General features: G+C 37.7%; 2 protein-coding genes and 1 long non-coding RNA gene across 7 annotated transcripts; 1 reads left to right on the plus strand and 2 right to left on the minus strand.

Annotated features, from left to right (window-relative positions):
* Positions 1-12,131: 12,131 nt before the first annotated feature.
* On the minus strand, positions 12,132-13,341 carry LOC127248849 (uncharacterized). Its single transcript, XM_051271393.1, has 3 exons — positions 12,988-13,341; positions 12,641-12,823; positions 12,132-12,584 (listed from the first exon to the last, which is right to left on the minus strand). The coding sequence occupies exons 1-3, from the start codon at positions 13,339-13,341 to the stop codon at positions 12,132-12,134; spliced, it is 990 nt and encodes a 329-aa protein (XP_051127350.1).
* A 9,114-nt stretch (positions 13,342-22,455) lies between these two features.
* LOC127248463 (uncharacterized) lies at positions 22,456-38,429 on the minus strand. 5 transcript variants are annotated; one of them, XM_051270808.1, is made up of 12 exons: positions 38,173-38,429; positions 36,874-36,951; positions 25,729-26,052; positions 25,464-25,598; positions 25,127-25,368; positions 24,810-25,016; positions 24,636-24,725; positions 24,430-24,528; positions 23,857-24,345; positions 23,624-23,708; positions 22,821-22,960; positions 22,456-22,729 (listed from the first exon to the last, which is right to left on the minus strand). In XM_051270808.1, the coding sequence occupies exons 5-9, from the start codon at positions 25,325-25,327 to the stop codon at positions 24,163-24,165; spliced, it is 780 nt and encodes a 259-aa protein (XP_051126765.1). In that variant the 5' UTR covers positions 25,328-25,368; positions 25,464-25,598; positions 25,729-26,052; positions 36,874-36,951; positions 38,173-38,429; the 3' UTR covers positions 22,456-22,729; positions 22,821-22,960; positions 23,624-23,708; positions 23,857-24,162. The 5 variants fall into 5 exon arrangements, with proteins under 5 accessions (XP_051126765.1, XP_051126764.1, XP_051126762.1 ...); XM_051270807.1 differs by having other exon boundaries at positions 22,865-22,960; positions 25,464-25,635; XM_051270805.1 differs by having other exon boundaries at positions 25,464-25,635.
* Positions 38,430-47,519: 9,090 nt separating this feature from the next.
* LOC127248861 (uncharacterized) lies at positions 47,520-51,873 on the plus strand. The gene is made up of 8 exons (XR_007838181.1): positions 47,520-47,750; positions 48,082-48,332; positions 49,822-49,866; positions 50,686-50,738; positions 50,833-50,898; positions 51,210-51,269; positions 51,428-51,565; positions 51,655-51,873. It is a non-coding gene; the product is annotated as an uncharacterized LOC127248861 (long non-coding RNA).
* The last annotated feature ends 20,216 nt before the right edge of the window (positions 51,874-72,089 follow it).

Raw genomic sequence — 72,089 nt, forward strand, 5'->3', positions numbered from 1 at the left:
GTCAATCCTTGGGAAAGGATACTTATTCTTAACGGTGACCTGATTTAATCCTCGATAATCAATGCACAACCGAAGACTACCATCCTTCTTCTTAACAAATAGAACGGGCGCTCCCCAAGGAGAATTACTCGGCCGGATATACCCTTTATCCAACAACTCTTGAAGCTGCTCATTCAATTCAGCTAACTCCTTAGTTGCCATACGGTAGGGAGCCTTAGACACCAGTTCTGCTCCTGGAATTATATCAATCGTGAAATCTATCTCATGGTGAGGCGGCATACCTGGTATCTCATCAGGAAATACATCCGCAAACTCTTTTACCACCGGCATGTTCAAAAGCTGACTCCTATCTCCCAAGACATCATGCACTTCACATAGGAACAACGGGTGACCTTTACGAGTTAACTCATGCAGAGAGACAACAGACACTATCTTAATCGATGGGCGATAAGGAATCTTCTCATACACAACTTCTCCACCGCAAGGGCTCCAAAGAAAGATCTTTCTCCCGCCACAATCTATTCGGACCTGATAGGTAGCCAACCAATCCATACCCAAAATGATATTGAACTCCTCCAATTTAAGCTTCAAAAGATTAGTAGGGAATTCTATGCCTTCGATCATTACAGACACTCCTACGAAAAGACAATTGCAAGGCACTAGCTCTCCTGAAGGTAACCTAATCTCCACCGAAACCTCTACTCGAGAATCTACTAACCTCTTAGCGCATCAACTCGATATGAAAGAAACGGATGCACCAGCATAAAAAAGAATAACCACAGGTAAATAATTCACCAAGAAAGTACCGGTCATGACGTCTCCCTGGTTCTCCACAACTTGCCCTCTCGTCATGACATTAATGTGACCTTTCTGGCCACTCCTTCCCCCTCCTCTTGCAAGCTGAGGTGCCAATGGCAGTGTATGACCTTGCTGCTGTGGAACTAGGGTCCTCTCAAATGCATTCGGAGCTCCAACTAACTTGGGGCAAAACCTCTTAACATGTCCCGGCTCATGGCAATAATAGCAAGTGATGGGCTGGCCGTCACAACGAACTCCAGGATGAGATTTTCCACATATGCTACAAACAGTCGGACCTCCACGATTGTCACTCGAATTCCCCTGAGTGAATTTAGGGCGAGATGCATAGGGTGTACCCGAAAACCTCTCCGATTGATCCTTTCGCTTATAGTTCTTCAAACCCTCGCTCACCTTCCTTTTTCCTCTATCTGCCATGCGGGCCCCATCCCTCCGCTCATCATACGCTATTCGATTTGCCCGATAGATGTTAGCTGCTTTCTCGTACGCCTCTTGAAGGGTCGACACACTGAAGCCGGCTAAGAACCGCTGAAGGTCTCTATTCAGCCCACCAACAAATCTTGTCAGTTTGCACCGATCATTCGCTGCCAAATCCGGAGCGTAGGCAGCCAATTCATTAAAATGCGTGAAGTATCCTTCCACCGTCATATTGCCCTACACCAAGGCACTAAAATCGTCATCTTTTGCTCTCTGAATATGCGGAGGATAAAAGCGTGCCCTTATCATCGTCTTGAATACCTCCCATGGTAATCCAACCAAATTGCTCCCGGAAGCCTTCTTATTATTCCACCACTTCTTGGCTAGTCCTTCTAAATAATATGCAGCTATCATTGTCTTCTCTCCTTCTGGGCATCTCACCACCTCAAATATAGTCTCCAAACGATCCAACCATTCTCCCAAAATAGTTGGGTCCGATTGACCCATGAAAGTCGGAGGACTATGATGTAACACCGCATCCATAGCACTCCGGGGCTGCTGAGTGAACTGTCCCATAAACTGACGAAAGATCTCCAATGTCGGGTCTGACGGTCGAACAGGATCCTGAACTGGAGGCTCGGGGTTTTGGGATTGCCTACTCTCAACCTCTTCATCGGAATCAGGTGCCACAGGTGGTTGACGAGCACGCCTAGGGGGCATCTTGCTAATTGAGACTAGACCTAATAAGCTCCAATTAGTCTGATAGCATGAACAATACACATAAACATATTGAATAAATATAAAATACAATGCATGCCATGAATGCACCCAGACCCGACTAAGCCCATGATCATTTGCTTTTAGAAATTTTGAAATCTTCAAGTTTTATTAACCAAGAAGCATGAGGCTTTAACTTGGCTCTGATACCAACTGTAACACCGCAGCCGGCTCAAACCGGAGCGTCACCGCCACGCCACACCGGAAGGCTCGTTCATCAACCAATGAGCCTACGTTGTGGCGCTAAGGCTTAAATAATAAATACCAACAACTAATAGGGACTTAGAATAAAAGCGCACCGGTTTATCATTTAAATAAATAAAGTTTGAATCAAAAACATAAATTGGAAATAGTTCAAAAGGCATTAGTCTTTAAAGACAATCAATGAATTTCAAAACATTTTAGAAAGTAAGGTAGTTCTAATTCCCCCCGATCGATCATATGACGTGAATGCATCATTTAGGCATAACGGAAGCATGATCACCTACAAAAAGGATCGTAAGAAGAGGGTCAACACAACGGTTGAGTAAGCTCAATTAATCAAAGATAAATTAATAAGGTATAATGCCACAAAATCATTTGAAGAAGATAGTCGAATAAAATGACACGTATCACATAAAGAGAACTCACACACACGAGTCTTTTGGCACCTCCCTTATGTCTCATTTTCATTCTCAAATAATAGTGATGAACACATCATGAAGAAAACTCCACTAGGCCTTAATCAGGGCCGGCTCGACCCGGTTTTCCAACCTTATTACTTTCCATCGTGAATGACGGGGACCTCGGAATCACCCTAATAGGGAACCCGCCATCTCGATCCCTCGACCTAGCCCATTTGGGATCTAATTCAAGGTTAGCTAGTTATCCTAAAATACCGGTATACCCTCACGTGTTTGCAAGGCACAGAGGTGGAAGGCTATGCCTTATCATCCAAACAATCGACGAGTTGATCGGACTCGACGGGTAGTTTCAATTACCAATTTGACCAAATACTCAACATGCTCTTAGGCAAATTTCAAAAAGAGTGTTTTAAACTCAAAATATTCCAATTGTCAACATTTAACCATGCAAAGTAGGATATTAGACCCAACAAGTTCGTTATGATCTCACTTTATTTCGCCAAATAAACATTCGAAAAATATTTCAATCACAATAGGCATGGTCTAATTCCAAAAATCATAATATTTAAATATAATCATAAATCCTTTTTCCGAAAAATCATAACTAGGTTAGGGCAAAACTGGGGTTTTAAGCCCATCCCATAAATTCTATGATTTTCAATTTAAAATTCAATAATAATCTTCACATAAGCCTTAGATGACATTATAATCAACTTTCTAGAAGAAATTGGCAAGACGTAACACTTTTGGGCAAACCCATTTGACAATAATTTTAAAAAATATCAATAGAAGGGGTCTTGGATTAGAAGATATCATCTATCTAAGATTAATCCCACTTACCTCAAGAGAATAGACCAAAAGGAAGAATTTTGGAGAAGAAGAATCCCCAAGGAAGAAGGAGGGCTGGCGGCGGCGGCGTGCGTGGTGGCTGCTGCTGTTCCTTTTCTTTTTCTTTATTTTTTTATTTTATTCGTTTATTTAACATAAAATACTTAGCCCTTTATTAATTATTTTATTCTACTTTGGCTCAAACTCAATTCTTACTTCTAATTTAAACCCAACTATTTAATTTATTACACTAAAAGACCAAAATAAATTATGCCCAAAATGAAATTTGTCCGACTCCGGAAAACTTCTGGCGATTATTTTACGGGGTATTACATAAACACTTTACCAAGCAAACGGAATCTAATTACATCAGGTTGCATTACATCAAATTGTTTAGGCAAGTCAAACACTAATGTAGAGAAGAACTCGAGGACAAGTTCAATGAAACCAGACTGTTGATAAGTGAATAAACAACTCCAACCAAGCTAGATATGTAATAAAAAAACATCTTTAATGTCTAACTTCTCAAGTCTTTCAACGTGAATGCACTTACCCGAGAAAATGCTCTTAATGCACAAAAGTTTGTACCTTGTCTGTTCATCGGGTGTGAAAAAATGTAAATGGCCCCCAACTTGAGTTGGAGGCAACACTTGAACTGAGTTACCTTTTCGTGCCCGCGCATTGGTGGGTGCAGTAATAGAAAAATCGACTGGAATTGTGGGCATTGTGTATCTCTACCTCGCAACTGAGAAGATGTCCTTTCCCTCAATGCATGTTCCTTTGTTCTTTTGCATCCTCTCGTCTTTAAAATAGTCGACGACCTCGTAGCCATTGGAACCTTTGCGGGAACCAAATCTGACGCCTGCACTTTAGTTATAATGCCTGCACGCCAAAAAATTTAACTAAATAACAAGTCCTCAATTAACGTCAACGCCAACGCCAACGCCAATATATTCTTGCACTGTAGATCCACCATGCGGACCATTTCGATATTTTATGGTACTTATCGATGCATCTACTAGATGGTCGCATATGTGTTTATTATCTACCCGCAATTTGGCATTAGCGAGGTTGCTTGCTCAAATAATTAAATTACGAGCTCAGTTTCCAGATCACCCAATATTTCACATTTAAGGACTTTTGGGTGCGCAGTTTATGTGCCAATTGCACCGCCCCAACATACAAAAATGGGCCCCCAACAGAGATTGGGGATATATGTCGGGTATGAATCACCATCTATCATTAAATATCTTGAACCATTAACTGGTGATTCGTTTACGGCTCGTTTTGCTGATTATCATTTTGACGAGTCGCATTTCCCGATATTATGGGGAGAAACTGATCAACTGAAAAAGGAAATTACTTGGAAAATACCATTCAGTTTTCTTGATCCTCGTACAAGTCAAAGTGAATTAAAGGTACAAAGAATTTTACATTTGCAGCGAATAGCAAATCAGTTGCCTGATGCTTTTTGTGACGCCAGCAGGGTTACTAGATCTTATATAGCTGCTGAAAATGTACCCGCTAAAATTGTTATTCCTGAAGACAAAATACAAAGTGCTAATGAATCAAATGTACGCCTAAAGCGTGGCAGACCTGTAGGTTCCAAAGATAAAAATCCTCGAAAGAAAAGAGGAACAAATGAAAGGGTTGATGATTTGAATATTATTCAAAACCCTCAAGAAACAGGTAGTAACATGGATCAAATTTCTAGAGAAATTAATCCTAATAAACTTGATGAGGATGTTAATCATAATAGAATTTCTTCTGAAGAGAATGAATTATTGAAAATTCAATAAATTATGTTACTACTGGAAAGCATTGGAATCGAAGTGATATAGTTATGGATAATGCTTTTGCATATAATGTAGCACTTGATCTAATGGAAAATGACGAGGATCCAGAACTTAGATCAGTTGATGAATGTCGGAAAAGAATAGATTGGCCAAAATGGAAAGATGCGATCAAGTCTGAATTAAATTCACTAGCAAAACGAAAAGTTTTTGGACCCATTATTCAAACACCTGAAGGTGTTAAGCCTGTTGGCTATAAATGGGTATTATTCGAAAGCGAAATGAGAATAATGAAATTGCCAGATATAAAGAAAGACGTGTTGCCCAAGGTTTTTCACAAAGACCTGGAGTTGATTTTAATGAAACATATTCTCCAGTAATGGATGGAATAACATTTCGATATCTTGTCAGTTTGGCAGTACATGAAAATTTGGATATGCGTCTGATGGACGTTGTAACTGCATATTTATATGGCTCGTTGGATAGTGATATTTACATGAAAATCCCTGAGGGATTTAGTATGTCTGATGCATATAAATCAAAGTCAAAAGAATGTTATTCCATTAAATTACAAAAGTCTTTGTATGAGCTCAAACAATCTGGTCGCATGTGGTATAATCGTCTCAGTAAATCATTATTGAAAGAGGGATATGCCAATGATTCTATTTGTCCGTGTATTTTTATAAAGAAAAATGAGAGAAATTTTGTAATAATAGCTGTCTATATGGATGACTTGAATTTAATTGGAACCCCTGAAGAGATCTAAGAAGCTATTGAATATTTGAAAAGGGAGTTTGAAATTAAAGATTTCGGAAAAACGAAATTTTGTCTTGGTCTACAAATTGAACATTTGGAAAATGGAATTTTGATACATCAATCTGCATATACCCAGAAGGTATTGAAATGATTTGCAATGGATAAAGCACATTCATTAAGTACTCAAATGGTCGTTAGAACTTTCGATCCTATTAAAGATCCTTTTAGACCAAAAGAGGAGAATGAGGAAACACTTGGTCCTGAAGTACCATATTTAAGTGCTATTGGTGCACTAATGTATCTGGCTAATAGTACTAGACCAGATATAGTGTTTGCTATAAATTTATTGGCCAGGTTTAGTGCAATGCCAACACAACGACATTGGAAATGAATCAAACATATTTTTCGTTATCTCCAAGGATCTATTGATCTTGGTCTATTATATCCAAAAGGATCTCGAAATGAATTGATTGGATATGCAGATGCTGGGTATCTTTCTGATCCGCATAAAGTCAAGTCTCAGACTGGCTACATGTTTACTTGTGGCGGTACAGTGGTATCTTGGAGATCCACTAAACAAACATTAACCAGCACATCTTCAAATCATGCAGAAATTATAGCAATTCATGAAGCCAGTAGAGAGTGTGTTTGGCTAAGATCAATGATTCACTACATTTTACAGAATTGTGGTTTGAAATCTGAAAATGATAATCCTCCTACTATTTTGTACGAAGATAATGCAGCTTGTATAGCGCAACTGAAAGAATGATATATCAAGGGAGATAGAATGAAACATATTTCACTGAAATTTTTCTTTACTCATGATCTCCAGAAAAATGGTGAAATAAATGTGCAGCAGATTTGATCAAACAAAAATTTAGCGGACTTGTTGACCAAGGCTTTACCGACCGCAACGTTCGAAAAATTGGTAAAGATCATCGGGATGCGTCGGTTGCAAGATTTCAAATGATGTCCACATCAGGGGGAGCGATATTTCAAGTGATGTCCACATCAAGGGAAGTATTTGTAATGTATGAATGATGTACTCTTTTTCCTTGACTAGAATTTTTGTCCCGTTGGATTTTTTCCTAGTAAGATTTCAACAAAGCGTATATATTAAAATTAAATAACAACTAAGGGGGAGTGTTATGACTCATTGTATTTATGACTCATTATATTTTATTATAGCTGTCATTTAGGTATTATTCCAAGTCATCAAATGAGATGACTAATGACATTTCAAATATCTATAAATATGTTGCTACTGTATTAATTTGAAATTGAATATATAATATACGATTATCATCCCGCTCTCTCTCTCATTATATATCACTATTATCTTTCTCAATCTTCCTTTCTTTCTCTAAAATTTAATACTCACAACACACTATACACATATACTTTATTACATATCCCCATATATATATATATTTATATCATATATTTTATATCATAATAATATTAATAATAATAAACAACGTAATAATAATTATGAAAATAAAAAAATTAGAATTTAATGACTATAATAATAATTATAACAATAGAAACAATAATAAATATAGTAATAATAAATTTAATAATTATAGTAATAAATATAATAATAATAATAATTATTATTATTATAGACGTAATAATAAATATATTAATAATAAGAATGAATATAGTAACTATAATAATAATAAATATAGAAAAAATATATATATAATACAAAATATTTAATAGCTATAATAATAATAATTATTATAGAAATAATAATAAAAATAGTAATATTAAATTTAATAATAATAATAATAATGATAATAATAATAAATATACTAATAATAAAAAATTTAATAATTCCTCAAAATAAAATTTCTTTTGTGCAATTTTTTAGAATGTATGGCTTCATTATACGTGATTATGCCGAAGGAAGTTTTACGTGCTGATTTCTTTAAAAATTTTCACCTTTCATCAATCACAACACACTTGATGGGTGGCCATGCCTAAGAACTTTTTGTTCATTTTGCTCATCCAACCATGAATTTGTTACCTGCATCAAAACACCAAAAATCAAGGTATGAGACCGACTAACAAACACAACAAAAATTCAAAGCACGCAAAATAAAATTAAAACACTTGAGTTGCCTCCCAAGAAGCACATTTGTTTATTGTCTTTGGCTCGACACAACATCTCTTAAGCTAATCACGCGACTCAAAAAGAGCTACGCACTCCACTTCTTTACCCTAGAACCCCTCATAGTAAAGTTTAAGAGGATGTCCATTTATAAAAAACCTATTTTCCGTGCTTAGACTTTGAATCTCAATTGCACCATACGGAAACACATTAGTAATAAAAAACGGATCTATCCAACGAGAACGAAGTTTACCCGGAAAGAGCTTACGGAGAGAATGATAAAGCATAACCTTTTGACCAACCTTAAAATCCTTCCTCAAAATATTTTGATCATAGAATTTCTTACTTTTTTCTTTATAAATCACAGCATTCTCATAAGCTTCATTTCGAATCTCCTCAAACTGTTGCAACTGCAATTTCCTACATTATCCAGCTTCACTCAAATTCATGTTACACTGTTTAATAGTCCCAAAAGCTATATGTTCAAGTTCAATGGGTAAATGGCAAGGCTTACAAAAGACTAACCTGTGGGGCGACATCCCGAGTGGAGTTTTATATGCAGTTCTGTATGCCCATAACGCATCCTCTAAGCATAAACTCCAATCCTTCCTATCTGGCCTCACCATTTTCTCTAGAATTCCCTTTATCTCCCGATTAGAAACCTCTACTTGTTTTTTTTTTTATTGTGAATGATATGACGTTGAGACCTTATGAAGAACTCCATACCTGCGAAACAACGCTGAAATGGTTTTGTTGCAAAAGTGTGCCCCGATCACTTAAAATTGACTAGGTATTCCAAAGCGAGTGAAAATCAAGGACTTTAGGAAAGTTGCAACAACCTTAGCATCGTTAGTTCGGGTGGCCTTTGCTTCCACCCAATTTGGCACATAATCAACAACAAGTATGATATACAGCAAACCATGGGAAAGTAAAAATGGACCCATAAAATCCATACCCCACACATCGAATACCTCAACAAACAACATCAGTTAGGGGCATTTGATTTCGAGCAGAAATATTGCCTATTCTTTGACATTTATCACATGCTTTGCAAAATTCATATCCTTAAATAATGTAGGCCAATAAAATCCACTATTGAGTACGTTTCTTGCAGTCCGCTGAGAGCCAAAATGAACCCTACATTCTAGTGAATGACAAAACTTCAGAATTGATTCACTCACTTTCTTCGACACATCGTTGGATGAATTGGTCTGCACATCGTTTCCACATGTAGGGGTCATCCCAAATATAGTATTTTGCATCACTTTTCAGCTTATCCTTCTTTGCTTTTGTCCATCATGCAGGAAATTTTTTAGTGACCAAATACTTCACTAAATCAGAATACCAAGGGTAAGAACAAGAAATCGCAAGTAATTGCTCATCCAGAAAATACTCCCTCAAATGTAGTTCATCATGAACCGTAGGAAGGCGACTTAAATGGTCAGCTACAAAATTTTCACTTCCCTTTTTATCTAAAATCTGCACATCAAATTCTTGTAGAGGTAATATTCATCGTATAAGTCTTGGCTTGCTTTTCTTCTTTGCCATTAGATACCTCAAAGCTGCATGGTCAGAAAATACAATCACTTTAGTACCCAACAAATAAAATCTAAATTTTTCTAAAGCAAAAACAACGGCTAGGAGTTCTTTTTCAGTAGTGGAGTAGTTCAATTGGGTTCCATTTAGTGCTTTTGATGCATAGTAGATTGCCCATGAAATCTTTCCACTTCTCTGTGTAAGTACAGCCCCCAATGCCGTATCACTTGCATCACACATAATCTCAAAAGGTAAATCCCAATTTGGTGGTTGAATGATAGACGGTGATGTCAACAACTCCTTAATCTTGTCAAATGCCTTCTTACACTCTTCATCAAACTCAAATTGAACATCCTTTTGTAACAATTGGAAAAGAGGAGCAGCCACCTTCGAAAAATATTTAATGAATCGACGATAAAATCCTGCATGCTCTAAAAACCAACGCAAATCCCTCACCAAAGTGGGATAGGATAAGGCAGGGATAACATCAACCTTGGCTTTATCTACCTCTATTCCTTTTGATGAAACTAAATGTCCAAGAACTATTCCATCTTCTACCATAAATTGACATTTTTCCCAATTCAAAACTAACTTTGTCTCTCGACACCTTCTCAAGATCACAACCAAATTATCTAAACAAGTATCAAAATCATTTCCATATACACTGAAATCATCCATGAAAACCTCAATAATCTTTCCTACATATTCAAAAAATATGTTTACCATACACCGCTGAAATTTCGCAGGGGCATTGCACAAGCCAAATGGCATCCGCCTATAAGCAAAAGTGCCAAAGGGACAAATGAATGTCGTCTTTTCTTGATCCTCCGGATTATATTGCACAAAGATTAATGTCATTGAAACATATCTGGTAGACCAGAAGTCTACAGATTTTATGATTTGGCATGACCGGTTTGGGCATCCTGGTAATACTATGATGAGACGAATTATTGAAAATACCAATGGCCATAACTTGAAAGATCAAAGGGTATTAAATACAAATGAGTTTATATGTGTTGCTTGCTCAAAAGGGAAGTTAATAACTAGACCATCACCAGCAAAAGTGGGAATTGAATCCCTTTTATTTTTAGAATGAGTTCAGGGTGATATATGTGGGACAAATGAATGTCGTCTTTTCTTGATCCTCCGGTGCAACCGCAATTTGGAAATAACCTGAAAAACCATCTAGCTTATCTCTCAACCATTTGATCAATGAAAGGTAATGGAAAATGATCTTTCTTTGTGACTGAATTTAGCTTACGGTAGTCGATGCATTGACACCAACCGGTTTGTTTTTGAACCGGGATCAACTTACCATCGTGGTTAGCCTCAACAGTGACTCCTACCTTCTTTAGGACAACATGAATTGGACTTACCCATTGGATATCCAAAATTGGATAAATTATATCGGCATCCAAGAGCTTCAAGATCTCTTTCTTTACGACTTCCATCATAGCAGGATTCAACCTCCTTTGAGCTTGCCTTGTTGGCTTGGAATTTTCCTCAAGCACAATCTTATGGATGCAAAGAAATGGACTAATCCCCTGTATATCAGCTAACGTCCACCCAATGGCTTCCTTGTGCTCTCTCAAAATTCGGATCAACTTCCTCTCTTGACTAGGGGACAGTGTAGCAGATATGATCACCGGTAATGTCTCTCCAACTCCTAGGAAAGCATACTTTAAGCTTGAGGGCAATGGCTTCATCTCCAAAGCCGGTGCCTGCACAACAGATGGCAACAACCCCTTATCAAATTTTGTTAAAACTGAATTAACAACAACATACCTTGATGGTTCATGCGGCAGAGATTACAAAGCCCGAATCATTTCCTCAAATGCACCACTCATTGAAAATTCATCCAAAGAGTTCATATCCAAACAATTTGTGAGTGCAACCTCCAATTCATCATTTCCACTCAAGTCAAAGACTTCTTGCACATTTTGAGTAAGAATATCTACACAACACAAAGTATTAGGCTCCACAGGATATCCCATTGCATCAAAAATATTAAAATGAACCTTTACACCTTCAAACACCATGGTCAGTGTCCCTATTTTAACATATATCTTTGTTTGTGAAGTGTACATAAAAGGTTGTCCAAGAAGAATAGGCGAAGGATTAGGCGAATTATCATCATGTATATCTAAAATATAGAAATCAACAGGGAATATTAAGTCATTCACTTGCACAAGAACATCCTTAATTATCCCATCGGGGTAAGCGTTAGTTGTATCAGCTAGTTGAATTATTATCCCCGTTTCTTTCAAGGGCCCAATTTTCAAAGAGTTAAAAATAGATGTAGGCATAACATTTATGACTGCACCTAAATCTAGCATAGCTCTTTTAATCTCCATCTAACCTCTTTTGCACAAGATTACAAACATACCTGGATCTCCGTATTTTTGGCAATTTCCTTTGCAGCACAACGAACATAGTCTCTCCAGCTAACATTTTCTCGTCCCCTCTCAACTTCTACTTCTTAATACACAACTCCTTCAGGAATTTTGCATAACAGAGGACTTGCTTAATTGCATCGAGCAAAGGAATTGTTAGCTCCACCTTCTTAAACATCTCCATGATCTCCTTGTCTTTATCGCTTTTAGCTGGTTTCACTAATCTGTGAGAAAATGAAGCAACATTAGAATTAGATTGAATAGGAGGTTTAGAATTCACCTGATCAGTTGACTTGTTCGCTTCTTGCTTAATCTCATTCTCAATCTCCTCTTCAGCTTTCTCTTTTTGTGCAACAACCTTCGGACCTTCAAGCTCCTTACCACTTCGCAAGACCATTGAACTAACATTGCTCGGGTTCATGTGGGTTTGAGCCAGTAGCTTGCCTTTCTCCCTCTCTTTCATATCCCGTACCTCTTTCACAACTTGAGACATTTGATCTTCCAAATTTTTAATACTCAATCTCGTCTCTTGCTGAAATTGCAAAACATTAGAGGCAATAGTTTTAACCATATCATGCAAGGAGTTACCAGGAACATGAGCTTGGGACATGGTCCTTTGTGGTTGATGCTGTGTATATGGTTGAAAACCCGGTGGTTGCTATTGTCCAAAGGATTGCTGATTCTGATTCCATTATCGAAAATTGGGGTTGTCTCGCCATCCTGGATTGTATGTCTTTGAATAGGGACCATAAGCCCTTCATTGTGCAAATCCTGCAACATTCACTTCCACCTCTTGTGTTGATGTAGGACAAGCATCCGTAGGATGCTCTAACACTCGCACAAATCCCATATGGCTTCACTTGAGCGTTCCCTACAACAAGTTTTCTCACAAAAGCAGTTAACTCATTCAATTGTTGTTGCATAGGAGAACTTACCTCGGCAACTTCTTTCAATCCCATGACATCCCTTGGCCCAAATTGTTGAGAGTTCATAGCCATATCGTTCAACAATTCCCAAGCTTCTACCGCAGTCTTCTTCATGAGATCTCCTCCACTGGTAGCATCGATTATCCTCCTGCCAATAGAAGTTAGTCCTTCATAGAAATATTGAATCAGAAGTTGCTCAGAAATCTGATGTTGCAGACATCTAGCAATTAACTTGTTAAATCTATCCCAATACTCATATAAAGACTCCCCTGATGCTTGTTTGATGCCATAAATCTCTTTTCGTAAATTAGCAGCCCGAGATGTGGGAAAGAACCTTTCGAGGAACTTGCACTTCATATCCATCCACGTGGTCACACTCCCGGCTGGCAAGTTGAACAACCAATCCTTGGCTGCATCTTTCAAGGAGAATGGAAAAGCTCAGAGTTTTATCTGCTCCTCAATGATTCCCGGTGGTTTCATGCTCGTACACACCACATCGAACTCCTGCAAGTGCTTTAGTGGTTCCTCCTCTGCCAAGCCATGAAAATACGGCAATAAATGTATTAGTCCAGATTTAAGCTCAAATGTCGTATTATTGGCTATATCAGAAAAAGTAATACACAAGGGATGCTGAATTAAATCGGGAGTAGCTAGCTCCCTCAGAGTGCTCTGTCGTTCTATTGGATGTATCACAACTTCTTCAACTCCCTTGGCCTCTTCACTCTCGTCGGAACTAGAACTGTCAGCCAGTTGTATAGCTAAGTCAGGTTCCAGCGACTCAGTTTATTTTTCAACCCTCTTTCGTTCTCTAGCTTCTTTCCTCAAATGGCGTACAATCCTTTCGATTTATGAATAAAAAATAATTCACCTGTACGACCAGTTCGAGGCATAAACTATTAAGTGAGAAATAGAGATAAATAAAAAAAAAAACCAAATATAAAAAATCTTTATACTGTTCCCCGGCAACGGCGCCAAAATTGCACGCGTGTCGCACAACTTCAAAATAAAGTATCAGTTCCTACGCCACAAAAAAATTGCAAAATGTAGTCGTTTAGTGAGTAGGGTCGTCTCCGCAGGAAAATTGACTATTCGGTTATTTATAATGATACTATGTATATAATTGGGGGATTTTGATCTATCACACTAATTTTGAGAAAATAAATTCACTCAATAAAATAAAATAAAATAAAATACAAGACGGTTTACTAAATATAATTAAACTCTAACATAGGCATGAATTTTTATGTTCCGGATATAAAATTTGTTCATCGACTAAAAATCAAGTTCATTGACTAGTTGGATAAATTGGTTATAGTTGATCTACATTCGTTCACAACCAACATTTCCTTAATTTTCCGATAGCTAAGGTACGACCGTTAGCTATTTTCCTAATCAAGTGAGAATCCTAGGTACGACGGTAGTTTTACTGACTCGACAGCTCCAAGTACTAGGAAGACCCAATTCAATCTAACAAAATTCCTATGCGGATTTGTTTAAAATTGATTCTAATCCCTCCCTTGAGTATTCCTCTAGGTTGCTACACCAATTGAAAAATTACACAATTACAGGTGCCAATCTTCAATTTAGCTACGAAATCTCAAATTAATACGTGCGCAGTAATAAATTTAAGATTTCTAAACTTTTAAATGAGAAGAATTAGAAGCACCCACTATCGATGAACACCAAATGAAACAAAACCAAGTTTCACAAATTCAATCACAAATATCAATTCACACTTACGCTAGAAATGAAATTACTCGGAATTCATAGACATTGAAAACACAAAAAATTGAAAAAGTTCATCATGCCTTCAATTCTTTAGAAATAGATAAAGAAGAGCAATACTAGAATAGAAGAAGAATGCCCCGAAAAGTCGTCTGCAATCCTTCTCCAAGTTCTCTGCTCTCTGCCGTGTTCTTCCTTCTCTTTTTTTCTCGCTAAGAAATATGGTGTCGTGGTAGAACGTGGTAGTCCCTTTCTCTCCCCCTCTTCAATTGCAAATCGTGTCTCTTAATTCTCCATTCCATGATCCCCTTTTAATTAGGTCCCCTTTACACTTAGATCCTCACATAATCTTTTAATTTCCAATTTACCCCGAAAGGTCTTTTTGTAAAATTTCATATTTTCCATATTGTACTTGCGTGATCAAGCCTAAGACCATTATGCGTTCTGCTCCTTTTCTTCCAAATACGCCCCAAAACTTGCCAACTCCATGAAAGATATTACACAATAAAAACACACCATAAGGAGCATATATACAAAATTTCGCATCAAAAAGTTGCCCAAAATATAGCAAAATATTATCATATATAACACATATCAATTTTTGATAAGTAATTGGTCGAGCTGATTTATTGTATGCTCTCTCACCTTTCTTTTTGTTTATATGAATATGATCCAATCCGCGCAAACGTTCTTTAGGGACTGTTTCTAATTCTTGTAGTAATAATAGGTCATTCTCGATCATTGGAAGCTGAGCTTTCTATACGATTCATAATGATAAGACTGTAATTTCTAAATGTAGTACGACGTCATGCCCATAAGTCAATCAAAAAGGTTTACTTCCCGTAACCGACAATTTTGCATTCCAATACGCCCATAACACCTCTTCAAGTGTGTCGTTCCAACCCCTTGGGTTTTCCTCCAAAGATTTTTTAATCATCAAAATCAGTGTCTTGTTACTCGCCTCGGCCTGTCCATTAGCGTGGGGATAGTGTGGCGAGGAGTGGATTAATTGTATGCCATATTGAGCTACGTAGGATTGCACTTTAGCGGTCGTAAATACAGTCCCTTGATCCGTCGTGATGGATTGAGGTATCCCAAAATAATGTATAATATTGAATTTAATAAACGAATTACCTGCGTTTGCTTAACTTGCGTTAAAGGGATTGCCTCGACCCATTTAGTAAAACAGCGGCCGCCACCAAAATAAAATAATGTCCTTTGGATGAAGAAGGGAATAGTTTACAAATAATATCCATTGCCCATCTTCGTAATGACCATGGTTTAGTAATTGAATACAACTCCTCGGTGGATGCTCGTCTCATGGGGCCATGTCGTTGGCATGTCTCGCATCCCCTAACATAGACAAAACAATCGTGTGATCTAGTAGGCTAAAAATATCCATACTTGAAAATACTCCAACGCATAGTAACACCAGACCGATGTGCGCCTGCAATGCCTTCGTGAACCTCGACCATAACCTTTTGTGCTTCGTCACTAACCAAACAGTGAGCTAATGTTCTGTCGGGGCATCGATGATATAAATCTTGGTCGACTAGGGTATATCTTAGAAGCTTCTCTCCAATGCCCTTTGGATTAATCTGATTTGGGTCTATCAACCCATCAATATAGGGCTGACGCCAATCAACCTGCTCATTGGTTTGGATACAATTAATACAAGCAGCCCATTTTTCCGTTTAAGTCCCGACTCCTATTGTGCAAGATCGTTTGCCTTGCTGTTTTCTCACGAGGGATCCCTTCTAAAATAGCTTCTTGGAACTGATGTAGAAGTGCTTGCACTTCATGCAAAAGACCAATAAGATGTGGCTCTCGGACTTTAAACTCACCCAAAGCTCGTCGGACAATAAGCTGCAAGTCAATCGCCTTGAATATGTACAGCTATGACATTTTTCGACTCCAAAAAATGCAAGGAAAGGCAAGCTCATCGGACAATGAGCTGCGAGTCAGTCGCTTTGAATATGTTCAGCTTCATTGTTAGTGCATACCTTGGGAAGTCGATGTGTGAAACGCCAAGCACGCCATCGGGGCTGGTGACGACAACTCTTGCGCCGGATGCATCGGACGCATTTGAACCGTCAAAAGTGACTCGCGATGGTTCCAATCCAGCATATTTAGCTGAAATATCTGAGGTTTGGATCATTCCTGGATATTCGGCTAAAAAAGTCTGCAATAGCTTGCCCTTTTACAGCTTTCAACGGTTCATAGGTGAGTGCCAAGGATGAAAGTTTCATAGCCCATTTGACTAATCGGCCACGCAAAATAGGGCAACTCAAGAGGTAGCGTAGAAGATCGAATTTGCACAGTAATTTCATCTCAAATGGTACAATATAATACTCTAGCTTCGTGCAAGTATAATACAATGATAGGCATAATTTTTCAATCGACGAATACTTGGTCTCTGCATCATTCAACGTCTTACTAAGATAATATATAGCACGCTCCTGCCCCCCAACATCATCTTGCGGTAATAAACATCCAATTGTGTCTTCGGTAGCTGCAATTATAATTTTATTGGTCATCCGTGGATGGGCGGAGTTAAAACCGATGACGAGGCCAATGCATTCTTAATTTTTTGGAAAGCCTCTTGTTGTTCTGCCCCCCATTCAAAGAGCTGTTTATTCCCTCACAATAATACCAAAAAGACTTTCATCTTTCCCGCCGTATTGGCGATAAAATGTCGCAAGAAATTAACTTTTCCCATCAAACTTTGAAGTTCCTTGATATTTCGGGAAAGTCCGAGCTGCTGGACTGCCTTTGCTTTATTTATATCAACTTCGATACCTCGGTGATGAACGAGGAAGCCAAGGAACTGCCCCAGCTCGGACACCGAACACACACTTAGTTGGATTCATTTTGAGATCATATTGCCTCATGCGAATAAAGGGCTGTCTAAGGTGTTCCAAAATGATCATCAAAATTTGGGATTTAACTACTACATCAACAATGTAGACTTTTGTTAATATCTGGTTCTTTCCACAAGACACAAAAATGCACTGGATTTAAGAATTCTTTTATTGATGCTCTGTTTTCTTTTTTTCAAACTCTGTTTTTCTTTTTTTTTTTTTTCATTCCATCATCAAGGCATTCTAATAATAGGAGATTAAAAACAAGAAATTACAAAATATAAATACAACTTAATTCCTAGTCAATAGGAATTTCAAACAACTCGTAACGTCAACACCACTAACCCCACAACCATTAATTAAATTTAATCTCAATACCCCCTCTTAAATTTAATTTCTTTGAATCCTTCATCCCGATTATCATTTTGCACTTTTCGAACATCTCTGTGGGCTGCGGTTTGGTGAAAATATCCGCGGCTTGGTCACAACTTGCAACATGCTCCAGTTTAACAACTCCATCCTTAATCTTGTCTCGGATGAAATAAAATCGTATGTCTATATGCTTACTTCGTTCATGATTCACCGGATTCTTTGCCAGCTCAATAGCCGATTTGTTATCAATGCAGATTTCAGTTGGTTCACACTGCTCTTGTCCTAACTCTCCCAGCAGATTCCTCACTCAAATTGCATGATAGACACACCACAACGCTGCCACATATTCGGCTTCACATGTGGAGAGTGCAACAATTGCTTCTTTCTTTAATTTCCATGTGAAAGCAGTTTTTCCTATAAAAAATACATATCCTGCTGTGCTTTTCCTTTCATCAACATCTCCACCCCAATCGCTATCCGAATATCCCAACATCTTAAATTCTTTCATCTTGGAAAACAAACTAAGTGATTATGTTCCACGAATATATTGTAGAATCCTCTTTAATGTCTTCCAATGCGAGTATCTCGGTTCCTCCATGAACCTATTCACAATTCCAACACTCATCTCCAAATCTGGCCTCGTGCAAGTGAGATAACGAAGACTTCCCACCAAACTTTGGTACAAGCTTTCATCAACTCGGTCTTCATGTACATACTTCAAAAGCTTCATGCCCGGTTCCATCGGCATTGACACTGGATTGTTGTTCGCCATATTGCTTCTTTTCAAAATTTCTTTAGCATATGCTTCATGCGACACAAAAATACCTATTTCACTTTGTTGTATCTCTAACCCAAGAAAATATTTCATCTTTCCGAGATCTGTCATCTTAAATTCACGATTCATTGCTTTCTTGAACTCCTCTATCATCTTGACATTGTTTATCATAAAAATGAGATCGTCCACATAGAGAGCAACGAATAACAACCCCCCTTGGTTCTTCTTCATGTAGAGTGCATGCTGCAATGGACATTAATGGAACCCATTGTCCTTGAAATAGGTGTCGATACGAGCATTCCATGCCCGTGGTGCTTGCTTGAGCCCGTAAAGTGCATTTTTTTTAGTTTCAACACCTTGTGCTCGCTGCCAACTTCAATGTTCCTGGGAGGTTGTTCGAGGTACACATCTTCTTTAAGCACACCATTTAAAAATGCATATTTGATGTCCATTTGAAATATTGGCCATTCGAATTGGGCAACATGTGCAATTAACAAGCGAATTGTTTCCATCCTTGCAACTGGGGCGAACACTTCATCATAATCGATTCCCACCTTTTTTTTATATCCTTTAGCAACGATTCGTGCCTTGTGCCTTTCGATCTCACCATTTGCATTCAACTTTTTCTTGAAAACCCATTTTACTCCGATGGGCTGTCCACCTTTCGGAAATTCCATCAGCTCTCAGTTTTTATTGCGTTAAATAGCATGAATTTCATCATCCATGGCTGTTTGCCACTTCTCATCCTTCACAGCCTCTTCAAAACTAATGTTCTCAGCATCAACCAATAGACAAGAAAAATGTACCTCATTTAAAGAGTCATACAAATTTTGCAACGACCTCCACCTTGGATGCCTTGGTTCATCCTCATCATCAATACTTTCCGGAGCTGAAATATTTTTTGGGATTTTTATTTGACGAACATTTTGTGTCTCTTCCTTTGCATTGCTCCAATCCCACTCAGCTCATTCATCAAATCGTACATCCCGACTCACTATAATTTTCTCATTTGTGGGATCAAGTAGCTTGTATCATTTTGTTTCCTAATCATAACCAATAAAAACGTATTTCTTGCTCTTTTCTTCCAGCTTTGTTCTCCGCTGATCCGGAATGTGTGCATACGCAATACAACCAAACACTTTGAAGTGTGACACCGTCGGCTTTTTACCACTCCACGCCTCTTGCGGTGTTGAATTTTCTAGCTTTGAGTGAGGACAACGGTTTTGCACGTACACCGCACACTGCACAACCCCTGCCCATAGTTTTTTCGCCAAATTCTTGGTTTTAAACATTGATCGAACCATGTTGAGCATTGTTCGGTTCTTCCTTTCCGCGATGTCATTTTGTTGAGGAGAGTAGTGTGCGGTTAGGAATCTTCTTATCCCATGTTCATCACAGTATTTTTTAAACTCCCTTGAATTATATTTGCCTCCTCTATCGGACCTTAGTGACTTCATAACTTTTCCGGTTGATTTTTCACCAAAGCTTTGAACTTCACGAACACTCCAAAATTTTCAGCCTTATCCTTCCGAAAGTAAACCCAAGTTTTTCGTGAGAAATCATCGATGAATGAGATAAATTACCTTTTACCACACTGCATGAATTTGGAGTAATTGGCCCGCAAATGTCTGTGTGAGTTAGTTCAAGAATTTCCTTAGCTTGGTATACAACCTTCTTTGGAAATGAGGTTCTTGAATATTTGCCCTGCACACAAACTTCATAGAATTCATTGTTGTAATCAATATCGAGCAGCCCTTGTACTTTGTTTTTCTTTGCCAAGGTTTTCAATCCTCCATAATGTAAATGGCTGAATCTGAAATGCCACAAAGTTGTTTTGTTACCAACATCTACATTCAAGCATTTTCCTTGTGCCACCTGCAAGTTAAGTTTGTACATCCTGTTTTTACCCATTTCAACACGAGCCACTTGTTGTCCTTGCTTGTCATTGAGATGCAACATCCGCCCCTTCATAAACACTGAATAACCTTTCTCCATAAGTTGACCCAAACTCAAAATGTTACTCTGTAAATCCGGCACATAATAAACATCTTCAATTGTTCCTACCAAATCATCGTTTTGCATGAAACAAATTGTACCTTGCCCTTCAACTCGAATTTTTTATGCATCTCCGAAAGATACGTAGCCACCTTTAGCCTTTCTCAAATTTTTAAATAGGTGTTTCAGGCCACACATGTGATTGCTTGCATCCGTGTCGAGATACCATGTCATGCCATTGTCGTCGTTGGAGTTATTTTCCACCATCATGAGGATTCCTTTATTTTCCTCGTTCTCATCTTCAGTTGTAAGATTTGTGTTCTCTTCCACCTTTTTGTGGCTCCAAAAGTCTCTCGCATAGTGCCCAAATTTCCCACAGTTATGGCACTTATTAGGATTGCAATTTCTCGCAAAATGGCCATGCTTTCCACATTTATGGCATTCGACTATCCTGTATCCTCTACAACATCCTCGACCTCTCCAGTTTTGTGAGTTGGATTGTTCATTTTCTTCTTGTAACTTCCTGGACCACAACCTCTAGTGTTGCGACCACCCCGACCACGTCCTTGTCCACGAGATTGAGAAGACAACAACACCTTATCATCTTTAAAAGATGCTTTCGTTTTAAGGGCTTCCTCGAGTGTCTCATTACTGCTTTTCTTTTTCCACTTCTCATGAGCTTCAAGAGACCCAAAAAGCTCATCTAATGTCAAGGTTGCAATGTCCTTTGACTCTTGAATTGCACACACAATGTTTGTCGAATTTATCCATGAGGAATCATAGTATTTTTTTCCACCGATTGAGTATCATCCAGCATCTCACCATTTCTCCTAAGCTGATTTGCCACAGTTTTGCACCCGGGTTATGTATTCGGATGCACTTTCCGATTCCTTCATCTTCATGCTTTTGAACTCACTGCGAAGGCTTTGGATACGCACTTGTTTCACCCTATTGTCTCCTTTAAAACATCTTTCCAGCTTGATCCATGCTTCTTTGGAGGATTTCGCATAAAAAATCTTTTCAAAGTCAAGTTCATCGAGAGCTTGAAATAGAAAATAGAGAGCAGTCTTGTCCTTCATGCATGTTTCTCTTAATGCCTTCAGTTGATTTTACATTAACCCATCAACTCTTTCTGGTTCTTCATAACCAAATTCGACCACTTTCTACGCATCATTGGCTCTAAGCAATACACAACATCTGAATACTCCAATTCTCATTATTTGATTTTGTTAGCCGTGGAATCATCATCTTTATTGGACTGCTGGAACTCATATTGGCTCTGATACGAATCTGTTCAATAACCGCTACAAATGGCCATTTTTTGGTACAAAAAGCTAATTGTAATGATTTTGTACTGGATTTTGACCGGTGCATATACTCGAGTTACAAAAAGTCTCTGTACTGACTTTTTCTGCAACAAAAATAGGTGGTCAACGCATTTATTGTAACAGTGTTTGCAACGCTATCATTGTACTTTCGATTTATTTGTAGCGGCCATTTACCGTTATAAAAGAATCGTTACAATAAACGGTTATCCACTTGTAACAGCTTTTGTTACGGTAGTAATTCGGTACAATAGTTGGCTTTTAGAAACCTAGTTAATATTTTTTGTACCAGTATTTGTAACGAACAATTTATTGTATGGAAAAAGGTTTCCTTATTTTTTCAATAATAACCTAAAAAAAATGGTTTCGGGACCGAAGAACCTGTACGATGTGAGAAAATACTGCCAAATGACATTACAAAATATGGAAATATTACGGCAATTCTGTATCACCATAAGTTGTAGCAAGTACGCACTGTGTAGAAATATAAATATTTCACAATATAGCCTAACATATATGGCAAAGCGTAGCAACAAACACACAAAATGTAGCAGAGACATCAAGTTCAACCAACATAAAGGACTCAGCTAGCATCAATCCAAAAACAAACGTTAATCATCATAGAATCACATGCCATGCTGCAACGCCCCATGCACCGTCAAAGTGGTCGTACACCGTAGTTACGGGCGACGAACAAGCTGCCAATATTGTGCAAAATTATATAAGAATCTATTTGTGAGATGGTTAAGTTGTAATCCAATTATAAATCTTGTAAATGTGGTTGCGTACATCTTTAAATGTCCAGTCGATTGGCTCGGCGTGGACAACCTTACCGAGTGTTTATGCTCCGGAGGTTGTCCGTAGAATAACCGCAGCCTCCGGAACAGTAGCAGATGTAACAAAAACCCTTACTATGTCAACAGTGTCACCTATGGACATATAAAGAAAACATGTGCAAATCATCGGAAATAAAATAAGACTCACGTTTTATATAATCAATATAAAATATTAAAGATATTAACTAAAACATTATAGCATACATAAGAGAAAAGGTCGGAGATGATCGCCTAATTTAACCATCCATACAACAGCGTAATCAAAATTGTAAAATATAGATTAGTATAACTATAATTATAGCATGGATCCTATCTTGATGACATCCGGACCAACATCTGTACAACCCCACAAGTATAAAACAACCAGCAACGTGATCAATTTATTTGATACATGTGAAAAGCTGTTAGTTTAAACAACCAACTTAAAGATGTACCAATTTAAAAACAACAATTAATTGAGTATTGTTAATGTATCCAAATACCTAACACATAAGTTACATCAAAAATCAAAGTGGTTTGGGGAAAAAAATCAATTTACCCACCAGCCTACAAAAATATTTAATTATAGATTTATATACTGCCCAACAAGGTCATACAGAGCAAACAACCACCCAATTATAGTTCCATATAAATTGCATTGTCACCATATCATGTATTAGTATTTTGACTAACTAATAACCATAGAATATGCTTTACTCAAAATGGCTACAACCAAAACCGATTTCATATAGATAATAAACTAGGTTGACAACAAACCTGGGGTAGGGTCGGATAGTAACAACCCCTCACCAATAACGCGTTTTTCCAAACCACGAGATATGAGAAGAATATGAGACCCGATCTACATGAAAAACGTTATCAAATATCAATCATATAATCTACATGCATGTTCTCGAAGGTGGTAGTGATGTATTAGTAGTGGATGTTATTATCTAAAGGGTGATTCAGTTAACAAATACAAATAAAATTAGCAACAAAAAATTACTAACCGTCAACGGGGTAAGGACATCAGTCCCCGGGGTCTCTGACCTTCCATCTGTGGGGCTAGAACACTACAAAACAGGTGAGTATGAAACGACATGACTCGCCCCAAATGGTACAATGCAAAACTAATTAATACACGAGATATGCATTCTTACAGGGCCCCGTATGGAGGCACGCGGGAAAGAATTCAACAAAGCAGACATCTCAGCACGGATGGTTCTAATTTCAGACATCTCAGCACGGACACTCCTAAATTCAGACATAAATTCTCTAATCTCAACAAGGCCTTTCTGATAGTCCTCAGCAAGCTTTCAGAGATCAGGACCCTCGGGCCCTCTAGTCAAATGACTCCGGGGGTAGGCAGAGCTGGCAGCACTATCAACAGTTGTTTTTCTATTCCTTTTCCCCCCGAGTGCACGGCGGTACAAAGCCTCACGAGCCGCCGGGGTTCTTTTATCAATAAGAATTTTATTAAGTTCATCATTCAAATAAGCCTACAGAATTTCAAACAAATACAAAGATGAAGGACGAGAAGTACTACAATTCCATTCAACAAAAGGTGAGATAGGTTTGCATACCAAAATATCATCAGTCATCTCATCATCACCACCACGTCCATTCATGCGAGACGACATCCAAATTTCCAAATTATCAGGCTCTTTCCCTGTTGCCTTTATCTAAGAGTTAGCCAAATAAGAAACCGGTAGTTAACTTCATTTACACATAAAAACTGGGGAGTCATAGCTGTTGACTAAATTATTGCACAAACAAGAGAATGAAGGACCTCATCCGCCAACGCTGTGAATGGTTTCCGGCCAATCCTGTGCGGAAACTTTCTTTTGATGGAGTTATTGGTATTTCTCCTTGCAATATCCTGCGAACATCGAACCATATGAATTGGAGTAGCCTAGGTAGCATGGTAAGAGCATAAAAAGATGAAGGAAGATATGTAACTTGCCTTAACCTTCTCATCCTTCCAATACTGGACAAGCAACGGCCATTCTTCAGCGACAATCCGATCGGTGGGGACTTTCTTCAATGTTTCGTCGTCATTCTGGTGTGGTGCGAAGTATGTAGACTTGATGATGCATTTCCAATGGCGCCAGACATCCTTCAGGTCAGCCATAACGACCTTCTCTGCCGAATCCGGAAGCCCACAATTGTCCTAAAATAATATAAAGTGTTAATATGTAAGCTTTGCTCTACTCAAGGAAGCATGTAAAGTAACCAAATGTTTAATATAAGGGTTTCTCATCTTCATTCTATAAAACTTACCCGTATCTCAATCCATGCACCTTGCCACAATTGTTCGGGAATTGCTTGGAAACTCGAATACCGTAATGGAAGACACATCCCATTTCTGGCGATGACTTTAACTCCACTTTTGTAATCCTTCACATCTGGCCCGATGATGCTTCTGCCATCCCTGGCCATAAACACAGTCATTGGGGTGTCCCCACCCCATCCACGAGGCATCTTGGCCGCTCCCCGCCCCCTTTTAGTTTCTGTTATTGGATCTACGAATATATTTGAATATTATTTTAGCATTACTACGCTTCAACACTTACCTAGTTAGTGAGTACTGGAATTCATATATATTGTAATATGCTACCTTCCGTCTCAGCTGGTTCATCCCTCTAGGTGAGATCATCTTCATCCATTTCCGGAGGTTCTTCGATTTCAGCCACTGGTGCATGGTTTATTCCCAACGTAATGGGGCCAGTTGTTTCCGTCCCCTGTGTAGGGCCTATCATATCATCATCAATCATATCGCCGATCACCGTCTGCAATATTTTACTCATGTGGTGTTACGAGTTTCGATGTATCATTGTAGCAAGGCAAGGAATTTATTAGGCGTATCTAACAATCAATATTACTTGCTCTGGCTTTTGTGAATCCTGCAATAAAGGACGTCGAACGGAGGATGCATCTACCCTTGCTGCCGTCCGAGCATCCCGCTCTCTCTCCCACTCTTCGGTAATTGATTTTAAGCGGTCCAAAAGAGGTGAGACATGGGCACCCTTGCGTCTAGTGGTCATCCGTTTAGAACCAACTTGCTTCGGTGGAGAGGGTGCACTAACCTCCGGGTGATTGGTTGTCTTGGGGCTGCTGCGTGCAAGGGCTCTTGTGACCCGTCAGAGTGGTGAACCTCCAACCTCTTGCAATACAGATTGCCTTTCAGGGTTGGTTCTTGCCATAACCTAAAATGAAAGAATTCAAATATCCTGTTAGCAACATATATGCAAGAATGTATAAATAAATTAGAAACAACATGCTTTCAACAAAAAATGTAGTATGATAAGATAACTATTTCATAGGAACAACACTTACTAGGCCGAGAATATATTAAGTGTGAATGATTCTATTTACCTTATTTAATTCAAAACCGTCTGTTGTAAGTAAAGACTACTATAGTAATGTTTCCACTTGCCAAGTCCGTTCATCTTTTCCAAAAGTCAAAAAGTATATGAGAACCCAAAAGTGAAGCCAATTACTACACCGACTCATCTCCGCTAAATCGGAGCCCCATCAGTCTCCTAGTCCGAGGACTCGCCAAGGTGGCTTTGTATACCAACGGATACATTCCCTAGCTGCTCTCCTTCTACTATCGTACCTTCTACGCACTCTCTCACTTAATACTCATGGGATTCCCGAGAACAATACCCATCATCTAAGGGGAACCTATTATTGAATCTGTTATCAATCATCGTGTAAACATCGTAGTTATCTCTCTTTACCATTGGCACAACGACACTCCATGCTCCATCAATTGGATCATCGATGTACCAAACTTGTCTTGCTTGTGTAGCTAAACAAAATGGTTCATCTATGGGAAGATTTTTTTTAGTACATCAAATGTGAGAAGTTTACTAACTTGTACCTAAATTCGTCTTCTTTCACGCCCGTCTCTGGGTCCACCCAATCGCATTTGAATAGAAGGTGTTTATTCTCGTTGTTGTACTGCACCTCTATAATGTCGGTCGCCATACCGTAATATGCAACGGTGCCTGAACATGGGTTAACGTCTCTTGCACTAGCAAAACTCATAGTATCCGCATTTAGCATCACTCCGGCACACCGAGTCTTTTTCCCGTCATCTATTGACTTGACTTTAAAGCGCAAACCTCCAACTATGCACGAAGTGTACCTTGTTGCATGACGGTTGGGTCCGTGTGCTAATGTCTTCATATAATCAGTAACCGTCCCCTCGACAATGTGTGTTGGTTCTTCTACCTAAGCGCACAAATAAGTTATGTTTACGCATCCTTGATAGGTTTTATTTCTCAAAGTGAGAATGGAGTGAAAATGAACACGGACATAATTTTGAAACCAGCTTGGAAATTGTTCTGTATGGATCCGTTGCACTTCCCAGGGACTTGCACGTGGCCGTGTCCTTCTTATGCTTTCAAGATGAGTCCTAGTAGTAGATGGTTGAAGTTAATCTATGTATTCACTATGCGCACAATAGGAATATTTTTGTAGAGTAACTAAAAGTACCTTCTTGCTGGCTCAATAGCTTCCGAATTGCCTAATATGTACTCGTGAATTTGTTGCAAGGAGATAAAATCAAGGTTACAACGCATCCCACCAACACCACGGCCAGTTGTGCACCCCTGGTCATCACGGCACGGGCCTCGGTTCTCTTTTGTCTCGAAATCACCAAGATACCTTGAACAAAATGACATACACTCGTCCGAGAGGTATCCGCATGCAATGGACCCCTCTGGCTGTGCACGGTTACGTACATACCTCTTAAGAGTAGCTAAATACCGTTCAATAGGATACATCCACCTATAATGCACAGGTCCGGCAATCATTGCCTCTTCCGCCAAGTGAACTGAGAGATGCTCCATCACACCAAAAAAATGACGGAGGAAATAACTTCTCTAGATGGCAGAGAGTCAAAGCTACCCTTTCCTGTAATTTCTCCAACTGACGAACTGAGTTGTTGGGTGAGCACATCGAATTGAAGAAGCCACACAATTCTATCAATACAAGAACTACTTCTCTCGGTAGTGCCCTAAAGAAGGAGAACGAATACAACATTTGATCTGAAGTTGTACAAGCACACAATGATCATATTCGAGAAATGATAACAAAAATACAAGGTGTACCGGCGGAGGGAAATAGCAAGAATCTTTTGCATTAGAACATGACAATCGTGGCTCTTCAATCCCCAAATGCTTAGTTGCTCCACTCTCACCCTACGGGATAAATTGCTACTGAAACCATCGGGGGGTCTTAGATTTTTCAAGACCGATAGAAATATTTTCTTTTCAGAGGAACTCATGGTGTAAGCGGCTGCAGGTAAATAAAAACCACCATTCGGTCTCGGAATAGGATGCAAAGAAGTTCTTATATTCAAAGTGAGAATGGAGTGAAAATGAACACGGACATAATGTCTTCATATAATCAGTAACCGTCCCCTCGACAATGTGTGTTGGTTCTTCTACCTAAGCGCACAAATAAGTTATGTTTACGCATCCTTGATAGGTTTTATTTCTCAAAGTGAGAATGGAGTGAAAATGAACACGGACATAATTTTGAAACCAGCTTGGAAATTGTTCTGTATGGATCCGTTGCACTTCCCAGGGACTTGCACGTGGCCGTGTCCTTCTTATGCTTTCAAGATGAGTCCTAGTAGTAGATGGTTGAAGTTAATCTATGTATTCACTATGCGCACAATAGGAATATTTTTGTAGAGTAACTAAAAGTACCTTCTTGCTGGCTCAATAGCTTCCGAATTGCCTAATATGTACCCGTGAATTTGTTGCAAGGAGATAAAATCAAGGTTACAACGCATCCCACCAACACCACGGCCAGTTGTGCACCCCTGGTCATCACGGCACGGGCCTCGGTTCTCTTTTGTCTCGAAATCACCAAGATACCTTGAACAAAATGACATACACTCGTCCGAGAGGTATCCGCATGCAATGGACCCCTCTGGCTGTGCACGGTTACGTACATACCTCTTAAGAGTAACTAAATACCGTTCAATAGGATACATCCACCTATAATGCACAGGTCCGGCAATCATTGCCTCTTCCGCCAAGTGAATTGAGAGATGCTCCATCACGCCAAAAAATGACGGAGGAAATAACTTCTCTAGATGGCAGAGAGTCAAAGCTACCCTTTCCTGTAATTTCTCCAACTGACGAACTGAGTTGTTGGGTGAGCACATCGAATTGAAGAAGCCACACAATTCTATGAATACAAGAACTACTTCTCTCGGTAGTGCCCTAAAGAAGGAGAACGAATACAACATTTGATCTGAAGTTGTACAAGCACACAATGATCATATTCGAGAAATGATAACAAAAATACAAGGTGTACCGGCGGAGGGAATGACGAGGACGTCAAATCTTTAAGCATTCAAATGCCCGTGGGACCCATCACTCGAAGCCGAGCTCGTCAGTTTCAAAAATCCGTCACTACATTGATCAGATGCTTTTTCATGGAGAATCAATTTAAGGCTGATGCTTGGAGACCACTTAGCCCTTACCTGACGCTCCTTCAATGGGACCCGCAAGAATTCCAATTGAAAGATCAAGAAAATCGCTAATAATGGAAGGTTATCAAGAGAATCATCACTTATGGAGAGAATCACTAATCATGGAAGTATATCAAGAGAATCCTCACTTATGGAGAGAATCACTAATCATGGAAGTATATCAAGGGAATCATCACTTATGGAGAGAATCACTAAATCATGGAAGTATATCAAGGGAATCATCACTTATTTCCTTTTATTATAAGTTCCCATATAGTATGATTCCATATCTAAAACTTCCCTAATTATTTATTTCCTTATAGTTAGACTTACCTTTTGGTTTGTTTCCTTTATTACTTGTTGCCTTTTATTTTCCTCAAGGACCTCTATATAAGGTCCTTACCTATCATTGTAATGCGGACCTTTTTTTTTACATCTTGAATTGAATTTCACTTTTATATTTTCTAGTGTTAGGGAGTGATTTCCTCGCATTTAGAATCTCAAATCGGGTCTTTGGAGTGATTCCATCGGTTCGTGGCTTCCAATCCTTTGCAGTGGGATTTAGCCTATTGTTTGTGTTTTACCTGTGGATTGATTTCAGGTCCGAGACTTATTCTCGTGGTTGGTTATCATCCATACTAATTCACATTCTCTGCACTATCTTTCTTCTTCTTTCTCTTTTCTTTTATACATATTCTTTATCCATTTGTTCTATTGAACTTTGTGGGTAAGAAAATTATGTTGGTTATAATTATACGCGGCCGGGCCGTGTCATCTGGTATCAGAGCTAGTTGATACAATCTCTTGATTGATATCACGGTTCTTATTTGAAAAAAAAAAAAAAAAAAAGTCAAAAAAAAAAGCAAAAAAAAAAAAACGAAAAAGAGGCAAAAAAAAAACGAAAAAAAAAAAGTTATTATCAAATATAAATATATTTGTTATTTACTTCTAGTTCTCGAATCATCTTTTCTTTTATCAAAAAAAAAATAAAAATAATCTATTTAGATTATTTGTCTTCTACCTTCATTCTGAACTTATATTTCTTTTGGTTTCCCTACTGTTTTGGATTTTTTGGCTATCGTCTTTGGGAGAATTCCATCGATTTGATTTGAGTCCTTTTTGCGAGACGGAGAGGTACATAAGGTGTGGAGTGATACACGAGAGTTCTAGTGAGGTTATTTTCTTTTTTTCTTCTATTTCTAATGGCAGGGGGTGAAGGATCCAATTCTCAACAAGTTGATGTACAAGGTCTTCTCAACACCATTCTACAAGAGTTCAAAACTCTTCACTATTCTCGATTGGAATTGATGAATAATAGGATGGATCAACTGGAAGAGAATCAACAAAAGTTACAGGAGAATATCCGACCGTTACCGGAAACTCAGAGGCGAAATGATGTTCAACCGCATTTGAGGCCAAGACGCAACATCCGGCCCCCACCCCCACACAACTTTGACGAACCCGATGATGAGGAGTTTGAAGGAAATTGGGAACGACGTAGGCATCATAATAACTATCACCGACGGGATGGAGATGAGGCTATCAACTCGATCAAGTTTCAAGTGCCGCCGTTCCAAGGAAAATCCGACCCTGAAGTATTTTTGCAATGGGAACGAAGGTTAGAAATAATCTTTGATGTTCAACAATTAACTGACCAACAAAAACTCCGTGTGGCTGTAATGGAGTTTTCAGATTATGCCCTTGCATGGTGGGACCAATTGAGCATCAACCGCCGCAGAAATAGGGAGGCTCCAGTGCGTACTTGGACAGAACTTCGTACACTCATGCGGAAGAGGTTTGTTCCTCCTCATTACCATCGTGAAGTATTGCGGAGATTGCAGAGCATAGAACAAGGGTCTCGGTCAGTGGAGGAGTACTATGAGGAGCTTGAAACACTTCTTCTACAAGCCGATATCCATGAAGATCAGGAGCAAACGATGTCTAGATTTTTGAATGGGCTTCAAAGGGATATTGTTGATGCGGTAGAGATGTACCAATACGTGGACCTCAAGGAGATGGTACACTTGGCCATAAAGGTGGAGAAGCAACTAAAATCAAAGAGGATGCAAGGTAATCCGTTTAAACTTGCTCCAATTGTAGGGTTACCTAAAGCGCCGCTTCCACAACACATCAACAAAGGAAAAGAGGAGTCCAATTCGAAGTCCTCCTTAGAATCACCCGCAGCAAAAGGTACTCCGGATACAAGTGCATCTACTCTTTCATATAGCCTAACTACCCCTCAACCTCTCAAATCTTCATCCTCACCAATAAATAAATCTGCCCCGAGCCACTCTCAAATACTCTACCCTTCTACTCAAAAATCAAACACGAGTGTAGTGATTCAGGGTGAAACCAGCTGGAATCTTAAACACGAGAGTGAGAGGTCTAATCTTTTTATGTGTAGGAAGGAAGCTTTACGCTTAGAACATGGAGTTCATTGTCTGCTATTACTTTTTAAACCTTCTTATTTTTCCATGAATGACTCTAACAAACTTCCATCTAGTTTTTCTAACTTATTGAAGGCGTATGATGATGTTTTTCCTGATGAAGTACCCCATGGTTTACCACCCACTCGTGGAATTGAGCACCAAATTGATTTTGTCCCGGGAGCATCAATTCCTAATCGGCCAGCCTATCGAGCCAACCCGCATGAGGTAAAAGAAATACAAAGGCAAATGAAGGATCTACTGAGCAAAGGTTGGATTCGTGAAAGTCTAAGTCCTTGTGTTGTACCTGTCCTATTGGTGCCCAAAAAAGATGGAGGTTGGCGCATGTGTGTAGATTGCCGAGCCATCAACGCTATAACAGTTAAGTATCGTCATCCTATTCCTAGATTAGATGACATGCTTGATAATTTGTGTGATTCTGCAATTTTTTCAAAAATTGATTTAAAAAGTGGTTATCACCAAATTCGGATGAATCAAGGTGATGAATGGAAAACTGCCTTCAAGACTTCTTTTGGTCTATATGAGTGGTTAGTTATGCCATTTGGACTTACTAATGCCCCAAGCACATTCATGCGATTGATGAATCATGTTTTACGGAATTTTATAAATAAGTTTGTTGTAGTATACTTTGATGACATACTTGTTTATAGTACTTCTATTGAAATACATGTTGAACATTTGCAAGAAGTTTTAGATGTTTTACGGGCTGAGAAGTTATATGCTAACTTGAAAAAATGCGACTTTTGTGTCGACAAGTGCAACTTTTTGGGTTTTATTGTAGGAAAAGATGGAGTATGTGTAGATCCTGCGAAAGTTGCAGCCATCCAAGAGTGGCCTACACCTACTAGCGTACGTGATGTCCGCAGTTTCCATGGCCTTGCAAGTTTCTACCGTCGATTTGTGCGGAACTTCAGCACTATTGCAGCACCCTTAACAGCAATTACCAAAAAAGACGATAAGTTTGAGTGGGGAAGTGAACAACAAAATGCTTTTGATACTTTGAAATCGAAACTTACATGTGCACCCGTACTTGCTTTACCTGATTTCTCTAAACCGTTTGAACTTGATTGTGATGCCTCTGGTGTAGGTATTGGTGTCGTCCTCTCGCAAGAAAAGAGACCTGTTGCATTTTTCAGTGAAAAGCTACATGGCCCTACGTTGAATTACTCAACCTACGATAAGGAATTGTACTCCTTAGTGCGAGCCCTGCAAACATGGCAACATTATGTACGTCCTCCCGAAGCTGAAGGTGTAATTCGTCGGTGTACAACGTGCCTCTCGTTGAAGTCTACTGTTCATCCACGCGGTTTGTATACTCCCCTACCTATTTTTGAATCCCCTTGGGTTGATATTTCTATGGCTTTCATATTAGGTTTGCCTAGGAGTATGTCTGCTAAAAATTCAATATTTGTTCTGGTTGATCGCTTTTCAAAAATGGCACATTTTATTCCATGCACAAAAACCACTGATGCTAACCATGTTGCTTCATTATTTTTGAAAGAGGTTCTTAGATTGCATGGTGTTCCAAGATCCATTGTTTTTTATAGGGATTCTCGATTTTTAAGTTATTTTTGGAAAACACTTTGGGCTAAATTAGGTGCACAATTAATGTTTTCCACATCACACCACCCACAAACTGATGGTCAAACAGGAGTTGTTAATCAAACTGTGGGTAGCTTATTACATGCCTTAGTTCATGAGAATTTGAAGAGTTGGAAAGAATGTTTAGCTCATGCTAAATTTTCATATAACCGTACGATTCATAGCTCTACAAATTGTTCTCCATTTGAGGTTGATTACGGTTTTAACCCATTAACTCCTCTTGATCTTATGCCATTGCCACGCAATGAGCACGTTTGTTTTGATGGCAGAAAAAGGGTTGAATTTGTCCAACAATTTCATTCTCAAGTTCGGGATGACCTACGAAAGGCAGCTGATAATTACGCAAAACAAGCTAACTGTGGGCGCAACAAAGTTGTATTCGAGATAGGAGATTGGTCTTGGCTACACTTAAGGAAGGAAAGATTTCCAGAATTACGAAAGTTAAAACTTACTCCCCATGGCGATGGGCCTTTTCGAGTGTTGGAACGCATTAATAATAATGCTTACAAACTTGAACTCCCAGGTGAGTACCAAGTTCATGCTACTTTTAATGTTTCTGACTTAAGCCCTTTTGATGCAGCAGATAAATATCTTGTTCGGGAGAACAAGAAAGCTTTTCAAGAAGGAGGGAATGACGAGGACGTCAAATCTTTAAGCATTCAAATGCCCGTGGGACCCATCACTCGAAGCCGAGCTCGTCAGTTTCAAAAATCCGTCACTACATTGATCAGATGCTTTTACATGGAGAATCAATTTAAGGCTGATGCTTGGAGACCACTTAGCCCTTACCTGACGCTCCTTCAATGGGACCCGCAAGAATTCCAATTGAAAGATCAAGAAAATCGCTAATAATGGAAGGTTATCAAGAGAATCATCACTTATGGAGAGAATCACTAATCATGGAAGTATATCAAGAGAATCCTCACTTATGGAGAGAATCACTAATCATGGAAGTATATCAAGGGAATCATCACTTATGGAGAGAATCACTAAATCATGGAAGTATATCAAGGGAATCATCACTTATTTCCTTTTATTATAAGTTCCCATATAGTATGATTCCATATCTAAAACTTCCCTAATTATTTATTTCCTTATAGTTAGACTTACCTTTTGGTTTGTTTCCTTTATTACTTGTTGCCTTTTATTTTCCTCAAGGACCTCTATATAAGGTCCTTACCTATCATTGTAATGCGGACCTTTTTTTTTACATCTTGAATTGAATTTCACTTTTATATTTTCTAGTGTTAGGGAGTGATTTCCTCGCATTTAGAATCTCAAATCGGGTCTTTGGAGTGATTCCATCGGTTCGTGGCTTCCAATCCTTTGCAGTGGGATTTAGCCTATTGTTTGTGTTTTACCTGTGGATTGATTTCAGGTCCGAGACTTATTCTCGTGGTTGGTTATCATCCATACTAATTCACATTCTCTGCACTATCTTTCTTCTTCTTTCTCTTTTCTTTTATACATATTCTTTATCCATTTGTTCTATTGAACTTTGTGGGTAAGAAAATTATGTTGGTTATAATTATACGCGGCCGGGCCGTGTCAGGGAAATAGCAAGAATCTTTTGCATTAGAACATGACAATCGTGGCTCTTCAATCCCCAAATGCTTAGTTGCTCCACTCTCACCCTACGGGATAAATTGCTACTGAAACCATCGGGGGGTCTTAGATTTTTCAAGACCGATAGAAATATTTTCTTTTCAGAGGAACTCATGGTGTAAGCGGCTGCAGGTAAATAAAAACCACCATTCGGTCTCGGAATAGGATGCAAAGAAGTTCTTATATTCAACAACTGTAAATCCTATCTTGGATTAAGGTTGTCCTTTGCTTTGCCCTTTGTGCCTAGCAAAGTGTGTAGGACATTCTCACAAACATTTTTTTCAATGTGCATCACATCAAGGTTGTGTCGTATATCATTCTCAGCCCAGTATGGTAATTCAAAGAATATGCTCTTCTTTTTCCACCCTAACACTTCTTCATGCTCATAGCGACGCCATTTTCTAGATCGATGTGCCAAGTGTTGTGTAATCAAATCATCTTTCACATATGTAGTTGGCACATCGCGTATTTGTTCTTCCGGTTCTGTACAAGTTATGCGTGTCGTAGGTGTTGCAAAGTCCATCATTCCGTCGAAGAACTGTCGATCCAGACGCATTCTGTGACTTCGGGCAGGTATCGCCGGTGTCCACAACAGCAGAATTTATGACCATTTTTCAAGTATGCCCAATGTGTTCTCATACCGCAATTAGGGCATGCGTTTGAAGTTCTTCCATGCTGCACTATCAGCCGGATGGCGTAACAGTCCATCGTTGACATGGCCTTCAGCATGCTAGCGCATGGAAGCTGCAGTTTTCGAAGATAAAAACCATCTCTGTAAACGGGGCACTAAGGGAATGTACCTCATCTTTTTTGCTGCCTTAGTGGGGTTGCCGTCAACAAACCTACTAGCCCCACAAATCACACAAGATTTGAGTTCTACGTAATCTCCTGTGAACAACATACAGTTATTAATGCATGCATCTATACTCTTATAATTGAACCCCAACTTCTTTGTTATTTTGTTTGCCTCGTAGTAATTCTTCGACAAGATCACAACATCTGGTAGGGCATCCCGCAACAGCTCCAATAATAGGTCGACCGAGTGGTTAGACCACTGACATAGAACCTTCAAATGCAAGAGACGTGCAATAAATGAAAGCCTACTAATCTTCTTACACCCTGGGATAAGATCATTTTGCATGTCTTCAAGCATTTGCCTCCACCCACTGTTGTTGTCATCTCTATGGTCGTCACCTACATCGTTTGCAGTGTTGCCTTCATTGATCCCTTCACCCAGGTGGTCAGGCATAGCATAATCGCGCATTAGCATATCTAGGTCATCTTCCCACAGTGCTGACCTAAGCCTGTCTTCCGTGCTAGTTGATGTTTCACCCATAACTTCACCATGGCTAGTCCACACCCTGTAAGACGGGTCAAACCCATACCTAATGCAATGAAGCAATATCTCCCTACGAGTATTAGTGGCACGGTTTAAACAAGTCCTACATGGGCAATATGCAACCGAATCTATGCCCCTCCCACGAAAAGCATAGTTTAAGAATTGTATCACACCATCCAAATAAATAGACGAAGTATGGTTCGATTCGTAAATCCAACTCTTGTCCATCTAAGAAAGAAAAAGTTTGAAGATTTTTTATAATCCCATTAACATAAATTGTATGCACTTAATTAAACACATGTTGTAATGTAGATCAAGATATAAGTACCACTTTAATAGCGTGCCATGTAAATAATTTTCAGACCCTAAGATAACTTATTTCAGGTTGGTTCTTAATAGTAACCTGCCTCGGCTTATATAACCACCGAAAATAGTAGTATTGAACTAAAAATATGAATATCAGCACTATAATTTGAATGTTCATATCATAAAAACTATACAGGTAATGTGATATACTATGGATGCATGAATAACTTACTATTATGCAGCAAGTTTGGATCGACGCTTAGACTTCTGCCCAAAAGTACGTTGTCCCTCAATGGCGGGTATCACACACCTATTCAATTTCAAAGATGCCTAATGTCATCCATAATGCATATGAGTAGATCGAAGAATCAGCAGAACACTTTATAAAAGCAGTAACGAGTAACAGAGAAAACACAAACAATATTATACATATCAGTGATGATGGTATATTTAGACTAGGTTTTTGGTAGTTGTTCTGCTTTATCGGCATGGAACATGAACTACAGCATAATGCACCACTATCGTCTTACACACACATATATATACATATATACAAAATCTCCTAGAAGGTTTGGAGAAGAAAGCAATTGATGTGGTGGCAGTTGGATTTAAATTTGGAGGTGGTCCCCAAACCTTATATTCCAAGTAATTCTTGTGGTTGATGTACCCAACCCTCCCCTTTTCTGATTGCAATATTAATTCATACAAACAATACATAGACATATATATAAACTTATATATGTGTTCTGCCTCCACCAACTATATAGTAAATTTTACCTGTAAAAATAAAGTTTATGCTAATCACGTGCTTCAGGAACAAGTTGACATGCAATGAACAAACTTCCCACTTACAAAATTATGAAATGCAACATGCATTCTTCTTCGATGCTCGGAACTAATTTTACATAATTAAGCTCACATGCATGCTACACCAGTTCTTGGGGTATGCCAACCCGATTAAACCTCAAAATCAGCTCAAACACTTCATTTATCCAAGCATAAAAAGAACAGTAGACAGCAATCGGTAGATGTGAATGCATAAAGCATTTGGTTCTGTTAATTAAATTTGTAGAAGAAATCATGCAAGACTACCATAGATTCAGGTATTTTATTTGAGTTGTCAAATGATTTGTGGAGGTTATGATTTGATGAGAAACATAAGGTACAGTTTTGGCTAATTCCACCCGATCATGTCTAGATCAAGATTTCATAATTATGTAAAATTAGTTCCAGTGAAATCATAAGCTGTATTTTTATCCAGTGAAAGAAGATCAAGATTTCATAATTACATAATTTTCTTTCACTCGATAAAAATGCAGGAATAATTTCTTTTTGGAAAAGACTATTTCTCATCCACAAAGTAAGGCACAAGAGGAATGGATCTAATTGACGAACCATATAATTACAAAATTTCTCATCATCTATGTAAACAATTTAAGCCCTAAATCTAACATTACGAACAAAAATTAAAAATCAGAAAAGCCTAACTAGGCAGAAAAAAAAAAAGAATTAATCCCATATCCAAACTTACAGAAAAAGCTAGGGTTCGCGTTTGAGGACGTCTGCGGGCAGCGGTGGAGCGCGGTCGATGGCCGAAGACAGTGAGGCGTTGCGAGGTTCAGGGGTGTAGGGCGGAGGACAACCAGTCGGTGAAGAAAAATACGAAGAAGAAGACAGCGACGAAGAAGAAGAAAAAGACGAACCAGGAAACAAACGAAGAAGAAGAAAGAAAAATAAGAAGAAATAAAGACGAATAGAGCAAGAAAGAAGAGAGGAGAACGGAGGGGGCGGGGCTGCGTGCGATTGAATTAATTAGGGTTATGCAGTAGAATTTTATTATTTTTATATTACTTTTATTTTTAAATAAATAATTATTTTAATTTTAATTTTTATATATTAATATATAAGTATTATGTATGTATTATATATGACGTAAATATGATATATCATTTTAGATTTATTTTGAAATTTTATTATTTTTAAATAAATAATTATTTTAATTTTAATTTGTATATATTAATATATAAGTATTTAATTTGTATATATCAATATATAAGTATTATGTCTGTATTATATATGATATATATATGTAAATATGATATATTATTTTAGATTTATTTTGAAATTTAAAATAAAATTATTTTAGTTGTAACGGAAATTTGCCGCAACAAAAGAAAAGGTGTTGATCACACTAAAAATACCATTTGTTACGGTAATATCTGCTACAAAAAATAGCTTTTGTAGCAAGAAAATTGTAGCGACTAAGATTTCGCTACAAATGGCCATTTTTTTGGTAGTGACACAAAAATGCACTGGATTTAAGAAATCTTTTATCGATGCTCTATTTTTTTTTTCAAACTCTATTTTTTTTTATTCCATCATCAAGGCATCCTAATAATGGGAGATTAAAAACAAGAAGTTACAAAATATAAATACAACTTAATTCCTAATCAATAGGAATTTCAAACAACTCGTAACGTCAACACCACTAACCCCACAACCATTAATTAAATTTATTCCCAACAACTTCCACGTATGTACCGATCAAGTCATGAAAAATAGTGTTCATAGCAAGTTGATATGTTGCTCTCGCATTCTTTAAACCAAACGGCATTATGATCCACTCAAAAATTCTGATCATACCTGCGCATTTAAAAGCCGTCTTGTTTGGATCCTCTTCGACTAAATAAATTTGATTGTAACCCGAGTAGCCGTCCATAAATGACAAAAACTCATATCCCGTTGTGGCATCGATAAACATATAGGCTATCGGGATTACATATTCATCTTTATGGGTTGCAAGATTAAAATTTCTGAAATCAACACACATTCGTAGCTTCTTCTTTTTATTCATCATTGGAACAACATTAGAAATCCATTTGGGATACCGACAAGTTCGTATGAAGTTAGCTCGCAAAAGCCTATCTATTTCCTCTTTGATTTTTAGGAGGATTTCTAGATTGAACCTCCTCGGAGCCTGTTCATGGGGCCTGAAATTAGGCTTTGTTGGTAGTCGATATTCGACAAAGTTCCGTGCTAAACCGGGCATTTCATCATAGTCCCATGCGAAATAGTCCTTAAACTCCTTGATTAGTTTGACAAGTTGATCTTTATGACTAACATCCAGTAAAGCGTTGACTCGAGTGCTTCTGGGACTTGTCTCATTCCCTAAATTAATCTCGTCTAGTGGATCTTGCACTTCGAATGTCGGAACAGTCCGACGAATCGGGCTAGGGTACTGTTCGTCGTCTTCTACTTCAGCAAGTTGTGGTAATAGGGGCAGATCATCTCCTATGTCATTTATTTTTGCCTTACCACTAGGAAGAGATGTTTGGACTAATTTAGAAATCGATCCCATCATAAATTCTCTCATTTTTCGGGCCATGGTTCGGCCTTAGATCGAACTTCAAAACTTTTTGACGCCAAGTTGCATTCGTCCCATAATTCAGCTCCTTGTAATATCATGGATAGGGGAAATACTCTGGAGAGTAAAAAATTGCTTCAAATGCATGTATTTCCGTCAAAGGATCGAACTCTGCTTCAACGACTTTGACGTGATCTCCTTCAATAACAAAGAAAACCATCGAATCTGTCCTAGATCCTACAGCCACTTCTGTGACAACGACGCCGGCGGCTTTGTGGGCGTTGCTAGTGAAATCGATGGTGCGCATTCCTGTTGGTACCAAGTCGTTGAGATTTTTTTCCAATCTTTCGTAGTGTTAATAGCATCATTATATAAAATGATGCCCCACCACTACCAGTACCTTGTTGATCCGTCGTCCGTCAAGCATTATAGTGAGAAATAATTGTTTTAAATGACGTGTTTCAATGTCCGTCAGTTTCCAAAAAATTATGGGCTCTGAATTAGCAACTTCGTCTGAATTTTCTTCCATTAGCCATATAACAGGAATTTTATTCTCTAGAAAAAAATCTCATTCTAATGTTTGGGGTTGATCATGAGGAACAACAAATTCGGCGGGCAAAAGCATTTACGCGAAATTTCTTTGCAATCTAAGCGCATGGTTAAAATCTTCATCTGAAACAATGACATCAAAACTTGCTTCAAAAAAAATATCTTCATCAAAAGCACTACCCCTCAATTCCTCTCCCGCCTCCTCTAGATCATACGCAATTACTGGCGCATTGCCTTTATCCTTGTTCGTCATTGATTGCGAGGTGCTTGCTTCAGCCTGGTGGGTCGGCTTCCACTCCTTATGCCCAACTGAAAGTATTTGTAAATTAATAGGAGCTGTCCTATGTTGGGCGTCGAGCTGAGGATTGACGTTACCTGCAGTAACTGACAAATTGTTGTCCTGTTTCTTCGGTCTCTACTCTTTTCGGTAACTTTGTCATCATCGAAAAACCTTGGGCTGACCAGGTTGTTCGGTGGAGGTCTTATATGAATATTCAATTTGTGTCTTATTTAAGTTTTGTCCAGGTCTCTTGTGAGTTATATCTTTATATGTAGTGGTCGCTGGTTTTTTAAAATTCTGTTTCGGTTCCAACTCGTTCTTTAATCTCGCAGCTTGATACCGACATTGTCTACGCCTCTTTTGAGATCGAGATAATTGCCGATTTTTTTTTGGGAGTCTGATTGACGGCCCAGCTGCCATCTGTTGGAATTTTTTGAGGCTTTCCAGTCGAATTTGGAGTGATCATAACTTGTCCTACCGATGAAATTCGTCAAACCTCTCCATCTTTCTCGAAGCTTACATCAGTGACGATATTTGTTGATGATAGTCTTTCCATTGTAGGGTTTTGATAAGAGGGATGATGTGCCCTCCCTACATGTTCGATAAATGGCCTGCGCACCATTGCATTTCTCTTATGTTTCCTCATTTCAGCATGCACAATTGTTGCCCCCACTTGGGATAAAATCCTACCTCATTTATAGGAGTAGGAAAAGGATCGATGTCTACTTTCATGTCTGCCCGATCAGCAAGACGTAACCGTCCTTCTTTTATCGCCTTTTGCACCGCATTAGAAAATACGATACAATTTCCAACCGTGGCTAAAGAATCCATGCCACTTGCAAAAACTTTTTCCTTTTAGTACTCCTTCAGACGTAAATTTATGTCCATCTTTTAATTGGATTTTCTTGTCCTTTAATAAATATCAAAAAATATTCTTTGATTTCGCAACATCGAACGCGTATTGCCCCTTTGGAGTACTTTCTTTTTTCTAAGAAGTTTTTTTCAAGGCAGGGCATGTATACGCTTTTCCTTGCGTAAATTCAGCAAGGCACACATTGCCAGAATTTTTGTCAGACGATGAATCATTGCCGTTTTCTTGAATAAAGTAAGTTGCATGATGTGCACATTGCTACCGAGCAGCTTGGGTTTCACGATGAAATTGTTCGGCCTTTAATGCTTTAGACGTCAATTGATGAACATCGTGGTACTCTTGTAATGCAAACTTCTCTCGTAAGTAGGGCAACATGTTATCAATTGCGATTCCCGCTACTTGATCTTCTGGAATCCGCACTCGACAATGTCCCTCAACACGTTTGAAATGTTTGATAAATTTTTCTACGGACTCATCCCCCCTTTCTCGCATACTTGTAAGATCCGAGATAATAATCTCTGGCGACGATGTATAAAATCTTTCTTGAAAGGCCCTTTCCAACTCGTCCCATGATTGGATTGAATTAGGTTGCGGTGTGGCATATCAACTGAGAGCAGGGCCTGTCAAAGATAAAAAGAATAATTGTAATTTAAACCAATTGTTGTTTCCAAATTCACCGTTGCGTTGCGCGGTAAAGCGGCTAACATGCTTTATTGTTTATCATGCATCCTCGTTAGAAAAGAACGTAAATTCTAGAATACATGCGTTCCTTGGTAAAGGGTGTTCGTCCACAACACTATCTGAAAAAGGGCTTCGATAATGCTGTCAAGCAAGTATGCGCAATGGATCACCGTACAATTGTCACACCACTTCGGCTATGACCTGATGGTCAACTCGAGGGGGCTCAACAGGGAAGTCTGCATTATGTCCAGCCATTGGACGTCCTACAGTAGGCTGTGGTTGTTTTAGGGGAACCCTTAAAGTCGGATTTGCCTGCTGTCCGAATTGTGGTTGTGTCGCCGGTAACAGCTACAAGTATATTGCTTGCTAGGCGACTGCAGATTGCCTCCCAATTGCATGACTTGGCCTGAACGAAATGCTTCATGGATTCCTGCTCCGGCTATCGACATTGTTTGCGCATCTCTCACAAATTCATATTCGTCGGCACAAATAGGAGTCTTTTCTTTCATTTTTCATCACCGTGCCACCGTTCCATCTCATTGCGTATGGTTGGGCCAAGTATATCCACAAAATATTTCGTTAATTGTAACGCTCGGTCATGGAAGGCAGCTTGCATCTCTATTCGAAAGTTTTCTGGCATAGTGTGCGATGGTGCATACAGACTTTGTCCACTGGCCTCCGCTGAAGAAGATGCTTCCATGTGCGGTATGGGGATGTTCCATGGATACGTCGGAGATTGTTCGCCACCACCTTCATTTGATCCTTTGCTATTTTTAGAAGCTGTCGTATCGCTTAAGTTTCGACTTCATAAATTCATGGGAGGAACACAATGTGTCCCACTGGGCGAGCTAATCTATTCAAAATATTTTTTTGGCAGCTTGTCAGGTCAAGCCTGCCGAAAATCAGATAAGTTCTCCAACTTCTTCCAAAAAGGATCCAAAACTGTGTTTCCAAAAATAATAAATGAAAAAGAGAGAAAAATGAGACCAAAATAAAAAAGAGAAGAGAACAGGAAAACAAAAGAAGAAGATAGCAAGAAATTAAATGAAGCAAAAGGAAAATAAAAACAAGCAAAACCAGAAGAAGAAAGAAAGGAAAAAGGGTGCATGGAGGAAAAGTAATGGGCTCAAATGTATTAAATTTGAGAGTAAAATAATGATGTATGTGCTGTCTCTCTCATGGACCACATAATATATATATATGCTAAATCTCACCATATATAACTAACTAAGATTTTATCTTATCTATATCTTATCATATCCAAATCTAGTTATATATTATTTTATTTGGACTGTGATTTGGGTTTGGGCTTCGCTTGAGTTGAACAATTGAGTTGTCTTCTCTTCCATTAAGTCCAAATAGTATATATTTTTTGGGATAACAATAACTATATACATTATCTTTATATCTTGTGTCATTTTTCATGTATCTGTATATATACATATTTCAAATACTTGTTATATGTATACTTATGCCTATGTAACCTCAATAAGGAAAATGGATCATTTTGAGAACTATATTATTACTCGTGACACTTTTACTTGGGTGAATTTTATAAGATAATATTATCACTAATTCTTGGAGAATATCTATTTTCTATAAATATATATTTATTCTATTCAAGTATCATGTCATTTATATTAAATTTAATTTCATAAAAGTATTATTGAAAAAAAATTGAGGGGCTTTTTGTATGTATTCAATTAAACATTTCTGATAAAATTTTAATAATCTCATATGTTTTTTATGTCACTATTTAATAAAAATCTATTACTAGATTGTTGCACTTCTATCTATGTTTATAGTAATAAATATATCGCACAAACACTAGGTGTTGATATTTGATTGAAATATTTTTTAAAATCAAATAATCATAAAAATTTTAAGAGTGCACCCATATATACCTAAGTATTGATATACATAAGAAAACATGATATATAATCTAAACCTTCTAGTATATACCTTCGTTTATAACTTATAAACTCTAGTGCGGATCCATATGTACTTGAATGATAAATATATCCTTATGGAAGACACTTAGATATTTGTATTTAGTATCTATATACTTCAGTAGAACAAAATAGTTGATCGTGTAATATACATGCATAAAAATAAAAGAGGTTATCTTAATAATTCCATAAAAATATTGACAAAATAAATTACACATAATCACTAGAGATGTTTGGTCACTTGTTTAATTATACATTTTTTTTATAATATTGTTTCAATACCATATTTTTTTTGTATTTCATTTAGTAAGGACCGATTGATTGTTGTTTTTTGTCCAAATTTTATTGAAATAATTATATTTTACTAACATCATGTGTTACTATACTGATTGGAATACCATTAAAAATCAAATAATTTTGCATATTTTGAGGATACATCATATTGATCCTTATATACCAAAGTATTGATAGGATATACTTTTATATAAATGAGGCATACTTTATTGATTTTAGTAAATACCTGAATTAATGTGCTGCAGTATCATATGCCCCAAAAAAGGTATGCATATCCACTGATTAAACAACGCAGTTGGTTGTATGATATATATATATATGCAATTTGATCAAACTGTAGAAGTTACAAATTAGATTTCACCTATTCAATGAAATATTTTTAATACTATTGTGGCCATATTATAGATCTCAAACAAAAATATTACAAAAAATCGTATTCAATTAAAATTATAGATTACAAAATATTATCCTATTTTAAAACTGTGTGATAGAAATCATCATTTTTCTTTTTTATTTCTTTCTAGATTTGAGCAAATACAAACAAATAAATTGAGAGATAACTACATTAACAAATAGTAAGAAACAACCGTCGAATATGACACTCTTTCATATTTGCACATCGAAAAACTAATTACTATTTATGCTCCATCAAATCCCAAATAACTAAGAAATTTAATCACATTTAGAATATTATCACCGTAAGAAACCACCATTAGTGTTGGATTTGTATTGTTTGAGAAAATGTAGAGTTGGACCGAACAATAAAATTTGTTGGAGATTTCTTTTCTGAATTGATAACCATGTTTCTCTACAGATTTTTCTTTTTCCTTCAAAAATGATTTGGTAATATTACGTTCGCTGTCTTTAGTATTTAAAATGATTTTTTTAGAGATGACATTTGTCGTGAAAAAATTAGTCGTTAGCAGAAGATTGTTTAATTTCGTGTGAAAATACGGTAACTGAAAGAGAGATCGGAGAGGAAGAAGATTAGGCTAATTTTGTATTTTTAGGAAGAAGATGAGTATAATTTTGTATGTTTATAAATAGTAAGGGTAATAATGAGAAAAGACGGAGTTATTTGTAAAGATTTTACAAAATTAGGATTTTGGTGTTTTTATTTATAATGGAGTCTGAATGTTAATATTTTTAGGGGCGGAGCTAGTTTTCTCCAATTTGCCATTCTTTTAGTTCAGTGTTTTTTTTTTTTTTTTTTTTTTTTTTTTGTAATAACCAATTAAATTGAACAATTAATTTTTTAAAAAAGAACAGTCAAATAATCAAAATACATAGTCAATAAAATAAGAAAAATGTAATCCCTCAATCGCATAACAATTGACATATTTTTTTATTTTGTCTTATCCCATAACAATTGACACATTTATATTTTTGGTAAAGTTTATTAAATTTAAATATTTAAGAAATATAAATCAACGTAATTACCTATATAATATATAATATCATAAATACCGGGTCAAAACTCTTTATTTCTACCTCTCTACTAAAAAAAAAAAAAAATTTATTTATATTTAAAACCTCATATTTTTTCTAAAATTTATTAATCTAAATAAATAAAAACATCTTTTTATTTACTTATATTATAAAAAATTGTATTCTCTACAAAATGATATCCATATTGTACATATTTTTTTATTGAGATATAATTTTTAAAATATTTAAATATATATTTTAAATTTTTTAATCATATATATTAAATTTATTTTAAAACAATCAATATTATTAATTATATAAAAATAATAAAATAATATCGCAAGTCACTATTATTAAGTAATTAAATATCATTTCCTTACATACCGTGTCACTAATAAAAAAAAATCAATTATCTTGGGACGAAAAGAGTATAAAATAACTGCAACTAATTAAATTGTGCAATCAATAAAAAAAGATAAAAAAAAAACTCAGAATTGTTCAAAATTCTTACTTTTAATTTGGTAGGCCTCAGCTTTCAAATATATATAAGATGATAATTTTTAATATATATAATATTATTTTTATTTTAGTAAATTTATTCGTATTATCTATATGTATTTTTTTTTATTATCTATTATCACAATATTATTTTTTTACTAATTAATTTTTTTTATGCTTATTATATATATGCATTTTTCAATTGATTTAGTTTTAAGTATTATATTTTTTTGTAGATTATGTTCAAGTTTCAAATTTATTGATTTGAAAGAACAATTGAAGAATTCATACAAAATTCAAATTTATTGATTTGAAAGAACAGTTGAAGAATTCATACAAAATTATAGCAAAATTTAATATACAATTATTTTGTTTGAACCCTTATTTTGCATTTTGGATTTGGCCCACTTTAGAATGAAAAGCCTAGTTTCAGACGGAAAGGCCGAAAGCAGTTGGGTTGATGACGAGGCCAAAAGGGCCGACCAAGGGCCCATGGGGAATTTTGAGTTTATTATCGGCCCGTCTTGGGAACACTACCAAAAAAATGGTTATTTGTAGCGAAATCTCATCCGCTACAATTTTTTTGTTACAAAAGCTATTTTTTGTTCCGAATATTTCGTAACAAATATTTTTTTCAGTTTGGTCAACATTTTTCTTTTGTTGCGGTATTTTTTTCGTTACAATTACAGTACTTTTAAAATTAAATTTCATACTAAATCTAAAATAATCTAAATTAATATATCACATATATCATATATATATATATATACACATATATAATATTTATATATTAATATATACAAATTGAAATTAAAAAAAAAATATTTATTTAAAATTGAAACTATTATATACAATTAAAATTAAAACTAAAATATTTTTAAATAAACCCTAATGTGCCGCCCAGTTCATATCTTCTATTTTGTTTTCTCTGTTCTTCTTCTTCCCTTTTCTTCTTCGTCCTCTTCGTTCTTCTTCATCCTTCGTTCTTCTTCTTCTTCTTCTTTCCTTTTCTTCTTCTCCTTCCCATACGTCCTCATTCACCTTCCTTTAATTTCTGCGCCCTGCACCCTTGAATGGCGCGTCATCTCCACCTTCATCGGCCGTTAATCGCGCTCCGCCGCCGTCTTCCTCGACCTGTCGATAGCGAGTCACCACTGCCTACCAACGTCCTAAAATGCCAACCCTAGATTTTTCCGTGAGTTTGGATTTATTTATTGTTTGTTGTCGATGTTTATTTAGATGGAAGAAACTTTCAGTAAGATTGGACCAATAAGAAGATGCTTTATGGTTACCAAAAAAAGTTCGCTAATCTAGTGCCCACGTTGAATTTGAGGATCACCTCAAACAAGTTTATGATTTTAAATATTGTGGACAACCAAAAGAATAATACTTACATGGGATGAGATTGATTTTAAAATTGCTTGTTTTGAAGTCAAAAAATCATTATTGTTTTATTTCTTGTAGCAAAAATATTTTGTCTAAACTAAGCTTTTATTTTTGGTCGGTCTTTGCTTGTTTTATATTAGGATCAAGTGAGCATCGAAGGTTTGGCTATGTACAATTGTAAGTAAAATTTGCTTTTTTAATAATTTTTTTTCTGGATTTTGTGAGTGGTACTAGTTTTGATATTGATTCTCAATTGTAAGTGTTGCCATTGAAGATACTAATCGTTTCATTGAGTTGAAGAATTATTCAGCTGTTGGAGGTAGAAAGATTCTAGTTAAAAATGCCATGTACGGTGCTCATCTTGAGCAGCTTCGAACAAAAGACAATGAAGGTGTGTTATTTTCAAATTGTTGCATCTTTTATGTGTCTTTCTTGCCTCACCATATAACACATTGGTTGATAGATGAATATTGTGTTCTTTTCTTATTTTAAATTTAACTTTTACAAGTTTATGATCATTTTGAATTTTTGTCGCTATGTTTGGGATTCTTAATTTTCTTCCATTCAATATGGAGATGCTATCAAACTAGAGAGTAACAATAATAAGGCTTTGTAATTCCAAGCAAAAGGTTCTAGTTTTAAGTCTGCATCTATTATGTGGTAATCTAGAATAGAACACCATTGCTTGTTTTATGATTATGGTTTGGATTCTTGATTTTCTTCGGTTCAATCTAGATATATTGTTAAACCCGAGAATAACAAGGCTATTACAGTAGCAGACAAAACTGACAAGGCTTCACAATTCCAAACAAAAGGTTCTAGTTTCAAGTTTGCATATGATATGTGGTGTTGTCATTTACCGCACACCATTGCTTGTTTTGTTATCAACCTTATTAATGAGAAAAAATCGGTCGCAGTTTCTAGTATTCGTCCCAAGAAAGTGAAAAGTTCTAAAAACGAGACATTTTCTTTAAATTTTGTTGTTTTATTTTTCTTCTTGTTATGGTTGATGTTAAAATTGTTAAGTTAGAGTTGGTCCAAAAGTATTGATAAATAATTTTAATATTTAGGTTATATGAATATATGTCTTGAATAACTTGTTGGTTTGCACGTGTATTTTGCTGTTGATATAGATTAAGTATGACTATTATTATTTTTTAGTTTGGTTGGTATTCTTGTATTGTTTTTTTGTTGAATTTTAATTAATAGTATATGTTCACGATTTTATTGGTTACTTGTGATGGTTTTCAAACTTTTGTATTTGTTTGATTTTGTAGATCTTAGTTTGATGCATTGGGTTAGCTATTAATTATATAATAGGTTAGTGGATTTTTTTCTATGAGTAATGAATAGCTATTAATTATAGAATAGCTATTGTTATTGATTTACTTTTGGATTTGTATTGTGGATGTTTCTATGGTTGCGATTGTGAGTTGTGTTGTTACTATAAAAAATAAAGAACTTATTCTATGATAGTTATAGTAATGATTGTTAATTTGGTTTATTTTTAATATGATGATTTGGAAGTGTGGATTTGTGGTGTAGAATATTATCGTGTATGAATTAGCTATTATTAACTAAAATTTCACTTTTTAAACATGAGTTCTTTGTTATTATCTCTAAACTCTCTCTATGTCTTGTAATGCATGATGCTATGCCTCTGTTCGTCTAGTATATAGGGAGACGATTCTGCTAAGAAAGCAAGCACTGCCTTGACTGTTTCTTATAATGTATCAAAAAATTCAATTAAAAAGTGATTTTTTATTCCTGTCAATTATGCATTGTTATCTACCAACAGATTTATTCTATAATCATTATTGGATTTCTACAAGGATGCAGACATCAATACTGGATTAATCCTAGCAGAATTTTTCTTGCAGATTTGATTAGTCACGGCAGTATGGCTATAATTGACACTATTTCAGGTATGAAAATTATCAAAATCACTAGGAAATATTACTTTCTTATAGGTAGTAAAGCAAAAGTGTAATCAAGCTTGTGTTTTGACAATTCAGTTGTGGAGATTGACTTTTCTTCATTTGTTGCAGTAGCCATGTCTGAACTTATTGCTAGCTGAAGTCCAACTTATTATTTGTCAATTGGTTTGTACAATAGAAATTGTTCACTAACTTTATGGATTTCTTATGTTGATGATTTCATAAGTTTCTTCACATTGAGTGTAATGGGTAATCATTATAATGACCTGTTTTTATATCATGTGCTAGGCCAAGTGAAATGAGCTACATGCATCTATTTCTAATTTGTGGGTCTCTAAGTTTGTTGGTTGATTTATGAAAATCCAATCTACTGCATGGATTTATTTTGTGATTCTTGAAAATGAATTGTTTGCTTTTGCATTATTTTGTTTGTGGGAATTTGTCTGCCCAAAATTTATGGGGCTTGATATTTACCTGTATTGTTTGAACATGTTTGTCTTGCACTTGAGCATAATCAATTTATATTGCTCAGAACTAAGTTGAATGCATTGGAGAATAACATCATGTATATGCTCAAGAATCAAGCTGATTAACTACATCAATAGTTAGAGAAATGGTTTCGTATTTTTTAAGCTAAAACCTTGGCTTGACTATATCTATAAATTACTTTCTTTTAATTATCAGAAAATATAATCTATTTGCTTACGGTAAAGTTTGAGATATCTTGAATACTGAAATGCTACTTAATAATCAATGCAATACTTCGGTCTCATGAGTACATGATATTTAAATCTATGTGCATCACAGGTAGATAGGCTTCAGACGTTGTACAGAAGTTGAGAAGATGACCCGGATGTTGGGTTTGTAGTTTTGAAGATTGTCTTTTTACCTCCCAAGTCACTTGCATTTTATTTTCTTGTTTTCGACTAACATATGGTTGGAAAATTTTGAAAGGTAAAGAGACAAGGCATTTGCAGCTAATGGTGATAATTGTGTCCATCTATAATATGTTGAAAGAAGGTAGAATTATAATTTCCTTGTCTATTATTCAGTATTGCGATTTTGTTTTATAGTTGGATTATTCAGCTAATGAATGTGTCTGAGTGGTTTCTCCTATATGCATTATAGTCAAGGGCTCCAGTTCGGTAGGATGCTACCTTTGGTTAACTGTTTTATGCCAACACTTTTGGGTTTGGTAATAAAGAGAGGTCATAACTTTTAAGTGAGAATAATTTTGCTGCATTTTTTTCTATTGTCCTTGCCTCTTCTCTTATTCATTCCATCAATTTTGTAAAAAAAATAATTATAGGTTATGTTTTCGATTCATGCAGGAAATCTAGAAACTTGCAAGCATTTCTTCTGGATAATATACAGTTTTATATACTTTCTCGGTATGCATTTGAAGCCACATGTGACTATCTTTTAGCTCATGATTGTTTTGTATATTTATTAATGTTGCACTATCGCTCATCCGCTTTAAGATAATAAAATTTTGTGAGTTGCATTTTGTTTTCGATGATATGCACATGTTTTCTTTATATGTACGTAGGTTATACCATTAATATAGTAAAGGTTTTCTTCACGGCTGCTACCATTCAGGAGGCTGCGCTAATTCACGAACGATATCTGAAGTGCAACACTCTGTGAGTTTGTCCACGTCGAGCCAATCGACTAGACATTCAAGGATGTACGTAACCATTTTTATAACTTTCTATTAGATTATAACTTAACCACCTCGCAAGTAAATTCTTATATAATTTTTCACTATGTTGGCAGCTCGTTCGTCACACCTAACTGCCGTGTATATTCACTTTGACGCTGCATGGGGCGATGTAGCGTTGCATGTAATTCTATGATGATAACTTTTGTTTTTGGATTGATACTGACTAAGTCCTTTACATATGTTGAACTTGCATATGTTGCTTCCTTTTGTGTGTTTGTTGCTATGATTTGCCTTTGGATTGTATATGTTGGTTGTATTGCGGACTAGTTATGTTCCTAGATAGTGCGTACTTGGTGCTACTAATGGTTGCATTGCGAACTAGTTATTTTTTTCGGTTTCGATACCATTTTTTTTATTATTACTAAAAAAATAAGGATACTCCTTTTGTTGCGAAATTGTGTTCGTTACAAATACCGGTACAAAAAATTATGAATGTCGTTTAAAATATTTTTCTAACAATCAGTTTATTGTAACAAAAATTATACCGTAACAAAAGCCATTACAAATGCATGAGCATTTATTGTAACGACTCTTTTATTACGAGAAACATCCGCTACAAATAAATCAAAAAGCATTGTTAGCGTTACAAAAACCGTTACAAAAAGATTTCTCACGCGCGTTGATTGTCCACTTTTTGTTCGGAAAATGTCGGTACATAGACTTTTTGTAACTCGAGTATATGCACCGGCCAAAATCCGGTACAAAATCGTTACAAATAGCTTTTTATAACAAAAAATGGCCATTTGTAGCGGTTTTAAAATCGCTACAAATGGCCATTTTTTTGGTAGTGGAAAGACGCGAGCAGTTGTGAGTTTATGGGCCGACCCCAAACTCAATCAAGATGAAATTAAGTTGGAATGAATGAAGTCGAGTTGATCGGCGGTTATGATGCGGGTAGCAACGTGAACGTACAAAAGCCTCCCGAACCACTTGGACCAATTACCCAAAGCCGAGCTCGTAAACTTCAAGACCAGTTTTCTGAATTAATACGAGAGCTCGTGATGTAGAATATAAATGAAGATGAAGCATGGAGACCTATCAACCCGAGCTTAATAGTTATACAAATAAAAATAATTTAAAACATGTTATAATGTCATTGCTTACATAATCATTGATATCATTGCTTACATCACATGTGATGATGTCATTGCTTACATCATAGCATTGACATCATTGCTTACATCACTTTTTAGGAATGTACTACCATTAATTACAATCTTAGAAATATATTCTTTTGGGTATGTGTTGCCATTATTGTGATATTGGTAATATGCTTTTCGAAACATCTAGCAATTATGTATATTGGAATATATTTTCTATGGAAATGTGTTGCCAATTTAATTGTAATAAAGTACTTTGTCCCCCTTCCCTTTGGCCTATATATAGGCTCTTGTATTCATTCTCATATCAACTTTGGTCATAATATATTTCTCTTTCTTTGAAAACTATTGTTTTTCATTGTGTTTACTTTCAAAGTGTGAGTGAGTGATTTCTTACACATTGTTTTCAAATCTGGTCTTTAGAATTATCCATTGGTTTGTGGCTTCTAAATTCTTGCAGAGGAATTAAGCCTATCGATTTGTTCATTTTTCATAGTTAGGATTTTTGGTCTAAGATTGAATTCTTGAAGTTCTTAATCAACTAGGTTGGGTATCAATTTCTGCCCTATCTTATCTATTTTTTTTTTCGAATTGCTTACATTGATTGAGGTTATTCTTGTTCAACCTGGGAAAACTATACGAAGGCACGTGGATTATATCATTTTGGTATCAAAACTAGTTAGCTCGAGTTTCTACAGTCGAGTGTTATTCTTTCTTCTCAAAAAAAAAGGAAAACAAAAAAAAGTTATTACAAAAGCTTGTGCTAATAAAAAATCAGCACTTTTGTTTGTTTGTTTGTTCTATTATAACTTCCGCATTTTCCATCATAAGTATTTTTTTTTTGTTTTTTCTTTTCTATTTCTCAATTTCATTCGAGTTCTTTGTAGTTGCTTACACTCTCTTGATATCTTTTATCACATCTTTGGAAACATTTCACCGATCTAATTCATGCTTTGTGCAAGACGGAAAGGTACAATACGTGAGGAGTGAAACACAAGCGTTGTGAGGGCTTATTTTCTAACTAATCTATCATATATTTCCATATTATTTTTCCTAATGGTAGGAGAGGAGGACACACAGATTCAAAATGTAGATGTTCAAAACTTCTTTGGTGATGAACCAAGTGAAGGAGTTACACCATTCTACACTCGAGGTGCTTAATGATCGCATGGATAAGTTGGAGTTTAACCAACAGTGGCAAGGAACTACACATGGTTCTGAAGCCATTGACGAGGAAGGTGTTCGTGAAGGGGGAGTTAGAAATAACGCCTTTCGAAGAGAAGTACCAGCTCCCTGATGTAACCTTCGTGAACCAATAAGGTACGAGCGTGACTTTGAGAAGGAAGAAGAAGAGTTCAATGATGAACTCCCATGACGGAGACCACATAATCCCCGAATGAGGTATGATGATGAGGTTGCACCACCTGTTAAGTTCCAAGTTCCGTCATTCAATGGGAAATATGATCCCGAGGCATTTCTAGAATGAGAGGGTAAGATGGAGTTGATTTTTTACGTGCAAAAACTTTCAGAGCAACGAAAGTTACGTGTTGCTATCATGGATTTTTCTGACTATGCTTTACCATGGTGGGACCAGACCAACCTCTCCCGACATAGACACGGAGAGCCTCCCGTGCGCACTTGGAATGAGTTGCGAGGACTCATGCGGAGAAAATTCGTGCCGCCACATCATCACCGTAAGGTACTACGGAAGTTGGAAGGTTTGAAGCAAGGATCAAGAACGGTGGATGAATACCACAAAGAGTTAGAGATGTTGTTGAAGCAAGCTGATGTTGATGATGATCCTGAACGTATTATGGCCCATTTCTTCATTGGGTTTAATCAAGAAAATGTTGATAGTTTGGAGTTGTATCATTACGTGGATTTTGAGGAGATGGTACACCAAGCCATCAAATTTGAGAGACAATTGAAGAAAAAGAATAAGGTGCACATACACCAAAGGATGCTGCAGCCGACAAACGTATCAAAGCCGCAAACTCCCTCAACAACAAGCAAGGGGAAGGAATCCACCGTTGCTGCATCGTCACAATCAAAGGGTACGACATCTTCTCTAAATAATGGATCCACTACTCACACTCGTGAGTTATTTTGTTTTAAATGTCAAGGATGAGAACATTTTGCCAATCAATGTCCTAACAGGAGGACTATGATCATCACGTCCACTGGAGATTACGTATCCGAATCTGAGGAGAACATGGAGGAGAACGAAGAGATCAATCTGGAGGAAGATGAGTCCACAACCAATAGTGGATTAACGTTGGTGACCTTGCGAGCTCTCAGTACCTTTCCCAAAGGTGTCGAGGACACGGAGCAACAGGATAACTTATTCCATTGGAGATCGAAAGTGGGAGAAAAAGTATGTAGCTTGATCATTGATAGAGGTAGTTGCACTAATGTTATGAGTGACCTTGCAGTTAAGAAGTTGGGTTTGAAAACCCTTGTCCACCCAAAGCCGTATAAGTTACAATGGTTGAACAACTGTGGCGAGATCAATGTTCTCAAACGAGTGGATTTAGATTTTGAGATTCAAGGCTACAAAGACAAATTGAGGTGTGACGTAGCCCCGATGCAAGCTTGTCATGTGTTACTAGGACGTCCTTGGCAATTTGACAATAAGGTACTTCATGATGGATATCGTAATAGGTACACTTTCTCCCATCTTGGGAAACCTATTACTTTGAAGCCATTCAGTCCGAGATAGGTCAACGAGGATCAAAAGTATTTATACAAACAATATGCGGAGGAACAAACAGAGAAAAGAGCTTAAAAGAATGGTAAGAAAGTCCTTGTAAGCAAAGATGATGAGAAAAGTAAGTGCATTTCAAACACCCTTGACCCACATAAAATTGTTGAGCAGCTTTCTATTCAAAACTCTTCCAATCCCTCTTCTTCAAAATCCAAATACTCAAATTCCAAAAACACGAGTGGTGTGAGTAAGGGAGATGCCGACAGATCTTCTATACACGAGAGTGTGATGACTAACTTATTTGTTAGTAGGAAGGAGATCAACCAACTGGAAAATGGAGTACATTTTTTGTTAATATTTACTAAGACTTCATATTTGTCTCATCAAGATACTAATGTTCTTCCCTCTAGCATTGCTAACTTGTTGCAGGATTATGAAGATGTGTTTTCCGAAGAAGTACCTTGTGGGTTGCCTCCAATTCGAGGAATTGAGCATCAAATTGACTTTATCCTAAGATCTTCTCTTTTGAACTGACCAGTATATATAGCCAATCCGGATAAGATAAAGGAAATCAAAAAGCAAGTTGATGAGTTGTTGATCAAAGGATGGGTTCACGAGAGTCTCAGTCCTTGTGCAATGCCCGTAATTTTGGTGCCAAAGAAAGATGGAGGATGGAGGATGTGCATTGACTGTCGTGCTATCAATGCAATTACGGTAAAATATCATCACCCAATTCCTCGATTAGATGATATGTTAGATAATTTGAGTGGTTCAAAAATCTTTTCGAAAATTGATTTGAAAAATGGGTATCACCAAATTTGTATGAATCAAGGTGATGAATGGAAAATAGCCTTCAAAACCACTTTTGGTTTATATGAATGGTTTGTTATGCCATTTGGACTCACAAATGCACCGAGCACTTTTATGAGGTTGATGAACCATATATTGAGGAATTTCATTAACAAATTTGTTGTTGTGTCTTTGATGATATACTCATTTATAGTCAATCTATTGATGCACACACAAAACATGTTAATGATGTACTCGATGTTCTTCGAAAGGAGAAGTTGTTTGCTAATCGCAAGAAGTGCAACTTTTGTGTCGAAAAATGCAATTTCCTTGGTTTTATTGTAAGAAAAGATGGGATTAGTGTGGATGAAAGCAAAGTGAAGGCGATTCAAGAATGGCCTTATACCGACGAGCGTGAAGGATGTTCGGAGCTTCCATGGCCTTGCAAGCTTCTACCGGCGATTTGTGCAAAACTTCAGCACCATTGCCGCCCCGCTAATCGCCATCACGAAAAAGGATGATAAGTTTGAATGGGGAAGTATTCAACAAGATGCTTTTGATACATTGAAACAAAAGCTCACACAAGCACCTATCCTTGTTTTACCCTATTTTTCAAAATCTTTTGAAGTTGAATGTGATGTTTCTTGTGTAGGGGTTGGAGCTGTTCTAACTTAAGATAAAAGACCCGTGGCCTACTTTAGTGAGAAGTTACATGGTGCAATCCTCAACTACTCCACACATGACAAGGAACTCTATTTCTTGGTCTGTGCTCTCCAAACATAGCAACATTACTTGCACCCACGTGAGTTTGTGTCCATACCAACCATGAGTCCTTGAAGCACATCAAATCCCAGAAAAAGTTGAGTCCAAGACACATCCGGTGGATCTCTTTTATCGATACCTTCCCGTACATTGTCAAGTACAATAAAGGTAAAGATAATGTGGCAGCCGATGCACTCTCCCAAAGGTACACTCTTGTTGCTACCCTTGAATCTAAATTGTTAGGATTTTCTTACTTGAAAGATTTATACGCAAATGATTTGGATTTTTCTGAAGTTTTTCTAGGTGTCTTAAGCATGCTTACGATAAATATCATTTGCATAATGGGTACCTAATGCATTCCAAGATGTTCACTAAGGCATTTATTGATTTGTGAGGCACATTCGGGAGGATTGATAGGTCATTTTGGAATTTCAAAGACCTTGAACTTGTTAAAAGAACATTTTTTTTGGCCAAAAATGAAAGTTGATGTAGAGAAGGCTATTCGAAAAATGCACCATTTGTTTATCTTCCAAGTCAACTTCTCAACCTCATGGTTTGTATACACCCCTCCCAATTCCTGAATCCCCGTGGGTAGATATTTCTATGGATTTCATCTTAGAATTGCCTAGAAGTAGAGGTGGAAAAGACTCGATTTTTGTGGTTGTTGATCGATTTTCAAAGATGGCTCATTTTATACCATGCACTAAAACCACTGATGCCTCACATGTAGCAAAATTTTTTTTCAAAGAAGTATGGTATTCCGAAAACCATTGTTTCTGATCGTGACTCTGGATTTCTAAGTTACTTTTGGAAAACCTTGTGGGCTAAATTGGGCACAAAATTGTTATTTTCAACTTTATATCACCCACAAACGGATGGGCAAACTGAATCCATGAATAGAATGTGGGTAGTTTACTGCGTACCTTAGTTCAAGAGCACTTGAAATCTTGGGAAGAATGCTTACCACATGCTGAGCTTGCTTACAATCGTACCATTCATAGGGCTTCAAATTGTTCACCGTTTGAAATTGTGTATGGCTTTAACCCACTGACACCTCTTGATCTTATACCATTGCCTCGCAATGAGCAAACCAATCTTGATAGTAGGAATAAAGCAGAATTTGTGCGGCAATTGCATGATAAAGTCCGCACAAGACTCCAAAGAACAGCTGAGCAATACACAGAGGAAACAAACAAAGGTCGTAAGAAAGTTCAACTCCATCCACGTGATTGGGTTTGGTTGCACTTGCATAAGGAACGTTTTCCCGAGATAAGAAAGTTGAAGTTAACATCATGTGGTAATGGCCCATTCCGTGTTTTGAAGAAAGTGAATGACAATGCTTACCGCATCGAACTCTCAGGTGAGTACCAAGTCCATGGTACTTTTAATGTTGCTTATTTGACTTTGTATGACGTAGGGGCCGATGATGTTGTTCCGGAGAACAACAAACCTCTTCAAGAAGGAAGGGATGACATGAACGTCTAAAAGCCTCCCGAAACACTTGGACAAATTACCTAAAGCCGAGCTCGTAAACTTCAAGATCAATTTTCCGACTTAATACGAGAGCGCGAGATGAATAATATAAACAAAGATGAAACATGGATACCATCGGCACGAGGTTAACGGTTATACAAATCAAAATAATTTAAGACATATGATGATGTCATTGCTTACATAATCATTGACATCATTGCTTATATCACATATGATGATATATTGTTTACATCATAGCATTGATATCATTGCTTACATCATTTTTTGGGAATATACTACCATTAATTATAATCTTGAAAATATATTATTTTAGGAATGTGTTGCCGTTATTGTGATATTGGTAATATATTTTTGGGAACATGTAGCAATTATGTATATTAGAATATGTTCTCTATGGGAATGTGTTGCTAATTTAATTGTAATAAAGTGTTTTGTCCCCCTTCCCTTTGGCCTATATATAGGCTATTGTATCCATTCTCATATCAACTTTGGTCATAATATATTTCGATTCCTTTGAAAACTATTATTTTTCATTATGTTTACTTTCAAAGTGTGAGTGAGTGATTCCTTGCACATTGTTTTTAAATCGGCTCTTTGGAATTATCCATTGGTTCGTGGCTTCTAAATTCTTGTAGAGGAATTAAGCCTATCGATTTGTTCATTTTCCATAGTTAGGATTTTGGGTCTAAGATTGAATTCTTGAGGTTCTTAATCAACTAGGTTGGGTATCAAATTTCTGCCTTATCTTATATATTTTCTTTTTCGAATTTCTTACATTGATTAACGTTATTATTGTTCAACCTGGGAAAAATATACGAACCCACGCGGGTTACGTCAAGTAGGAGGGCAGATTGAGGTAACAGAATGTCAGTAATTACAAAGCCGTTATCCCAAAATCATGACCACGTAGTGAGAACTTTCCGATAGTTGACGCACAAATAAAGTAACCAAACGACGGAGGTTAACAGCGGCACTGAGCGGATGATTATTTAAGGCGTCATCAGGAGCAGAGACAGGGCATCTTCAAATTATCAAAAAACTTCACAATAAATTCATTGGGGATCACCACTTTACTTTATCGCATATTTTCATTTCTTCATTTTTATTGTTAGTCCGGGTTCTTAGAGACCCATCGTCTGAAGCCCAAAATATCAAATTCGATATTGAATTGATTTTTAATTTTTATTCGTTGAAAACCCTACACAACAAATTGGCATGATAGTGGGAGTTGAGACAAAATTGTTTATCCTACGTCTGATAAAAACCTTTGACGTCTTTGATCTGGCCGAATAATCGGAAGGATCCATATGGTAAGTTCCCAGTCCCAAACATTTAGCGCTCCCATGAACAATCAACAAATGACATTGGTGCAAACCATGCTGTGTGATCAACAAGATGTGATGTAGAATATGCTCAATCAAGCCTTCACGAGAGTTAACCTGCAATCCGTTGCTTCACCACTAGGCCTATCGCCGTCCCGACCTTAGACAAATTTTGTCGGCCTATCCTGTGTGGATAATACCATTCTTAGGGCTATTGCCTCAAATAGAATAGACAAAGGAAAAAATTATCTTACTTATCCCAACAACATTCAACTGGGACTAAGATCCAATGTCATTCCTCCGATATATCCACGGGATGAGCGGCCAAGAGGGCAAGCTCATAATCTTATTCCTATTCCTGATCACCACCCATTAAGACTTGATCATGAAGAGGTCACGCGGGTGTTGAAGGTGCATTTCGGGATGAACCCTTAGATGGAAAATTGGCGGCCTACCAAAGGCCATTTCCAGAAAATCATGAATGAGTATCCTCTCCCAAGGAACTATCGATCTCCCAATTTCCATATATTTTCTGGAGAATACAACGCTTCATTTATTGAGCATTTCGGAAGATTTACAGCCCAATTGGGAGAAGTTGAGAATAATTTTTATTTCAAACCTCAACTCTTCGGGTTTTTGTTAACAAAAAGGTGATCTCATGGTTTTTCTATCTTCCACCAAGGTAAATACAGGCTTGGAAGGTTTGGAAGCCATGTTCTACATATATTTCTGCAATACAGTCTCAATGGTGTCCTTTTTACTAATCTTTTGAAGACCAGACAGATGCCATAAGAAAATGCACTCCAGTTTATTGAGCAAATTTGGCTTATAATGAGACGCTCTTCGACTGCTGTTGATGAGGGGCAAAAGACCAATCTTGTAGTCCGAAATATGCATGTGTGACTAAAAGAAGCCCTCATAGCCAGGGACATCAAGAATTTAGCACAGTTAGCCTCTAAGACAAGTTTGTAGAGTAACTGTTTAGAGAAAATGATCAAAATTTTAGGAGGGGAAAGGTACAACAAATGACAAGTGTGAAGTCTGAGGTGCATCTTCTCAGTTCAGGCAGATCAAATGAGATATAAGAGATGGAGGACAAATCATCAAAGGGAAGCTATATATGTGCTCCAAATTAAACCTGTTCCCGGGATGTAGGTCAATATAGAGCAACATAAATTTGATGTATCCAAAATGGATGAGATCTTCGACATACTTTTGGTAGGCGGTCAAAATTTGGATACCTAGAGGGCAACAGGTGACCAAAGAACAGATTAAGGGGAACCTTATTGTAAGTGGCACAATTAATTCACACATGGCACGGGTCAGTGTACTCACTTTTGGAAAAAAGTACAGAAAGCTATAAAAGAAGGGTGGTTTAAACATGTTACTTTTGCAGTGGAACATCAACCCTTCCCCAAAGGTCACAATTGTTGTGTTGTGCACTAGAGTGAGCCCATAGAACCAGAAGATCATAGCTTAGAAAAGGGTCATGTGCGGTGAAGTCCAAGTGGCTGAGAAATGGGACCGACTAGATGGATTAGACGAAATAGAATTTAAAAGAACACTAGTGCAAGGGCAACCGACGCATAAGCCACATCACACTGATCCTGACAAATGGAACCGAAATAGAAAGCCTCTGCCTATTGATATCGATCATCAATTTCTAGGCATGAATCATACTCAAATTTGTAATACCAAATGTAGGTATGCTGTTATGCAAGGACGATGACCCCCTCGGTTGCAGCAGATGCAAAAAAAAAGAATACTCAGAAATTCCTGCCCAAGTTAGAAGTCGTAGTTGATACTCATGCTGACTAAAGGATGGTCAAACAAGATGATGGAGGCCAGAGCATGAACCCATAAGTTCTCAACATAAAGGCCAATATTTTCGATATCCCATAGCTTTGTCTCTGAATTAATCCAAAGGTTAAAAGACTTAAAACAATTTCGAGAAGTCATTTTTGGTTTCTTCTCCCCATCCGAAATGGAAGCACTCATGAAGCCGCAAGGAAACTTGAACGAAGGTGAGCTCACTGTGAAATCTTCAATGAATACCATTTCCTCATTTTAGTTTAGGATGACTAGAATGCATCTCTACAAAGAAGAACCACTTTGGCTCAATTAAGAGACAAAGCTATGGGATAATTAGAATGGACATCATTAGTTGGTCTAGATTCAGAATCAGATTGTCCACTCCTAATGGTTTTCAACCCTATATCTGAAGCCATTGTACGTTAGTGCTCATATCTGTGAGAAACCAATAAGGTGTTTATTGACAATAGAGCGGTCTTCTACATTATGCCAATAAAAACTTCCAAGAAGTTGGGTAAAAGGGTGTCCGGTTTGTCTTCAATAGATATCAAGACAACCAGCTTTACCGAGCAATCGACCAAACCAGAGAGAATGATCGTTGCACAAATTGAAGTGGAACCAAAGACTATATCAAAATATTTCTTTATTGTGGATACAGATACAATATACTCAGTATTGCTAGGAAGAGACTGGATCCACGTGTTGCAATACGTGCCCTCCCACTCCACCACCAACTCATGTTTTAGGAAGGCAATAAGGTGTTTCAAATTGAGTTCAACGCCAATCCATTTTGTCCCTCAGACGCTATAGAAGAATCCATATTGTATTCGGGTCACATTCCCCTTATTTCACAAATAACATTAGTATATGAATACCCATGGCGAAGTTGTAAGCTCACCAATCAAGGGTACATGTTCTTCTGAAAAAAATAAAACCAAATATTCTCTATGGCAAACTTTTAGCCAAACTATCACTAACTAAACCTTTTATTACGGTGGATACAAGTATCAAAGAATATAGAGGTATAATTAATAAATATTATTTTAATCAGTTACTTTATCGATGGAAAAATTATGGGACTCAAAGCACAAGTTTATAATGAAGCTCTGTTCAAGTGGCGAGATCTTTTGGAAAAAATGAAGCATTCCTTCTCACTTCAAGATCCGATGGTAACAATTTAGGGTCTGAGCGAGCTTTAAGGAAAATTCGTATCAATGGGTTCTTGCCAACCAACCAATATCAAGAATTGGTGGTTTTGATCCGGAGGCATGTTGATTGTCTGGATTGGGATCTTTTGGAAATGACCGGTCTAGATATAAGTCTGATTGAGCATCGTCTGCCCATCAAGATGGGGTTCAAACCTTATAAGCAAGAGCCAAGACGTGTTAGTCCTGAATTAAAGTCCCAAATTAAGGAAGAAATTGAGAAACTTTTAAAACTGGGTTTTATTCTGCCCTACAGGTATGCCGAGTGGTTGGATAATATCATTCCAATCAAGAAAAAGAACAGCAATATAAGAATTTGTATCAATTTTTGGGATTTAAATTTGGCTACACCAAAAGACGAGTATACCATGCCTATTGCAGATATGTTGATTGATTCAGTTGCGGACAACAAATTCTAAGCCTCATGGACGGATACGCTAGATACAATCATATTTTCTTGGCCGAAGAAGATGTCCACAAAACAACATTTAGATGCCCAGGTGCACTTGGGATTTATTAATAGACTGTCATGCCTTTCGGATTGAAGAATGTAGGGTCAATGTATCAAAGAGCTATGAATACAATCTTTCATGATCTCATCGGTCATTCTATGGAAATGTATATTAACGATATGATTGTGAAGTCGGCCAATTTCAAGGAACACTTGGTCGATTTGGAATGAGCATTTGTCCGAATAAAGAGATACAATCTGAAAATGACCCTACCAAATGCACATTCAGTGTGTCGGCTAAAAATTTCTTAGGATTTTTAGTACATACAAGAGGTATTGAGATTGATGAAAATAAGGCGAAGACCATCTTGATATTAAGCCGCCAAGAACCACCAAGGAAATCCAAATATGTTAGGGAAAATCAATTATCTAAGAAGATTTATTGCAAATGTAGTAGAAAATAATAAAGTCTATCACCAAGTTTCTGGCAACAAAGTCTCAAAATATCTCATGGGGCAGTGAACAACAGTAGGCGTTGGATTCGATTTAATGAGCATTGGCCAAACCACTAGTATTGGTTCCATTTCCAAGAAACCGACCACTGAAGCTCTAGTTTTTCAAATACATACGATGTTATTATTTGCCTTTCGGTGCAAGACTGGCAAGGAAACAAGTATCTTTTATCTCAGTAAAACATTGGTAGGATCATAGTTAAATTACATTGCGCCTCATAAAATATGTTACTTGTTGTTATAAGCATGCACGAAGCTGGAACATTACATTTAGCCCCAAGAGACAGAGGTAATAACAAAGTTTGATTTGGTTAGGTTGAATTTTCATCGACCTAACATGTAAGGAAGGTTGATGAAGTGGGCAATTAAGTTAGCTTTATTTTTATTAAAATATAAACCGATCTAGGCAGTCAAAGGTCCGGCGGTAGCCAATTTCTTAGCCATATTTACAGGGCCAAATCAAGAAGAATACGTTCAAGAGACTTACATCGGCATATGACCTTGGTGGATTTTTTTCGATGGTTCTTATGCTTGAGATCAATCAGGCTCCAAAATGATTTTGGAGGGGCCCGATTCACAATGAGTCAAACTCTGTTTGCAGTTGAAAGTAATGACACATAATTCAGCAGAATATGAGACTATGATTCTGACACTATCTTAGAGGTTGGGATACCTGATGATTGGAGAGCCGAATTAGTCACTTATCTGAAGGAGCAAAGTTCGGAAGTTTCAATTGGAGCATGAATTAAGGCCCTCCGTTTCACATTGGTGGAGGGATCTTCTTATAAAAGGACATTGGATGATGTATTGCTAAAGTGCCTCGGACCTGAAGAATCACTTACTGTGATAAGAGAGGTGCATGGCGGCATATGCGGTGCTCATCGGGCAAGTTTAAACATGAGATAGAAGATCCATCATTTAGGGTATTACTGGCCGAAGATTTTCGAGGATTGTGTCTGATTCACCAAAGGTTGTAAGACTTTTCAAAAGCACGGTCCGTTAAACCACCTAGCGAGTGTTAGGTTACAGAAAATGATCAAACCATGGTCTTTCAAGGCATGGGCCATTAACATAATCAATAAGATTCACCCGGCTTCTTCAAAATATTATTTTTTTATTCTGGTTGCAACAGATTATTTCTCCAAATTGGTAGAGGCAATACCATTGAAGAATGTCACCCAAAAAGAGGCCACTAAGCTCGTGTTAAACTAGATCATCTATTGGTTCGGAATCCCATATTCGGTTATCACCGATTAAGGTCAAACATTCACTGAGGAACGATTTATTGGATTTCTAGATAATTTTGGCATCAAGTTGCACCACTCTTCGCCTTACTATCCAGAGGCAAATGGTTAAGCTGAGGCGGCCAATAAGATTGTCATTAACGTTATTAAGAAAATAATGGTCGATAATCCTAGGAAATGGCACAAGCTTCTACCTCGAGTGTTATGGGATCATTTAAATAGTAAGAATTCAAACGTTGGGTTTTCACAGTATCAACTTACGTTTGGACATGATGCAGTTTTACAGGCCGAAGTTATCGTTTTAACAGCCCGAATTGAGTTCACTTTGGCTGAGATGAACAAAGAGCAACAACAGGGATGATGCAACTGTTAGAATCTTTGGATGTTTCCAAACTTAAAGCAATCGATCATATGATTATATAGAGCTGGGTTTGAGCAAAGTATTACGGGAAGAAAATTTACTTCAAGACTTTTAAGGAAGGTGATTGGTTTGGAAGACTGTCTTACCAACCTATAAGAAAATTGATCAACTCGGAAAATGATCTCCAAATTGGGAAGGACTATATATTATTCAAAAAGTGATCAGAAATAGGGCTTTTATTATTATAGATGAGAAGGTAAAACAATACATGAAAGTATCAATGCTAAATACTTGAAAAGGTACTACCCTGCCTTTTCAAGACGATAGACCGACTAATTAAGCATGGTTTATTTTGAACCCAAGCATAGGGTTTGGACCCATATAAGGGCCAGCTACTCATCATTGGAAATGGCAATACAAGGATGGTCTTATTTAGATTTGGAGACCTCACCCTACCCGTTGGGCAAGCGAACGGGTTTTTCGTCTAGGAGGTCTTCATGGCGATATCATTCCCATTTTTCTGTATTTCCTCAAGGTCCGTTCGGTCTGTTCTTTAATATCATCTTGCGACCAATGCTCTCTATCTATAGGACATACAATCTAGAAAATGAAGCCCGTTGTTGCGAAAATACCCTATTTTAGCTAAGTTAGGGCAACACTACCATAATGTGGTATTCAATCAAATCCATATGGTGATCTAGATCTGGGATTCGGCTCAAAATATGTTTTCATAGCTTTTCACAAGATGTTCCATTAGGCAGGTAACTCGGTGCAAGGTCTTTCGGCCCCTCTGAGAAAATTTGTATATAAAGTCAAGTTGTTTCAGTACTTAAATCAAATTCTCAGCTTAAGGATCCATGGGATGTTGACCAATTTCAGTACTTAAATCAAATTCTCGGCTTAAGGATCCATGGGATGTTGACCAACCTAAAAGGGTTGTAAAGAGTTCACCAATATTTTGCTCAGGATACAAATTTTCAAAGAAGACATTGCAGAAGTTTGGTGTTGTGATGAGTTAACGCAAGGTTTTTTGAGGTTTTATACTATCTGTTAAGAAATACGGGATCAAGGACCCACATGTTGAAAATAAAGCAACACAAGCATGTGGTGGTGATCAGAGTGCAGAGAAGGTCCAAGGAGTTTCCGAAAGTTGAGGAAGTGTTTGACTAGGACAAAATATATTTCAAAGGTAAAGGATTACAACAAGGTATTTAAAACAGTTTGGACGTGTAGCCACTTCTGGGCTAGACGATCGATGCACCTTCAGGCCAGGGCTCTGTCCTAATTGTCTCTTTTATGTGCTTGAAGAGAGATCCTCAGATCCTACTCTAGTTTGGTCTGACGGTCTCTCTGGTGTTGAATACTCAAGCGCTCCTCAATCAAGCATTGGTCGATCTCCGACAAAGCCTTGGTTTGACTCTCCAACTACTGATTAAGTCATTCTAATTCTCTCCTAGTTGTGGTTATGTCTTTGATGGGCGCATCTTTGGAAGAGAGGAGGGTGTCAACACACGATTGGGTGTGGCCGATGACTTTATCGACTTTTTTGATCGCTTTCTGGGTGGGAGTCGGCCTGGGAGTTGTTTTGGAAGGTCCTAAAACGAGAAAGTTCAGAACAAGGTGATTTTGAGATTAAGCTCCGTGACCTTAGCATAGACTCGTTTTAATATTTGGCTGCTAGTGGGATCGACTTCGGATGTGGCAATAAGCTCGTCTAAAGCATCACCTAGGGATTTAAGCTTCGTATCCGACAGATCGGCCAAGATATTGGTGGAAAAATATGATAAGACCTCTTGAATACCGTTAGACAGAGTGAGCGGGGTAAAGAGCTCAACATCATGTAGACCTTGAGGGGTAACAAAGTTAGAAACTCAAATGGTGGCAGTAATTGAGACTAAAGAAGTTTGTAATTGGCCCATCATCGAAGTTTGGGAGGAAAGAGAAAAGAGTATAATTGTTTAGCGAGTCAGGTCCTCCTGCATCATTATGATTGGTATCTCGGGAAGAGCAAGGAGCGCAGAGAAAGTCCTCACAAGAGCCGAAGTGGGGGCTGGAGGATGAGATTCCTATAATATCAAAAGTTAGGGTTGTTCAAGAAATGAAAACTAGGCTTACGAATAGAAGACTTACAACCACTTTTTCTCATGGAGCTGTCGTTCACGGTCAGAGTGATGCAATGGAGCAGACAGAGTGTCCAAACTCGAAATTGTAACCGCTCGACCCCCGGAGGCTTGCCTCGCGATCGGTGCCTCGTATAGTTGGTCATTCATCGGCAATTGCATGCGCGGAGAAATCGGAAGAGGGGTATCTTGCTTCACGTAATTGGGTTCTTGCAGGCGGGAAATGTGAGACGGATATTAAGGAAAATAAGACATGGAAGAGTAAAAATCAATACCTCAAGATTGTCCGTAGGATGTGGTATCCTGATTTTTTTGGTTGTGGAGGAAGCAACAAAGGTGTTAGTACGGTGACTTGGGTATCGGTTAAATCAACAAAGGTACTAGTCTGTTTGAAAATTTTTGGTTTAACGGGAAAATTGGTAGGTTGCCTTGTTGTTGGTTCGGTGGCCTAGCCAGGTCATTCTACAACTGAGATCGCAATATCCACATATGGCCCAATGTTAGTTGGTCAAGAGTGGGGTTCAACGACACTTGACAAAGATATAATTAGACTTGTACAAATTTTGACTTCTATAGTAGCAAAAAAAAATGTACCCGTGGAGAAAGTTTAGAGCACACGGTGCATCCCAATCGAAACCATGTTTGGGTCCACCAAGATGGAAGCTAGATATTCTTCCAGTTTTTACTGTGATTGGCGAGGCGGTGGATGGAAAGGCTTCAGGAATGGTCCTCTTATCTTTTTGGAACACTTGAACTCGGCCCATGTTGTTGTAGCCTTGCATTTTGGAGGAGTTTGTAGGTCGGCCATTGAGTTTTGGTAGTGCCAAGAACAAATATGGAAGTGTGGAATAGACCCCCATGTATTCAGCGATACAGCGCCCAATGACTGCCTAGGCAAGTTCCTACCAGTCTCGGAAGTCTTCGATGACCTAATGTGTGAGTTTAAACGGAGTGTAGATGGAGAGGTCGGGCAAGACCATCGGGGGTAATGGAGATGAAGTGTGGGGTGGCAACTACACATGGAAAGCTTTGACAGTAGCAAAATTTACAAGCTAGATATCGAGGCTGGTAAGTGGTGAGTGGAGTAAATCCTTTTACATTTCTTCAGTTTCTTACTAGGGAAGGGCTTAAGGGCAGCATCTCAAGAAATTGTGTAAGTTGGATGTGGACGCGAAGAAGGAAGAAGATAAGGGAAGCTATTCGATGGACAAGGCCAGAAAGGCTCGTTGGTGAAAACATCGTACCTTTGGTAAGTGTAATAGGTGATTTTGGTCTGGTCGGTTTGAATAATAGAACGAATAGTGTCTTGGGGGTCAAAAAAGTGGTTTCGGTCGGGACAAAGTTGGAGAAGAGAGAGGCCTAGCATGCGGCCAGGGTCTGGAAAGATAGAGGGTTGACCAAAGAATTGAAAGAGGAAATAAATACATAATAAGAGTTCAAGGAACCAAAATCATCCCGAATAGAAAATATCAAGTCGGGCCTTGCCAAATAAGCCTATACTAGCTTTGGCAAGGCTTTTGAAGAGATTAGCAAGGAAAAGAGTACCTACAAATCAAAATCGGTCTTCAACCAGATGAATGGCAACATCCAGATGGGCATAAGTAATGCATTTTGAAGACGGACAAACAACATACCTGCATAGCCAGGATAGCAGGAAGGCAACGTGTTCAGTCACTAGGGTGTTTCTCTAGCCACAATATGCCTCGATGTATGGACCTTAAGTGGTGATTTTGAGTTTCTGTGTCCCAAGGGCCCATCCAGTGTGGTCAAAAGAAGGTTCATCTCCATCCAAGGTGCCAACCACCGGGTTTTCACCTATGATCTGCAAGTGAGCGATCATTACCACATCTAAGAGAGTGGGGCCGATCGGACTAGCGGAGAGCAAGAAAACACCCACTTCCAAATCTCATAGAGCCACCATCCCAAGTAATATGACATTTTGGATATGGAAGATTTGGTTGAAATAAATGATAGCCTTGTTCGGACCTTGCCGCTGCTATTGTTCACCATATTGATCGGCGATGTATGCATACCAAGTCCTGAAAGTAGGCTTGGGGTCACTGAAGACATGCGGGAGTGAAGTAGGGATTCTTTATGGCGAGACGATCACCGGCCTCAAAGCATGTCATACCGGAGCTGCATCATCTACCGTTGTGATATATGGACAAATAGTTTGAGAAAAAATTCAAGACGGAGTGAGTGATGGTACTAGAGTAGAACCATCAAACGGAAGAGTGGGTACAAACTCTATTAATGATCGGAGAAAGTCGCCAAAAGAGTTTCTGGCATGAAATGAGGTAGACTAGGATTGGGGGATCGTGAAAGAAGAATTTTTGAAATGGTATGACATGAGCAACATCCGTATAGTGATAGGGTTTTATTGGTATGACGTGACAGCTGAAAGGGCATCATTACACCTGTAACCTTAGGACAGGGAACAACGCTATTTCAGTAGTTACGTCTTACAGAAGTAGAAATGTGACTATTTAGAGCGGCGAGAGGCAAGTTGTTGAACCCTGATTTTGCATTTTGGATTTGACCCACTTGGGAATGAAAGGGCCAGTTTCATACTAGGCCGAAGAAGGTTTTTTCGGTGACAAGACCCAAAAGGCCGATTAGAGTCCCACAGCAAAGAATACAATACCAAAGTTGGAATTGAAATCGAACGGCTAAATCTTTTTCTTTCTTTATTTTCTTCTCTTTCTTCTTTTTCCTTCTACTCTGTGTCTGCTTCGAAGGTGAGTATTTTTTTTCTTTCATTTACTATATATATATATAGTTATATTATTATTATTATCCTCATCCGTCCACCATCATCATTATCATCTTTACTATTATTCTATTATTAAATTGTGGAATTATTTTATATTTATTTTTATCGATATTTATCTTTTAATAGTTTTTTCAATCATAATCAATATATAAAATATAAATATAATTTATACACTCCGGAATTGGAGCATTACACCTCGACCAACTTCTGAGGGGACCTGGTATGATTTTGAGGATAGTTGTATTCTTCATTTTTCTACGACGGAGACATCGAGGTATGTGATGGCTAATCCCGCTTGGAAGTATGTTTTAGTTAGGAGGTTACCAATAGGTTATTCGTTATGGGATGATTTAGTATATGCATTTTCTAGATTTTGATTATTGGGACAGTATGAGCTTTAACGTTTATGTCATAGACATATTATTATTAGACTATCTGATAGTCGAGATATATTACATTGTTGCTCCGTGGCCTTTGGATGGTGCGGGAGGCACCAATGCGTGTCCTTAAGTGGACGCCAAAGTTTAAGGCCCCGGAGGATCCTTCTATTGTCCCGATGTGGGTGACTTTCCCACAGTTACCACTGCATATGTATCACCGGGACATGCTTTATATGACTGCATCGTGGCTTGGGAAGCCTTTGACTGTGGATACACCGACAACTAGACGAGATAGGTGTCCCATGCCAGAGTTTGTGTTGACGTTGATTTGTTGCAACCATTGGTTAACAGATTTATGATCAATTTCGGGGAGTCTAGGGTGTGACAAAAAGTGATATATGAGAGGTTTCCTTATTATTGTGCTTCTTGTCATACTTTGGGACATATTTCAATTGATTTCCGTCAGTTGGGACCTTCTCGGGTTGCGATAGAGGCTAGGAAAGGTCCCCGACCGGCGGAGACTGTTGTTTATTGAGGAGTGGGTTGTGCTTCCTATTGAGGAGTGTGTTGCAGAGGATACTACTGAGCCTGTGCGGACGGGTCGTAGGAGGCGTAGATGTAAGAGGCGTAGAAATGGACAGGGTTAGACTGGAGTGGAGAGAGTTCTTCCATCTGGTATTCGGGTTACTATTCTGGATGTTAGGGTTGTGTCTGCTATTCTTGAGAGGGTTATTTCATCCGGTACTCGGGTTACTGTTCCGAGTGCTAGGTTGGATTTAGATTTTGAGTGAGTGTCCTCGCCTGGCATTCGGGCTCCAGATGCTAGTTTGGTTGAGTCATATATTGTTGAGAGGATTCTTTTTTCTGGCATTTGGGTTACTACTCTGGGTGCTAGATTGGTTGAGTCTGATATTATTGATCTCCCTACTGTTCCTACTGTTGTTTTCCTGGATCAGTCAGTTGGTGAGACAGAGTTAGAGGAGGAGGTTCGGGTTCGGGATCACCGATGTTAGTGAGCCCTGTGGTAGTGGAGGAGTTGCCTTTCTCTCAGGATAGGGGAAGGCAGTGATGATTGATAATGCTCCGGAGTCTTCATGTAGATTAGCTTCTTGTCGTGAGGAGCGTTCTTCGTCTTTTGATATGGAGTCGGATAATTCGCTCTTATCAAGGATGGTACTCCGCCGTCCTGGTTTGATATACTAGCTCTTTCTCCCCATGGAGATAGGAGTTTTTATTTGGGAGTCCTGTCTCGGGAGAGCTCTGTGACTTTATCAGGAGTAGATGATCTTCGCCATAGCTGTAGGGCTTCATTAGAACCACCCCCCGCACTTGTCCCCTTAGTGATGGATACTTTGGATGAGGTAGATCCTGAGGGGATGATTTGTCCCCCTAAGCTTGAGGTTCCCTCAGGAGTCAGTGTGCAAAGCAAGCCGCCGCTTCCGGAGGTGAGCCAGCGCAT

Source organism: Andrographis paniculata, unplaced genomic scaffold (assembly GCF_009805555.1).
Source record: "Andrographis paniculata isolate CXL003 unplaced genomic scaffold, ASM980555v1 Contig34END, whole genome shotgun sequence".
Lineage (NCBI taxonomy): Eukaryota > Viridiplantae > Streptophyta > Magnoliopsida > Lamiales > Acanthaceae > Andrographis > Andrographis paniculata.

Excerpts from the sequence above, each read along its gene's own strand:
- LOC127248849 (XM_051271393.1), bottom strand. The coding sequence starts at position 13,341 with ATGGATATGAAGTGCAAGTTCCTCGAAAGGTTCTTTCCCACATCTCGG. Across the intron at positions 12,824-12,987 it reads GATTGAAAGAAGTTGCCGAG|GATTTGCACAATGAAGGGCT; the intron begins GTAAGTTCTCCT and ends TGAATGTTGCAG. Across the intron at positions 12,585-12,640 it reads GTCCCAAGCTCATGTTCCTG|CAAGAGACGAGATTGAGTAT; the intron begins GTAACTCCTTGC and ends TTGCAATTTCAG.
- LOC127248463 (XM_051270808.1), bottom strand. The coding sequence starts at position 25,327 with ATGCCTCGTGGATGGGGTGGGGACACCCCAATGACTGTGTTTATGGCC. Across the intron at positions 25,017-25,126 it reads GTGCATGGATTGAGATACGG|GACAATTGTGGGCTTCCGGA; the intron begins GTAAGTTTTATA and ends ATATTATTTTAG. Across the intron at positions 24,346-24,429 it reads AGATGACTGATGATATTTTG|GCTTATTTGAATGATGAACT; the intron begins GTATGCAAACCT and ends GAAATTCTGTAG.